Genomic DNA, 72,089 nt, shown 5'->3' with positions numbered 1-72,089 from the left:
CATACTAAGTATCAAATAAAAAGAATAACCCAGCTAAAAAAACCAAATATGAGAAATTTCACTGGTGATGCATTGACCTGCCATGTACTAAGTATCAAACAAAAAAAAAATAAACCAGCTAGAAACTAAATATGAGAAATTTCACTGGAAGAAAGAGCACATCATATAGCCTTCATACCATAGGAGACTACTAAACAAATTAGTGGTTGTAGAAATGAGTGAACAAATGTAAATTACTTTCTTCAGGACATTGTCAATTACCCCATCTGTCTCCAAGTGGCATCTCTACAAGGTCCCACGGAAGATGAACACAAGTAAGAATGGAGAATCCATACTTCATCAATGATATATGAAACTGTCATGCTCAGCACCTTAAATAGGCTCATAAGACCATTTGATGTTGCCTACAGCTAGAGAACGATTAGATTTTCTGTAGAACTTCTTCACTCTGCATTTGGACAAACTTCAAGAAAGCTAAATTCATAAGGAATAAGTGACCTCCAGCGCTACTTTCTTTATGCATACACCTGCTCTCACATCCGGCAAAAAGCTGTATGGAATTTCTTTATGCATTTGGACACAATCTTTCTCCGGGTCAGTATGGAATCCTCGGTTATCAAAGTTCTTTGCATGATCGGCACAATTAACCATTATAGCCTTCATCTAGAATACATATCGTGCCACAATAATTCACTGGCCAACTATTAACCACAAAAGCCATTTTACACGGCTGGTAATCTACATGAATCTCGTTTGGAAATAGCTACAATCTTCAAAATGTTAAGATATTTGTTGATTGGGGAGTGGCAAGGAGAGAATTGAGATATCCGATGGATTTAATAAACACTCTTGTTATTATTCCAGTCCAATGTTCTATCGTCAAATTTAGTTCAGAAATATGAGGAGTAACATGTTGGTCCAGCCAGCGGGTTTGGACAATTGGATCTTTTGAACTCAAATCATTAATTAAAAGAGAAAGATATTAATTAAAAGAGAAAGATATGAGATATGACAGAAATATGAGATCAGCTAACACAGCAAGGGAGCAATGAACGTATGCAGCGAGCGATGGCACAGAGAGAAAATAAGGTTTGTATGTTTTTCTGTTTTACCATCGGTGGTCTAATATTGTTAATTTTGATCCAAATTTTATACGAAGAATCCTTGTAGTAATCTCTGTAATTCTTACGTGTTGATCTACGGTTTACCTCTGAGGTACTTTCCTACTATATCTATTTTGTGAGATCAAGAATTCTTTTTGATGAGATATCCTATGTGATGAAGATATGCTATTCTTGAGTCAAGATGTATGTTCTTGATGTTATTGTGATCCACTGGTTATTCTAGAGAAGATTTACTATAAACATGTTATCATTATTATTGATAGTGGAAGTTTGAGGTGGACTACGGTCCCGTGATTTTTTCTACATTGGATTTTCCACGTTAAAAGATTTGGTCTCACTGTATGATTAATTTATTGCTCTATTGTTTATGTTGTTTTGGTTGATATTTTCATTTTGATATTAAGTTGGTATTTTGATGAGGAACCCATTTTGATACACAAAGAGGGAAAAGAATTATTCCGCTTTAACAAGTTTTTCCCAACAAGTGGTATCAGAGCAATAGGTTATTTGGAACTAGTTTTTTTTGTGTGATTGAAATAGAGCAATCAGATGACATGATTAAATTGAACTCATCAAATTATTCTACTTGGAGGTATATGATGGAAGATTTATTTTATTACAAAGATTTGTATAAGCCCATCAAGGTTAAAGATAAACCTTATACTATGGATGATGAAGAATGAGAAGTTCAACATAGAAAGCTATTGCCTATATTAGAAGATGGATGAATATAAATTTGTATGAACAAATTTTTAATGAAATCAAAGCTGATATTGTTCAGCAAAGGTTAGAAAACCTTTCTGCGAAAAAGACAATGGGAAATATAATTTCTCTCCTTAGAAAACTTGTAAATTTGAAGTATAAAAATGGTGGTAATATTGTTGAGCATATAAGCCTATTTCAGAGTCTTGCAAACAAGTTGGTTGCTATGAAAATGAATATAGCTAATGAGATGCAAGGATTATTACTTCTCAGCTCTTTACCAGAAAGTTGAGAAACGTATGTGGTGATAATTTGTAACTCTATGCGGGACTCTAATTATAGATATGATTAAAGACAGTTTGCTAAATGAAGATGTTAGAATGAAAGAATAGGATGAATATTCTTCTAATGCATTTGTTATTGAAAAACAAGAAAGACATTGAAGAAGTCATAGCAGAAATCCACATGGTTATAGAAGAAGATCCAAGTCTAGAAATGATATCAAATGTTTTCACTGTAACAGGGCAGATCACATGAAGAAAGAGTGTAGGTTTTGAAAGCGAGAATAGAATGAAATAAAGAAAAATGAGAAAGAGACCAATATAGTTGCTGTTGAAGGTAATATCACTATTGTTTGTGATGACGGTTGTGTCAGTCTTGTAGCTCAAGATAATAACTGGGTAATTTATTCTGGTGCTTCATTTTATGTCACTTCTCATGGTGATTTCTTCAGATCTTACACTGCTGGTGATTTTGGTAATGTCAAAATGAGAAATAGTTATACATCTAAGATTGTGGGTATTGGAGATATTTGCTTGGAGACCAGTATTGGGAGCAAATTGATACTCAAATATGTAAGGCATGTTTCAGATATTCGTCTTAACTTGATATCTACAAGCAAACTTGATGATGAGGGCTTTGCATATTATTTTGGTGAAAGAAAATGGAAACTCACTAAAGGTTCTCTAATTGTGGTAAGAGGAAAGAAGCTTAACCCTTTTTATGTAATGGAAGCTAAGCTACACAAAGGAGAGATTAATGCAATTCAGAAAGGTGAAAATATAGATCTTTGACACAAGAGGCTTAGTCATATTAACGAGAAGGGACTTCAAACTCTTGTTAGAAAGCAGTTTTTACTAGAGTTGCAAGGTAAATCTCTTAAATCTTATAATCATTGCTTAGCTGAAAAAACATATAGAGTTGCATTTCATACTTATCCATCATATAGAAAATCAAATGTTATTGATTTAGTTCATACTGATGTCTGTATTATGTAAACTAGAACTCTTTGAGGTGCTCTTTATTTTGTTACTTTTATTGATGACCATTTTAGAAAAGTGTGGGCTTTTGCTTTGAAATCTAAAGACCAAGTGCTCGATGTTTTCAAGGAGTTTTATATCATGGTTGAAAGAGAAACAGGCAGAAACTAAAGTGTGTTCGATTAGATAATAATGGAAAGTACAAGAGTTTTTTTTAGAATTATTGTAGGTTCTATGATATCAGGCTTAATAAAATAGTTCCTAAAACTCCTCAGCAAAATGGTATGGTAGAAAGGATGAATAGAACCATTAAAGAAATGATTAGGTGTATGCTTTCTCATGCCAAGTTACTGAAGTCATTTTGAGGGAAGGCTATAAGAACTACAGTTGACCGGATAAATCTTTCTCCATCAGTTCCTCTAAAAGGTGATGTTCCAAAGAAAGTATGGAGAGGAAAAAATATATCTTATAATCATTTGAGAGTCTTTAGGTGTAAAGCATTTATTCATATTTCTAAAGATGAAAGGTCTAAGCTTAATAATAAGGCAAAAGCATGTATCTTCTTGGGATATGATCATGAAGAGTTTGGGTACAGATTATGGGATCAAGTGAATAAGAAGATTATTAAAAGCAGAGATATTGTATTTCTTGAAGATCAATTGTTTGATGATGGTGATAATGTTGAGAAGCCAAAAATCTCTGTTTATATTCCTTAGAGTTTGGGTCCAGTTCCTTCACCTGTAGTTCATGATGATCATAGGGGAGATGAACAAAAAGATCATGGTGAGAATGTAATGATGATACTCCTATAGTCGATGATGCTGAACCAACAGAATAAGCACCTCCACTACCAATTGAGATTCCACTAAGAAGATTCACTAGATAGCGACAACCATCTACCAGATATCCTCCACATGAGTATGTTATGCTTGCTGACGGGGGAGGGCCAGAAACTTACCAAGAAGCTATTCTGCATGAGCATAAGAATGAGTGTGTTAAAGCCATGCAAGAAGAGATGAGATCTTTACATGAGAACCATACCTATGACTTAGTAAAGTTGCCTAAAGAGAAGAAAGCCCTCATGAATAAATGGGTTTACAAATTGAAGATTGAAAATAATAGCCCATAACAAAGATACAAGACACGACTAGTTATGAAATAATTCAGTGAGAAGAAAGGTATTGACTTTGAAGAAATATTTTCTCTAGTTGTGAAAATGTCCTTTATCCGAGTTATTCTTGGTTTAGCTACCCATTTGAATTTAGAAGTTGAGCAACTTGATGTGAAAATAGCATTTCTTCATGGTGACTTTGAAGAAAAAAATTACATGGAGCAATTAGAAGGTTTCAAAGTCAAGGGAAAAGAAAATCTGGTGTGTAAGCTTAGGAAAAGCTTATATGATAGAACCACATCTGATTATTGTATATTTATGAAGAAATTTTCAGATGATGATTTTATTATTCTCCTACTATATATTGATGATATGCTAATTGTGGGTCATGATGCTGGTAAAATTTAAAAACTTAAAAGAGAGCTAAGTAAGTCTTTTGCTATGAAAGACTTGGGATCGATGAAATAAATACTTGACATAAAGATTCTTCGTGATAGAAAGAAAAGAAAGATTTGGCTATCTCAAAAGACTTACATTGAAAAGTTTCTTGAAAGATTCAACAAAAATGAAGTCAAAGTAGTTTGTTCTCCACTTGTAGGTCATTTCAAGCTTAGTTCGAAACAATGTCCTACAAGTGAGAAAGAAAAAAAAAATGTCAAGAATACAGTACTCATCTGTAGTAGGCAGTTTGATGTATGTTATGGTTTGTACTAGGCCAGATATAGCTCATGCAATTGGAGTTGTTAGTCGATTTCTCTCTAATCCTGAAAGGAATATTGAACAGCAGTGAAACAGATATTAATTAAGATATATAAGAGGTACTTCTAGGTGGTGTTTAAGTTTTGGCAGTGATGAACCTGTGTTACAAGGTTACACAGATGCGGACATGGCAGGTGATACTGATTCCAAGAAGTCCACTTTGGGATTCTTGTTGACATTTACAGGAGGAGCAGTCTTTTAGTAGTCTAAGTTACAGAAGTGTGTTACTCTATCAATAACAAAAGCATAATACATAGCAATTACTGAAGTCTGCAAGGAAGCTTTATGGATGAAAAAGTTTCTATAGGAATTGGGCTTGAAACAGGAAGTATATACTATTTACTGTGACAGTCAAAGCGTCATTCACCTCTCCAAAAATTCAACATACCATTATAGATCCAAGCATATTGATGTGAGATATCATTGGATTCGTGATTTTCTTAAGATGAAAGAATTACAGTTGGAAAAGAGCAAAGAGAGAGAGAGAGAGAGAGGAGAGAGAAAGTAAGATTTTCGAGTTTTCTGTTTGACGATCAGTGGCCAAATGTTGTCAGTTTTGACCCAAATTTTATATGGAGAATCCTTGCAGCAAGCTCTACAATCCTAATGGTATTGATCTATGATTTACTTTCTCTGAGGTACTTTCTTGCTATGTCCACTTTGTGAGACCTAGAATTCTTTTTGATGAGATCCATCATATGTGATGAAGATATGCTATTCTTGAGTCAAGATCTATGTTCTTGATATTATTGTTATTCTTTGGTTATTCTAGAGAAGATTTACTATAAACCTATTATCGTTACTATTGATAGTGGAAGTTTGAGGTGGACTACGGTCCCATGGTTTTTCCTGCATTGGGTTTTCTACGTTAAAAGATTTAGTCTCACTATATGATTGATTTATTACCCTATTATTTATATTATTTTGGTTGATATTTTCATTTTGATATCAAGTTGATATTTTGATGAGAAACCTACTTTGATACACAAAGAGGGAAAGAATTATTTCCCTTTAACAGGTTTTTCCCAATACAATATTCCTCTCTAGTACTCATTCTCACATAGACTAGATTTAGATTCTATAGAAATACTTAAGGCCTAATAACCGAGCCATTGCTAAGGGAGTTTTACATTATGATCTAAATCAAATCCATCGTAGGAGAGGTAGCCATTACTGTTGGGAAAATCTTTGGGGGGCGACATCACATGCATAACGGAAGAACAAGAAAACAAAAAATCCCCGATTCCCAAAGAGATGTTTGTCATCGTGCGAAGATTGGTGTGCAAAATCCGCGAAACTGAAAAACTACATATAAAATAGATTATGTTACCTAGGGAGATCGTATATCCCTATTTCCTTATAGATCCTTAGGAGAGGGTGAAGGAGGTCAAGCGTCCTCCTCTCTAGCGGTGATCCACACATCAGGGCTGCGACGACGCTCCTCAAAACTCCAGGCCTGCTCTGAGGTGGAGAGGGGAAGGACAATAGGAGAGGCAAGCAAAGGCTCTAGCCTCTAAGGCTCTGAATCCCTCTTATTTATAGAGGTCCCTTGTCAAACACTAATGGATCCTCGCCTAGTGGGTATTGGGTCTGCATCAATAACTCTAGCCTTTTAAATTAGTGGATCTCTATCCAATAATCTCTCATGGGCTCTTATTAGATCTCATCCATGGGATCCAATAATTCAGGGGCTTATTGGATATCCAATAAGACAAGGGCTCCGTCGGATATCTCATATTCGAACCTCTACTCATCGCAATGCCTACCATATGTATGTGACCCTCTAGGCCCAATATCGAGCTGGCCGTGAGTCATACCTGTCAGAACTCCTTCTAACTCAGTGAATTATTATCTTTGTAATAATTCACTTGACTCATCGACTACGGACATACTAGGTCACTACGCCGTAGTCCCTAGACGATACAAGAGAATCCAATCCATTGGACCTATCTGTCCTCAGTTACCGTGTACCTATAGTCCCTCATTCATCTAATATCCCAAAGACTGTATATCGAGCATGGTGCTGTCAGACCCATACGGTTTCTACTCGAGTCTCGCTCTAATCGGATTCTCACGGAGAACTCTTTCTCTCTCAACCCGAATGACCCTGGCCAGGGATTTGTCTAAGCAAGAACACATGAGATATTCCTCTCATGACGCCGAGAGTGGATGATCCTCTATCGACACTCAATAGCCCTCGTAAGGTCGACTACCACTCCCAATGATCAGTTGTACTAGATCTGGGATAGCCAAACCTATAAGTCTGGTATCAAAGAGTGGAGCACTCATACAGGACATCCTTGGTGTCTCAAGTCTAAGGACCAGATATACCACTAGGACTACAGAATCGCTGTCTGACAATAATGCATCATCAACCATCTAGCATTCCGTAAGCGGATCAATCAGTGAACTCATTCTCCAATGAGCACCTGTACTGTATCCCTAGTGTCCCTACATGAGCAGTTATGAGACCCACTGCATCCATCATATGGACAGGTATACAGCATACCAGTCTGTCCGGTTATCACGATGTCCCTCTCGAGTAACCTATGACCGGGATTATTTAGGATATGTGTTTAAAGGTAAATCAATCTCATTTTCGTGATCTCATCACGATCCGATTCCCATTGCACAAATCCAAGGATATCACAATATATATATGCATATATGTAATAGTTATAAAGTGATATATGCCAAAATATAATAAGCAAAAAAGATTCTGTATCAAGTCACACGTGCCATCACTCACGTGATTGGCTTGTTGGGCATCTATGACTAGCAATTACTGACCTCCATAAAAGAGGAGAAACAATCTGGTATAGAAGAATCAGGTAAGGCTTGCAAAGCCTGTCAACCCAAGTAAAGGTTGCAGTATTATTACGATAAAAAGAAGGAATGTAGTAGCAGAACTAGATCAAATGATCTAAAGAGATCCCAAGTCGAAGAACAAGCATTGAGAGCCCGATCACAAGGAATAAGAAAGAGCATTTGGAAATGATGAATAAGACAGAAGGCATTACCTTCTTCGGATCGAGGTGTAATAGGGCAGAAATGGTTCGGAGATCGAGCAAGAAGCATAGCAACGTCCTTCCCATCGTGTCGCCTCTCTTCTCCGTCTATTCTTCTTCGTAAAGTGATCTCGGAGTTTAAATTATTTGCGTCGGCTATTTATAGGGGGTCGAATCGAACGAGCGATTCTACCCAAATTTGAAGACCATCGCTTACATTGTCTCAGCGGAACAACTTAGTAGATTACGATTTCATCCGTAGCACTTAGCCCAACTTCTGTTGACGGGCAATCCAATATAGCTCGGCCCAATCCTAGCGGTTGATATATTTAACCTTGTAAACATTGAAAATTTACATATTTGCCCTTGTAAATCAGAATCAACAGTGGAGACTTTAATTTTATAAGAATATAATAAAATTTTCTCTCCATCATAATAAATTTAGAAGGTTTTATTATCAATTAAAGCCCCAGCATTTTTATTTTAGCAACGAACTGAAGATAATTAATTATCAGAGCATATACGCAAGTTTAAATTTTGTAACGATATGTTTACTCAAAGTAGATTTAAAGGGACAACTTATTTAAACGATACATCTCACGATACCCAATAAAATTTCTTAGATGATTTAATGCCAAGTGCTCTATTTAGCACTTGATTTATCCTAATTTTTTTTATTTTTTATTACAAAAAATAAATCATAAAAGTAATATTCAAATTTAAAAACTTATAATATAAAATCTTTATCAATTAAACTAATTGATAATATTAAAAAAATAGAATGAGATTTTCAACCCTCAACGTTTCATAGGTGATTCATGTTAAATCTCGTATTTTGATGATGAAACCACTTGATATGTATTTATGTTTTAATCTGCATTTTGAGTGATGTAGGATGCTTCGATCAGGATGAGACAATTAAAGTAGGAAAATCATGTTGGGCCGGAGGAACATGTCAGAAGATTGGACGTCGAGCTGGTGGATCGGTCAACGTATCGACAGAAGGCTTTGGACCGTGGATTCGGGCATCGGGCCAAGAAGAGCGGGTATTGCACCAAGAATATTGGAGTTGTAGAGTCAACTGACCGATTAGGTAATAGGCCGCAAGAGAGGACGATGCACCAAAGAATCGGACGAAGCGTCGAGGGACCAATGATATGCTGGACAACCTGATTAATTGCTTAGGAGTAATTATCTAGATTAAAGTTTTGCTTGACTTATGTAGGATTAACTACGATAGCTTGAAGACATAAAGCAAGTCTACCGGAGTCAAGTTTAATGGGTGTTCGAGAGTCCGCCGAGAGTCCGAAGATTCGTCGGAAGTGTTGCCGGAACCAACCGAGAAGAAATCGGGGACTTATCGAAGTTTTCGGAAGTCCGCCGGAAAGATCGTCAAAGGTTCATGGAGATCACCGAGAAGGTTCGGCTACTTGACAAAGACTCGCTGAACTCGCCACAAGACTGGGAGCCTATGGGAGTCCGTCGGAAGAAATCCGAGGGTGTATCGGAAGTCTACCGAAAGTTCACCGAAAAGCTCACCGGAAGGAAACTCGATGTTGCCGGTTAAAAACTTGCTTAGGACTATGTCTTAATTTCATAGTTTGTATATAATTAGGGTTACGATTAAGGATTAATCCTATAACCCAGTTAGAGGCCAATTGGGCCCAAGTTCGAACTTGTTTGGGCCAAGTTTGGAGCCCAACTAGTGAGCTGAAATAGTCTAGGCGGTGGCACCGCCTGGGTAGTGGCACTACCTAGAACCCGAGAGTTCTGGCAGTGGCACCACCAGCAAACTATTGGATTGGGCGGTGGCACCGCCTAGCACCTGAGAGGTCCAGCGGTGGCACCGCCAGTATACTATCAGTGTCAGACACTGACAGGTGGTGGCACCGCCACTGACAGGCGGTGGCACCGCCAGCATCGAGAACCCAAAAGTAATTCAAATTTGGAGCCCAAATTTGAATCCTCTTGGGGCCTATAAATACCCCTCAATTCTTAGTAGAGAGAATAACATTTGAGAAGTTAGAGATTGAGATTAAGCCTTAGCAAAGTCTTTAGCAAGTCTTATTTTCAATAGCTTAAGTGTTCACCTCCCTCTTTCTCTTTGAAAATATGTAAGAGTGTGAGCTACTTGTAAAAGGTTGTAAGAGAGGTATTTGTCCTTCCCCTTCAAAGTGATTTATTACTTGTAAAAGGTTGGGAGCCTCATCAAAGAAGGCTTCGCAAGTGGATGTAGGTCATTTTGATCGAACCACTTTAAATTGGTGTGTTCCTTGAATGTGTGAGTGTTTACCTTTCTTAAACCGTTATTTACATAGTAGCAAGCTTTCGATATTTATTTTCTCACTTTACTCGAGCTACTTTCACCAAGTCATTCATTATCGAATCAAAATCTCTACGCATTTACGAAATCGTTTTCAAACTTACGAGTTTTAATCCGCTGCACTAATTCACCCCCCCCCCCCCCCCTCTTAGTACCGCTCCGATCCTAACAATTGGTATTAGAGCTTCGTTATTTCTCAATTGATTTAACACCCATGAGAAATGGTTCTTTATGGCCTTCAAGAGGGTTACTCTATCTTTCATTCTCCCTTTTTCAATGGGACGGACTACATTTATTGGAAAACTCGAATGAGAGTTTTCTTACTTTCTTTGGATTTGAATTTATGGCATATAGTCAAAAATGGATTTGAAATGTCTTCTCTTCTAATGAATCATTGGAATGATTTGGAGAAGAAGATGTTTTCTCTAAATGTAAAGGCTATGAATGTCTTATATTGTGCACTTGACAAAAATAAATTTAATCACATTTTGATTTGTGATTCGGCTTTTGATATTTGGAGAACTCTTGAGGTCACTCATGAAGGCACTAGCCGAGTGAAAGAGTCCAAAATCAATATTTTTGTGCATTCTTACGAACTTTCTAGATGAAACCAAGTAAGTCCATTGGAGACATGTATACCCGTTTCATGGATGTCATCAATGGACTTAAAGCTCTTAGTAAAGGTTTTTCTAACTTTGAACTAATAACTAAAATTTTAAGATCCCTTCCAAAGAGTTGGATCCAAAAGTTACGGTTGTTCAAGAGGCCAAGGACCTTAAAACATTTCCTCTCAAAGAACTTATTGGATCTCTAATGACCTACGAAATGAACAATGTGGCAAAAAAGGAACTCGAGAATAACCTTCCAAAGAACAGGAAGGATTTGAGACATAGAATATTTGAAGACCACTCAAGAATAAGCTCAAGTGATGGTGAACTTAAACTACAAATAAAACAAAATTTAAAGAACAAAAAGAATGAAACTACTTGCTTTGAACGCAAGAAGAATAACAAAAATTGGGATAAATCAAGCTCCTCCGAAGACGAGGAGAAAATCAAGAAAGGCGAGGTGGCAAACTATGCCTCAATGGTATTCAATGATGAGGTAATCAAAACCCCCTTAATTTATTTTGAAATTACTTGATGTTTTCCATGATGTATTTTATTTTTTTTTTAATAATCATTTTTTCTTAAAAATTATATATTTTATGTTAATGGAATAAAATGTTAGATTTAAATCTAATGATCATATGTATGTTTTTCTTAAGAAGAAAAAATGTGTATTTTGATGATTTCCATATTGATTTTCAATGACAATGCATGGCTTTTGTATGGAAGGCTTAATGATTTTTTTTATAAATCTTGTCTTTGGTTTTTAAACATGATGTATGGTTTTGACATAAGAACAAAACTTGAGCATGCTAATATAAAGTCAATCACATAAATTAAAACTAAAGAAGTTTTAGTTATCTATAAGAATCATTCAAAATTATGTTCAATGAAACCAATGCATAATGATGTAATGAAAATATTAAATGTTTTGATACCATGATTGACGATTTTATGCATGAGATTTTAAAACTAAAGAAGTTTTTGTGATTTTTTTTTGATCCTAAACATTTATGCATGTTTTTATTTGCTATAAAAGAAAAGAACATGCATATATGAAATAAATCATATGAATTAAAACAACTAAAAAGTAGAAAGGGTTCTTCTTAAAAAAATTAGTTTTATGACTTTATCGATTTTTCAAAAAGGGAAATTAATAAATCTATTTGTACCAGAATCTCTTGAAAATGATCTTGATTTGATGATTTAAATAAGGTTTATCTTGATTTTTTGAAAATTTTAAATTGAGATTTCTTATGCTTAAGTCAAGATTCTATATGCATCAATTAATATCTTGTTCTCTTACAAGATTAAATGAATTCTATCTTTTTCATGATTTCCTAAGAATTCTTTACATTATTTATTTAAGAGGAGATTTGTTAAAATGAATCACGGTTTCTCTTGATTTTTCTGAATTATAACTTGAGTATTCATTTTATAAATCAAGATTTTTAATCATGATTCTCTCGTTTTATCAAAGAGAATATTTTTCAAAATGAGTAATTAAGCTGTTTTCTCTTAATTTTTCGATACCCACAATTTGAGAAAATGTACCTTGATGCTTGGAACATTTTATGTATAAATTAATTTTCTTTATGAATCAATACTCCTTTGTAATTATGATATGTTAGATTGAATCACTGTTATAAAAGAAAAAGGAAATTGTTAGCTTGCTAATTGCAAAAATATATGCTAGCTTGAATAATAAAACATAAGATTATCCATAGTACAAATTTATTGTTCTCATGATATGTAAATTGAAATAATGATTTGAATCTTGATAAAATTTATTTTTCGATCCTAAATGATTGATGATATGTGTGTGTGTATACACACATATATTTTGGCACAAAAAGTGTGTGTGTGTATATACACACATATATTTTGGCACAAAAAGGACAAAGACATGCTTGTATGAAACAACTAAATAGAGAAAAGTATTTTCTTGAAAATTCTTTTTCGCTATCTTATTGACTTTGATGAATCCATTTGTATTATTTTTATGAATCTCATGGATTATGAAAATGATTTGAATTTAAGGGTTTTATTGAAATCATGATCTTGATTTCTCGTAATTATAATTTGAATTTTCTATTGAATGAATCAAGATTATTTTCTATTTAAAAGGAGATTTGTCGAAATGTTTCATGGTCTTTTAGTATTCATAATCTTGATAATTATGTTTTGAAACTTTATGTAAATCAAGATTGTTCATCATGATTCTCTCTTTGAATATTTAAAGAGGAGAATTTTCTAGATGAATCATGATTTTGATAATTGAATATTTGATTTACATAAATTAAGATCTTGCTCTCCTACTATTCTTTTTGCTATTCACCGAAAAGAAGACTAATTCTAATAAACTATGATATGATTTTTATAAAATTTCATGTATTCATGAAATATTTATCGCATCACCCAATTAATTCTTCTTGATATTTCTAATGTGATGAAATAAAATTATGCATGAAATACAAATGGGGAGAAGTTTTGATCATGTATGGTAGGATGCAATTTGACAAATTAATACCATCATGATTTGAAACATTTATGATTTGAAATTATGCATGCAATTGCTTTTTATTGTGATGATATATGCATATAATATGTATCATGAATGCTCTAAATGATGAATGCTTGGTATCATGATCAAAATATTGATAAATGCTATGATTTGTTACCAAAATGATGTATCATGTATGATATGCCTATAGTGATTAATCTATTTGTATAATGCATGAAGTAAGGATACAAATGTAAAGTTTTAAAATTGTGCATATTTTAATTTGAAAATATAATGATGCACAAATAAAATTGATACTTACCTTTGTCATGATTTAGAAATTGATGTAAAGGGTCTTCCTTTCTTTTTGCCAAATGATAAAGGGAGAGAAAGAGTTGCCAATGTGCTATCTTAAATTGATGTAAAGGGTCATCTCAAAGAGAAATTAGCTAGCTTGCACAAGTCAAAAAAATGTAAAAACTTGCTTACTTTCTTGCACATCTAAATAGAAGATGCAAATGTAACACTTGCCAAATTGTTTGCTTGCCTCATGTAAAACATTGTCTCTTCCTAGTTTGGCATTTTGCAAAGAAAGCAAAAATGACACTTCTCAAAAGAGAAGAAAGAGCTTGCTATCTTGAACATCATAAGCTTGCCTATCTTAAGAAACAAAGATTACAAAAGTGCTATCTTGCCTATCTCAAGAAGCAAAACTTGTAACTTGCACATTGTAATAGGAAGCAAGAATCATGAGCTTACACAAGAAAGCTATCTTGCATTTGCTTTCGAAATTTTTGCTAGCTTGTATGTAGCAAAACTTGCATATCGTAAAAATTGCTAGCTTGTAGCCTAAAGAGAAGCAAATATGCTAAACTTGTACATCTTTAATTGCTAGATTGCATGATGACAAAATTTGATACTATGTTTATTATGCAATGATTTAAACTTTTTATCTCTAAACACATTAGAGTTGGAACTTCTCATTTTTGTTGATGACAAAGGGGGAGAAGTATGATGACATGACATGTTATGCATAAGTTTATGATGACATGTTGTTTGGATTTTTGAATCCAAGAGTTTCTATCAATAAGCCATTTTGATAGGGGGAGTTTGTTTAAACTCCGGGAGTTAAAGGTTAACTCCGTCATCAAGTGGTTGTCATCATCAAAAAGGGGGAGATTATTGAATCTCGTATTTTGATGATGAAACCACTTGATATGTGTTTATGTTTTAATCTGCGTTTTGAGTGATACAGGATACTTCGATCAGGATAAGACAATTAAAGTAGGAAAATCATGTTGGGCCGGAGGAACATGTCAGAAGGTTGGACGTCGGGCCGATGGATCGGTCGACGTATCGACAGAAGGCTTCGGGCCGTGGATTCGAGCATTGGGCCAAGAAGAGCGGGTATTGCGCCAAGAATATCAGAGTTGCATAGTTAATTGACTGATTGGGCAATAGGTAAGAGAGGATGATGAGCCGAAGAATCAGACAAAACGTCGAGGGACCAATGACATGCCGGACAACCTGATTAATTGCTTAGGAGTAATTGTCTAGATCGAAGTTTTGCTTTACTTGTGTAGGATTAACTACGATAGGTTGAAGACATAAAGCAAGTCTACCAGAGTCAAGTTTAATGGGTGTTCGAGAGTCCGCCGAGAGTCCGAAGATTCGTCAGAAGTGCTGCCGGAACCAACCAAGAAGAAATCGGGGACTTGCCGAAGTTTTCGGAAGTCTGCCGGAGAGATCATTCGCGGAGATCACCAAGAAGGTTCGACTACTTAACAAAGACTCGCTGAACTCACCACAAGACCGGGAGCCTACTCGGAGTCTGTTGGAAGAAATCTGAGGGTGTATCGGAAGTCCGCCAGAAGTTCGCCGAAAAGCTCGCTAGAAGGAAACTCGACGTTACCGATTAAAAACTTGCTTAGGACTATGTCTTAATTTTATAGTTTGTGTATAATTAGGGTTAGGATTAAGGGTTAATCCTATAACCTGGTTAGGGGTCAATTGGGCCCAAGTTCGGACTAGTTTGGGCCAAGTTTGGAGCCCAACCAGTGAGCTGAAATAGTCTAGGCGGTGGCACCGCCTGGGTAGTGGCACTACCCAGAACCCAAGAGTTCCGACAGTGGCACCACCAGCAAACTGCTAGATTGGCGGTGGCATTGCTAGTACACTATCATTGTCAAACACTGACAAGCGGTGGCACCGCCAGCACCGAGAACTCAAAAGTAATTCAAATTTGGAGCCCAAATTTGAATCCTCTTGGGGCCTACAAATGCCCCTCAATTCTCAGCAGAGAGAACAACCTTTGAGAAGTTAGAGATTGAGATAAAGCCTTAGCAAAATCTTTAGCAAGTCTTGTTTTCAATATCTTAAGTGTTCACCTCCCTCTTTCTCTTTGAAAATCTGTAAGAGTGTAAACCACTTATAAAAGGTTGTAAGAGGGGTATTTGTCCTTCCCCTTCAAAGTGATTTGCTAGTGGAAGTTGGGAGCCTCATCGAAGAAGACTTCACAAGTGGATGTAGGTCATTTTGACCGAACCACTTTAAATTAGTGTGTTCCTTGAATGTGTGAGTGTTTACATTTCTTAAACCATTATTTACATAGTAGAAACTTTTGATTTTTATCTTCTCACTTTACTCGAACTACTTTCACCAAGTCATTCATTGTCGAATCAAAATCTCTACGTATTTACGAAATCGTTTTCAAACTTATGAGTTTTAATTTGCTGCACTAATTCACCCCCCCTCTTAGTGTCACTTCGATCTAAACAATTCATACAAATGTCTTAAGTCTAAAAACATATGAAATGAGGTTTCGATTTATATCAAAGTAAGTTGATATGATACATCGTCACCATCAATGATCAATAATTTTTTGAAACTGTTGTGTTGGTGTATCTTTTGAATAAAATTTGTTGTCTTGTGTAAATATATCTGTAGCAGCCAAACCTGTCAAAAGCGCGGACTTGGCAGGTGATACTGATTCCAGGAAGTTCACTTCAGGATTCTTGATTAAATTTGCAAGAGGAGCAGTCTCTTGGTAGTCGAAGTTACAGAAGTGTGCTGCTCTATCAACCGTAGAAGCAGAATACATAACAATTAATGAAGCCTACAAGGAAGCTTTATGGATGAAAAAGTTTCTCTAGGAATTAGGCTTGAAACAGGAAGTATATACTATTTACACAGATGTAGACATGGCAGGTTATACTGATTCGAAGAAATCCACTTCGAGATTCTTGATGACATTTGCAGGAGGAGCAGTCTCTTACAGTCTAAGTTATAGAAGTGTATTGCTCTATCAACCATAGAAGTAGAATATATAGCAATTACTGAATCCTGCAAGAAAGTTTTATGGATGAAAAAGTTTCTATAAGAATTGAGCTTCAAACAGGAAGTATATACTATTTACTATGATAGTCAAAGCGTCATTCACCTCCCCAAGAATTCAACATACCATTCTAGATCCAAGCATATTGATGTGAGATATCATTAGATTTGTGATGTGCATAAGATGAAAGAATTACAGTCAGAAAAAGTGCATACCAATGAGAATGATTTAGATATATTGACAATGTCTTTGCCTAAGAAGAAGCTTGAATCATATAGGCGAAGAGTGGGCTTGGTACAGCCCACCATATGAGCTAGAAGGAGAAAATTGTTGGGTCCAGCCCATATGTGAGCTTGGACAATTGGGCCTTTTGAGCCCAAATCATTAATTAAAAGAGAAAGATGTGAGATAGGGCAGGAATTTGAGATTAGCGAATGCAGCAAGCGAGCAGTGAACGCGTGCAGTGAGTGACAACGCAAAGAGAGAAAAGAGCAGAGAGAGAGAGAGAGAAGGAGAGAGAAAGTAAGGTTTTTGAGTTTTTTATTTAACAATCGGTGGCCAAACGTTATCAGTTTTGACACAAATTTTATACAGAGAATCCTTGCAGCAAGCTCTACAATCCTAACGGTGTTGATCTGTGGTTTATCCTCTCTGAGGTACTTTCCTACTATATCTACTTTATAAGACCTAGAATTCTTTTTTATGAGATCCATCCTATGTGATGAAGATATGCTATTCTTGAGCCAAGATCTATGTTCTTGATGTTATTTTTATCCTCTAGTTATTCTAGAGAAGATTTACTGTAAACCTGTTATCATTACTATTGATAATGAAAGTGGTTTTTTCTAGGTGGACTACGGTCCCGTGGTTTTTTCTGCATTAGGTTTTCCACGTTAAAAGATTTGGTCTCACTGTGTGATTGATTTATTGCTCTATTATTTATGTTATTCTGGTTGATATATTCATTTTGATATCAAGTTGGTATTTTGATGTGGAACCCATTTTGATACACAAAGAGGAAAAAGAATTATTTCACTTTAACAGGTTTTTCTCAACACAACATTCCTCTCTAGTACTCATTCTCACATAGATTAGATTTAGATTCTATAGAAATACTTAAGGCCTAATGACCGAGCCATTGCTAAAGGATTTTTACATTATGATCTAAATCAAATCCATTATAGGAGAGGCAGTCATTATTGACCTTCATAAAAGAGGAGAAACAATCTGGTATAGGAGGAACGAGTAAAGCTTGCAAAGCCTATCAACCCAAGTAAAGGTTGTAGTATTATTACGATAAAAAGAAGGAATTTAGTAGCAGAACTAGATCAAATGATCCAAAGAGATCCCAAGTCAAATAATAAGCATTGAGAGCCCGATTACAAGGAACAAGAAAGAGCATTTGGAAATGATGAATAAGATGGAAGGCATTACCTTCTTGAGATCGAGGTGTAACAGAGCAGAAATGGTTTGGAGATCGAGTAAGAAGCATAGCAACATCCTCCACATCGCGTCGCCTCTCTTCTCCGTCTATTCTTCTTAACAAAGTGACCTCGGAGTTCAAATTCTTTACGTCGACTATTTATAGGGGGTCGAATCGAACGGGCGATTCCGCCCAAATTTGACGACCATCGCTTACGTTGTCTCTACGACACAGCTTAATATATTACGATTTCATCCGTAGCACTTAGCCCAACTTTTGTTGACGGGCAATCCAATATAGCTCAACCCAATCCCGGCTGTTGACATATTTAACCTTGTAAACATTAGGAATTTACGTATTTGCCCCTGTAAATCAGAATCAACAGTAGAGACTTTAATTTTATAAGAATATAATAAAATTTTCTATCCATCATAATAAATTTAAAAAGTTTTATTATCAATTAAAGCCCCAGCATTTTTATTTTACCAACGAACCGAAGATAATTAATTATCAGAGCATATACGCAAGTTTAAATTTTGTAACGATATGTTTACTCAAATTAGATTTAAAGGGATAACTCATTTAAACGATACATCTCGCGATAGCCAATAAAATTTCTTAGATGATTTAATGCCAAGTGCTCTATTTAGCACTTGATTTATCCCAATATTTTTTTATTATTTATTATAAAGAATAATTCATAAAAGTAACATTCAAATTTAAAAACTTACGATATAAAATCTTTATCAATTTAACTAATTGATAATATTAAAAAAATAGAATGAGATTTTCAACCCTTAACCTCTCATAGGTGATTCATACAAATGTCTTAAATCTAAAATAATATGGAATGAGGTTTCGAATTATATCAAAGTAAGTTGATATGATACATCGTCACCATCGATGAGCAATGATTTTTTGAAACTGTTGTGTTGGTGTATCTTCTGAATAAAATTTGTTGTCCTTTGTAAATATATCTGTAGAAGCTAAACTTGTCAAAAGTGCAGACATGGCAGGTGATACTGATTCTAGGAAGTCCACTTCGGGATTCTTGATGACATTTGCAGGAGGAATAGTCTCTTGGCAATCGAAGTTACAGAAGTGTGTTGCTCAATCAACCATAGAAGTAGAATACATAGCAAATACTGAAGCCTATAAGGAAGCTTTATGGATGAAAAAGTTTCTACATGAATTGGGCTTGAAACAGGAAGTATATACTGTTTATACAAATATAGACATGACAAGTGATACTGATTCCAGGAAGTCCGCTTCGGGATTCTTGATGATATTTGCAGGAGGAGCAGTCTCTTAGGAGTCTAAGTTACAGAAGTGTGTTGCTCTATCAACCACAGAAGCAGAATACATAGTAATTACTAAAGCCTACAAGGAAGCTTTATGGATGAAAAAGTTTCTACAGAAATTGGGCTTAAAATAGGAAGTATATATTGTTTACTGTGATAATCAAAGTGCCATTCACTTCTTCAAAAATTCAACATACTATTTTAGATCCAAGCATATTGATGTGAGATATCACCGGATTCGTGATGTGCTTAAGAGGAAAGAATTACAGTTGGAAAAAGTGCATACTAATGAGAATAGTTTAGATATGTTGACAATGTCTTTGCCTAAGGAGAAGCTTGAAGCATGTAGGCGAAGAGCGGGCTTGGTATAGCCCACCATATGAGTAGGGGGGAGAATTGTTTGATCCAGCCCATATGTGGGCCTGGACAATCGGGTCTTTTGAGTCCAAATCATTAATTAAAAGAGAAAGATGTGAGATAGGGCAAGAATTTGAGATCAGCAGCAAGCGAGAAGTGAATGCGTGCAGTGAGCAATGTCATAAAGAGAGAAAAGACCAGAGAGAGAAAAGGAGAGAGAAAGGAAGGTTTTTGAGTTTTCGGTAGCCAAACGTTATCAGTTTTGACCCAAATTTTATACGAAGAATCATTGTAGAAAGCTCTACAATCTTAATGGTGTTGATCTGTGGTTTACCCTCTCTAAGGTACTTTTCTGCTATATCCACTTTGTAAAACCTAAAATTTTTTTTTATGAGATCCATCCTATATGATGAAGATATGCTATTCTTGAGCTAAGATCTAAGTTCTTGATGTTATTGTGATCATCTGGTTATTCTAGAGAAGATTTACTATAAACCTGTTATCATTACTATTGATATTGGAAGTTTGAGGTGGACTATAGTCCCTTGGTTTTTCCTACATTAGGTTTTTCATGTTAAAAGATTTGGTCTCACTGTGTAATTGATTTATTGCTCTATTGTTTATGTTGTTCTGGTTGATATTTCCATTTTGATATCAAGTTGGTATTTTGATGAGGAACCCATTTTGATACACAAAGAGGGAAAAAAATTATTCTGCTTTAACATGTTTTTCCCAACATAACATTCCTCTTTGGTACTCATTCTCACATAGACTGGATTTAGATTCTATAGAAATACTAAAAGCCTAATGACCGAGCCATTACAAAAGGAGTTTTACATTATGATCTAAATCAAATCCATCGTAGGAGAGGTAGCCATTACTAACCTCTATAAAAGAGGAGAAATGATCTGGTATAGGAGGAACGAGTAAAACTTGCAAAGCCTGTCAACCCAAGTAAAGGTTGTAGTATTATTATGATAAAAAGAAGGAATGTAGTAGTAGAACTAGATCAAATGATCCAAAGAGATCCCAAGTCGAAGAAGAAGCATTGAGAACCCGATCACAAGGAACAAGAAAGAGCACTTGGAAATGATGAATAAGACAGAAGGCATTACCTTTTTCAGATCATGGTGTAACGAGGTAGAAATGGTTTGGAGATCGAGCAAGAAGCACAACAGCGTCCGCCCCATCGCGTCGCCTCTCTTCTCTATCTATTCTTCTTCGCAAAGTGATCTCGGAGTTCAAATTCTTTGTGCTGGCTATTTATAGGGGGTCGAATTGAACGGGCAATTCCACCCAAATTTGACGACCATCGCTTACGTTGTCTCTGCGGCACAACTTAGTAGAATACGATTTTATCCGCAGCACTTAGCCCAACTTCTGTTGATGGGCAATCCAATATAGCTCGGCCCAATCCCGATTGTTGATATATTTAACCTTGTAAACATTAGGAATTTGTATATTTGCCCTTGTAAATCCGAATCAACATTGGAGACTTTAATTTTATAAGAATATAATAAAATTTTCTCTCCATCATAATAAATTTAGAAGGTTTTATTATCAATTAAAGCCCCAGCATTTTTATTTTACCAACGAACCGAAGATAATTAATTATCAGAGCATATACGCAAGTTTAAATTTTGCAACAATATGTTTACTCAAATTAGATTTAAAGGGATAACTTATTTAAATGATACATCTCGCGATAGCCAATAAAATTTCTTAGATGATTTAATGCCAAGTTGTCTATTTAGCACTTGATTTATCCCAATATTTTTTTATTTTTTATAACAAAGAATAAATCATAAAAGTAATATTCAAATTTAAAAACTTATGATGTAAAATCTTTATCAATTAAACTAATTGATAATATTAAAAAAAATAGAATGAGATTTTCAACCCCCAACCTTTCATAGGTGATTCATACAAATGTCTTAAATCTAAAAACATATGGAATAAGGTTTCAAATTATATCAAGTAAGTTGATATGATACATTGTCACCATCAATGATCAATGATTTTTTGAAACTGTTGTATTGGTGTATCTTCTGATTAAAATTTGTTGTCCTGTGTAAATATATCTATAGCAGCCAAACTTGTCAAAAGCGTAGACATGACAGGTGATACTGATTCTAGAAAGTCCACTTTGGGATTCTTGATGATATTTGCAGGAGGAGCAATCTCTTGGCAGTCTAAGTAATAAAAATGTGTTGCTCTATCAACCACAGAAGCAGAATACATAGTAATTACTGAAGCTTGTAAAGAAGTTTTATGGATGAAAAAGTTTTTACAGGAATTGGGCTTGAAATAAGAAGTATATACTATTTACACAAATGCAGACATGGCAGGTGACACTAATTCCAAGAAGTCCACTATAGCAATTACTAAAGCCTGCAAGGAAGCTTTATAGATGAAAAAGTTTTTACAAGAATTGAGCTTGAAACAAGAAGTATATACTATTTACTGTGACAATCAAAGCGTCATTCACAATTCAACATACCATTCTAGATCCAAGCATATTGATGTGAGATATCACCGGATTCCTGATGTGATGAAAGAATTAAAGTTGGAAAAAGTGCATACCAATGAGAATGGTTAAGATATGTTGACAATGTCTTTACCGAAGGAGAAGCTTGAAGCATATAGGCGAAGAACGGGCTTAGTATAACCCACCATATGAGTTGGAGGGGGAGAATTATTGGGTCTAGCCCATATGTGGGCTTGGACAATTGGATCTTTTGAGCCCAAATCATTGATTAAAAGAGAAAAATATGAGATAGGGTAGGAATTTGAGATCAACAAACACAACAAGCGAGCAGTGAACACGTGCAGTGAGCGACTATACATAGAGAGAAAAGAGCAGAGAGAGAGAGAGAGAGAAAATGAGAGAGAAAGTAAGGTCTTTGAGTTTTTTGTTTGACGATCGGTGGCCAAATGTTGTCAGTTTTGACCCAAATTTTATATAGAAAATTCTTACAGCAAGCTCTACAATCCTAACGGTGTTGATACGTGGTTTACCCTCTCTGAGGTACTTTCCTGCTATATCCATTTTGTGAGACCTAGAATTTTTTTTAATAATATTTATGCTATAGGATGAAAATATGCTATTCTTGAGTCAAGATATATGTTCTTGATATTATTGTGATTATCTGGTTATTCTAGAGAAGATTTACTGTAAACCTGTTATCATTACTATTGATAGAGGAAGTTTGAGGTGGACTACGATCCCGTGATTTTTTCTGCATTGGGTTTTCCACGTTAAAAGATTTGGTCTCACTGTGTGATTGATTTATTGCTCTATTGTTTATGTTGTTATAGTTGATATTTTCATTTTAATATCAAGTTGGTATTTTGATGAAGAACCCATTTTGATACACAAAGAGGAAAAAGAATTATTCCGCTTTAACAAGTTTTTCTCAACACAACATTCTTCTTTAGTACTTATTCTCACATAGACTAGATTTAGATTCTATAGAAATACTTATGGCCTAATGACCGAGCCATAGCTAAGGGAGTTTTACGTTATGATCTAAATCAAATCCATGCGTAGGAGAGGTAGCCATTCTTGACCTCCATAAAAGAGGAGAAACAAGTAAAGCTTGCAAAGCCTGTCAACCAAGTAAAGGTTGTAGTATTATTATGATAAAAAGAAGGAATGTAGTGGCAGAACTAGATCAAATGATCCAAAGAGATCCCAAGTCAAAGAACAAGCATGGAGAGCCCGATCACAAGGAACAAGAAAGAGCATTTGGAAACGATGAATAAAACGGAAGGCATTACCTTCTTCAGATCGAGGTGTAATAGGATAGAAATAGTTTGGAGATTGAGCAGGTGTAATAGGACAGAAATGGTTCGGAGATCGAGCAAGAAGCACAGCAACATCCTCCCCATCACGTCGCCTCTCTTCTCCGTCTATTCTTCTTTGCAAAGTGACCTCGGAATTCAAATTCTTTGCGCTGGCTATTTATAGGGGGTCGAATCGAACAGACGATTCCGCCTAAATTTGATGACCATCGTTTACGTTTTCTCTACGACATAGCTTAATAGATTACGATTTCACCCGCAGCACTTAGCCCAACTTCTATTGACGGGCAATCCAATATAACTCGGCCCAATCCCGATTGTTGACATATTTAACCTTGTTAACATTAGAAATTTATATATTTGCCCCTGTAAATCAGAATCAACAGTAGAGACTTTAAGTTTATAAGAATATAATAAAATTTTCTCTCCATCATAATCAATTTAGAAGGTTTTATTGTCAATTAAAGCCCAGTATTTTTATTTTACCAACGATTATTTTACCAACAAACTGAAGATAATTAATTATCAAAGCATATATGCATGTTTAAATTTTGCAACGATATGTTAATTCAAATTAGATTTAAAGGGATAACTTATTTAAACAATCCATATGGCGATAGCCAATAAAATTTCTTAGATGATTTATTGCCAAGTGCTCTATTTAGCACTTGATTTATCCTAATATTTTTTTATTTTTTATTACAAAGAATAAATCATAAAAATAATATTCAAATTTAAAAACTTACGATATAAAATCTTTATCAATTAAACTAATTGATAATATTAAAAAAATAGAATGAGATTTTCAACCCTCAACCTTTCATAGGTGATTCATACAAATGTCTTAAATCTAAAAACATATGGAATGAGATTTCGAATTATATCAAAGTAAAAAAAACATATTGAATGAGGTTTCGAATTATATCAAAGTAAGTTGATATGATACATCGTCACCATCAATGATCAATGATTTTTTGAAATTGTTGTGTTGGTGTATCTTCTGAATATAATTTGTTGTCCTGTGTAAATATATCTGTAGCAGCCAAACCTGTTAAAAGGGACACCAATTGAAAATACTTTTCAGCAGCAACTTGGAACTTCTAATGATGGCAAATTAAAGTTCAGAAGGGGGATCATTTGCATAATTAGACATGTTTGAACAAATGACCAGAAGCTTGTATGAACATCAGAGTGTAGCTGTGGAAACTCAGTATCAGAGGTAGATGTGTCAATGACCAAGAAAACAATCCCCAAACTTCCCAACAGGCAACTGATAGTGGAAACCAAGAACTCAAGGAGAAATTATTCCAACCCAATGCTTCATATCCTTCTGTTATTTGAACATGAAAGAAATTACAGCAACTTGTTCATGATGGACAAACCCTGCAGGCCATGGCTCCAGAAGAACAGAAGTGTTCCCTCCTGCGCCATAAGCTCCTCATAGAACTAGATGGTTTTTTGCTGGAATTAAAACTTCAGTATTACGCGGATGCTTTTTACCTTCCCAAGTCGATGAATCTCACTCTAAACCAGCTATCAATCTACACTCGTATTCCCTTCAGACTACAGCAAGCTACACAATGGAATTGACATAGGACTAACACCCATAAGATGAACATCCTAAAGATCACTTGTTAAACTGATTCAGTCAACATGTACTCAAAACATAAAGGGAGGAAACTTCCTGCAGATAAAAAGTAAAGGGAGGAAATAAAATGCAAAACAGCCAAGATCCCTGAATTAGATTATACTCCCCGATAGCATATTGTCATTCAACAATGCTAAACATAATTCACTTGTGAGCAAAACTCAAACGGGTGATTGTGCATTTGCGGCTTTTTCCTAAGTACATCAACCAAGCATATAGAGTCGCATTAAGTCTGTCACCAATAACAGAGATCCTATCTGATCGTAAGTCCTCACACTAGCACTGGACCTCCAAAACCATGTAATTTGACGAAAAACACATCAAGCAATGGTTGCGATCAGGGTTGACATCTCATTGTCGTATGGGATGTTAATCTTAGTGAAGAACATCTCACTATTTGTATAGCACAGGCTAAAGGACAAATATAGAGAAAAATGTAAAGATTTAGCCAAAAGATTGGAGGAAAACTGAACTGGAGATAGAAAGCCCTGTATACCTAATCAATCTTTTTGCTCTTCGTGCAAGATCCCTTTTATATGTAATATTCGCTAAGCCAGAACTAAGAATCATAAACTGATGAGGACTTACGCTCGGTTTTCCAACACTGTTCCCTTAAGCTTACTTATTTCACTGCCCTATTTTCTGAAATATCAGAGCTCAGTAAATTTTTTGGGTTGCACCAATAGAATTCAGATATCATTCAAAAGATCCTTCGTTTCCTTTGTATTTGGACACCAAAATTCAGCCATAAGAACTAAAAAACAACACATGTAGCTCTATTCCTTGACCTAGATCCAACGTACATTACCCCTTGCACCCATCTTAAAACCAAGAGATTCTACATCAATTTGTCATAGACAAGTCAATTTACAACTCTGTTCCCCACTGGAAAAAAATAGGTACTAAATTAGCCATTGCATATACCTTTTATTAAGACATGGACTACCTGACAAATAATTATCAACTGTGACATGCTATATGTACATCACAATGCATGATGCCTAAACACACATTGATAGGATATGGCACCAAACAAATCTCATGCAACACAAGATTTGTATTTTGCACCCACTCAACCTTTTATCGACTTAGATTTAGCACGACCTCCAGCTTCAGCTTATAAACTACATGTAAAAAGCTATTCATTTTGGCTATGCTTGACTCTAGAACTCACTTCTTTGTCATCCTCGTATCAACTAGTAAATAAGCTAGAGACATCGAAACAAATAAATTTGACGAGCAAACTATCAGAATGATCCATAGTTCTGAATCTTAACCATTTTGATCTCCATTGTCTGCAATTCATGTTGTAAACCTTCAATGCCGGAAGACAACCATGTTCCAAATTATATAAAAGATTTCAAGTGCATTGTGAACCAAATAGAGGAACTCAATTGCAAAATTGAGCATCAGAGGAGCCAAAATAGCAGAGCAGACAAGTTTGGGTGAGTTTGTCTGGATCATACAACTAACATAAGGTACATAGGAAATATTCTGATCAGAATTTGGTACCACACTTAAATTAAGAAGAGCTAGAGTGTACCATTGCACCAAATTTGAGCTTTTGGGAAACTGTCGTTGCTGATGATTTCAGAAGCCATATAGTGAATGGTTTAAGTAAAGGCATTTAAATGCCAAGGTTCTCCAAGCTCCCATCCTCGCAGCTTAACTGGACCTTGATGGATTCACGGCCACCAGCTTCAGGGTCATTGAGAACATCAGACATAAACTTGATGAGCGAGCACAGACCCCCCAAGAAATTATGATCGATGACTCCTTGCCCCTCCTTCACATGAGCGAAATCCACAAGCTTCATACGGACCCCCGAGGATTTCCCAGCCTGCTGCCCCGCGGCTGCAACCACCGCATCCTTCTCATACACCAGCAAGACAGATGCGGAGTAGAAGTGGAACAGAGTCTGCTCCTCGAACCACGCCTTGAGCTCCATCAGCTGCGCGAGGACGCCGTCCGGCCCGCCGTAGACGGCGGACGCGAGGGCGCAATCGGGCTTTTGATCGGGCGAGGGCGGATTGGCCGAAACGAACTGCCTCAGGACCCGGCGCACGTCCTCGACCATGTACCGCCTCACCGCGGCCCTGGAGGGGCGCCAGAACGCGTCGGCGCCCGCAGGATCCTGGATCTGGACGCCCGACACGCGAAAGCCGAGGGCGACGCTGGTGCTCTCGCGGTCCTTGACGATGCACTTCTGGAAGTAGTCTTCGGAGCAGTCGGGGGGCCACGTGCGGCCGCCGATCTTGAGGTCGATGAGAGAGGGCGAGCGGAGGCCGGCGAGGAGGTCGTCGAGGGCGAGATGGGGGCGCGGGCCGGAGGCATCAGAGGCAGGGAGGACGAGGGTGCCGTGGAAGCCCGGGAAGAAGGAGTGGATATGGGGAGGGACGGCAGGGTGAGAGAACAAGGAGGTGTAGAAGGCGACCTCGGCGTCGCCCCGGCCGTCGCCCTGGAGTGGCTTGTAAAAGATGCCGCAGCCATCGACCAGCGGACCCAGCTGCCCGTCCTGGGCCCGGTGGCCCGCCACCTGGTGCTCCGGCGGCTTCAGCATCGTGCTGGGTCGGGGACGGCGCGGCGGTCACAATGTGTTAATATGGATGCTTCATTTTGGACGAGTGTATCATCTGTAAAGAGGATGCTTTCGAATCCAAGTTGTTTCATATACTTCTTCCTTTATCCTAAGCAAATACAAAATGCACAAAGAAAATGCATTCGGTTATATCAGGTAATTTTAATTATTGTTTATTCTAAACAAATGCATCACATGCAAAAAGACACGTCATCAGATGATTTCATGTTATGTTGCATCGAATAATTTCAGATGTTGTTGTCGTATTGTATTGGATGTCTATATGCTTCTGTCTTATACAGATATATCATACACAAAATAGATACACTCAACGGGCACTTTGGATTTTTTTTTTTGATCTTATGTCAGTATATCATGTGCAAATAAGATATTTTAGGATGCATTGGGTATTTTATTATATCGAATGCATCCATACACAAAGGTGATTTCTTGGGTTGTATTATGCATGCTCTGTGATCATGGGAGATGTATTACACATAAATTAGATGTTATTCGGTATTCGAATCTTAGTGTGTGTAAAATTTTTTTTTTCTCGAAGAAATGAGGTATATGTTAGGAAATATGAGGTAACATAACATGTGTATTAAAAAAAAAAAAACAAAATTCTCTATAGAAAAAGAAGGTTTCACCATCGTACAAAAGTTGATGTGTAAAAACCCACGAAATAAAAAAACTATGCGTAAGAGAATTACCTAGGGAGATCGTATATCCCTAAAAACCTATAAATCTATGAGAGAGGATGAAAGAAATCAACTATCCTCCTCTCTAGTGGTGGTGCTACGAAGATGCTCCTCAAATCGCTGTTCAAAATTCTTCATCGTGAGCACCATATAATCAAGAAGGGGCTCCTCAAATGATGTCCACATGCCCTAAAGAGGGGCTGCAATATGAGGAGGAGAGAGAGTGAGGAGAATATAAGGAGGTAGCAAAAAAGAACCTCTAGCCTATGAGTCTTTGGTTCTCTCATATTTATAGAGGTCCCTTATCAATTTAACCCTAATGAATCTTGTCATATTGGATATTGGATCTCCATCCAACTACCCAAGCCTCTTAGATTAGTGTGTCTTTATCCAGTAATCTCTTATTAGCTCTTGTTGGATTTCATCTATATGATCGAATAACTCAGGGGCTTATTGGATATTCAATAAGATAGAGGCTCCAATGAATATCTCATATTCGAATCTCTACTCGTCGCAATACATGTCATATATGTGTGACCCTCTAGGCCCAATATCAAGTTGGTCATGAGTCATACTTGTTAGAACTCTTTCTGGCTCAGTGAATTATTATCTCCATAATAATTCACTTGACTCATCGATTGCGAAGATACTAAGTTACTACGTCGCAATCCCTAGACGATGTAGGAAAATACAATCTTTTGGACCTATCTATCCTCAATTACTATATACCTATAGTCCCTCATCCATCTAACATCTTATATCGAGTATTGTACTGTCAGGCCTATATAGTTTCTATACGAGTCTCACTCTAATCGGATTCTCCCAAAGAACTATTTTTCTCTCAATCCGAATGACCTTGGCTAGGAATTTGTTAGAGCAAGAACACATGAGATATTCCTCCCATGACTTAATAGCCCTCGTAAACTTGATTATCACTTTCGATGACCGACTGTGCTAGATTTGGAACCTTCAGACCTATAAGTCTGGTATTAAAGAGTGGAGTACTCATATAAGACATCATTGGTGTAGTCTAAGGACTAGATACACCACTATGACAACGGAATCACTATCTGATAATAAGACGTCATCAACCATCCAATATTCCATGAGCGGATCAATTAGTGAACTTATTCTCTAATGAGTACTGTATTGTATCTCTAATGTACCCACACGAATAATTATGAAATCAACTACATCCATTATATGGACAGGTATATAACACATAGTCTGTCCAATTATCTCGATGTCCTTCTCGAGTAACTTATGACCGAGATTATTTAGGATATGTGTTTAAAGGTGAATCAGTCTCATTATTGTAATCTCATCATGATCCGATTCTCATTACACAGATCCATGAACATCACAATATATTCATACAAGTAATATAAAGTGATAAAATATCGAATAATAATAATAAACAAAAAGACTATGTATCAAGTCACATGTGTCATCACTCTTTGATTGGCTTGCAGAGCATCTATGACTAATGGTATATTGGTTGAACTTGTGTAAGCCTGACTTAAGTCGATAGGACCCAATTGACCCAAGCCAAGTTAATTAACCCATTTGACATACCTAAACTAGTCAAGTCCAATTCACTCAAGCTGAGCTAGTCAAACAATTAGACTTGAACACGATTGATCATAATAATACTCTTATATATGTTATATTTTAATATTAAACACATAAAAATGATCGATACATATTGTTATGTTATCGTTAGCATAGTTTAGAAAGTGTTTCTTATTATTCTCCTTTGATCATTATTATGTTCTCCTTTGATCATCCACTCCTTTCAATAGCCTTTGGTCAATCACATGAAATGGGGAGATAAATTTACCTATAAAATAAAAATAATTCGTTTGATTAAAAAGATTTTTTGAACAAGAACTAATGCTCAAAAATACTTTTGTCACCTCCTAAGACAAAGGAGTAGAGCTAACAACATCTAATCCATCAAGTTAAACAATGGAACCATCATTAAAAATATCGATAACATTAGAAATGCCTTCATCAAGTAGTTATAGACGAACTTTCCTTCCCTTTCTACCACCCAGCCTTCCTAGGCTCACTCGTCACCTATTCCGTCCTATTTCCACAATGGGCTCATGATTGAATTTTTCATCTCTGAAATTATAAAATCTTTGATAGATACACTGTAAAATTTTAGATAGATACACTGTCAAATCTTTGTGGGTCTCGAGAAGAGCCAAAGCCTTGATAGATACACTGTAAAATTTTAGATAGATCCCTTTGGGAGAACTCCAATTAACATTGGTGCATAATAATATGGAATCTTCTTGATTATTCCCAGAGTAAAAAATTTCTTATGAAAACTCCTTTGCAAAAGACTTTGTATCTTTCGGACATTGAATTTTTTCCACAATTACATATCTTCTTGCCCAGTTTGAACTCAAGCTAGGATTCCACTAAACGTATATTCTCTAAGTGTATCTTAGCATAGAACTATTGGCACCTTGCTGAAATAAAACTCCATTACTACTTTTATTTCTTTGACATGGTTCTTAGTTGGAGAATGTATCAAATCTTGCCTCATAGCTCTTATAATAAATAGTCTTTAGTTGCTATGAAAGCACAAGAACAATTGTCACTTTTGCAACCCCCAATGCTAAACGGGAGCCAAATGATATAGAACCCTCTCCCTTATCAATGATAGAATTTTCAGCTCCCACCCTAAAGAGACCAAAAGATCCGTACTCGGATTGTTCAAAGTGATCACCTCCTGAAGATCACTTTTACAATGCTTTCTATGAGATCCCTCCTCTCCTTTTACAAGTATAGATTTTCGTCTAACGAATAAAGAAAACAAACCAATGTTCGAGGGTTACGCGAGCATCCCTCTACTATGCCCCTCCAGGTAGAAACCTAAGCCATTCTTGATAGCTTGAAGGCAGCTCAGCGAAACAATACCTCCAAATTCAAAATATTCATTGAATTGAAAACACTATCCAATATTTTCTTAAGTCATCATCCAACATCTCGAGAAATATACTCTATCTGCTAAGATATCCTCTACTATACAGAACAAATCTCAGTGACAGTGGACATACTATGAAAGATAACATCACCGATGGTGTCGACAAAGAGCTTCTCCTCGTTCATTTTGCCATGAAGCTTCCTTTTTATTTTTTGAGAGAGATTACTTATCAAGAGGCTCCCGTTCATATTTTAAGCCACCTTCATTTTGTCATACTCTTAGTTGTTTTTTTTAATGTAACACTCGTAAGTTTACTTTCACATTAAAAACGAAAGAATGATTAAATTGGTTTATAAAGATTTGATGGGCTTACTATCATTAAATTAAGCTTAAATATCTTGAATTAATAGTTTAGACTCAATAATCTTATTGAATTGGATGATGATAAATAATATCATAGTCGACCTCCTATAAAAATAATGAGTTTAAGTAAAAATACACTATCGATAAATGGATAATTTATTTTTAAATAATTAAATAGTGACAAATGATATCATAGTTGATGTAGAATAGTAATAATAGAAATACACTAGCCATGAATGAATACTTTGATTCTAAATAATATTAATCGTGGATGGAGAGTTTGAATTCTAAGTAGATAAGATTATAATACTCCTAACCTTAACCCCAATAAGAGAAGGATTGAATTGATTTATAAGTGTTTGATATACGTACTATTATTAATTTAGAATCAAGCATCTTAAGTTAGTCAATATAAACTTAATAGATTAATTATCTTATTATGCCGAATTGTGAAGTTTCATAGATGGGTGGTCTTTGGTGTGGATTCAACTATATGGTAGTCATTTCCTTTCTAATACCCACAGATGCTCTTTTATTCTAAGATAATGTGCTCTTTCTTGTTCCTCGAAGAATGGAGCAGAGTGAGTTGGTCATAGGAGACACAGCAACTTTGATGGACTAGCAACAGTCCTGAGACATCACCAAGCTGATAAAAGATGGTCTGATGAAAGCAAGCTTCTGTTCAACACCAAAAGGTGTGCAGATAGGAATGAATCAATCCTCTCTCTCTCTCTCTCTCTTTCTCGGCGGAAAAGAAACGCAGCGGTGATCGCTTTAAAGGGGAAATGATTGTCGGCTCTTCGTCTCTTTTAGTAAAAGCAGCCTGGCACTCCATGGATCAGTGGCTCTGCATACTTTTCTTCCCTTCGATCAAGGGTTCAAAGAAGAAAGGCAATTGAAAGCAGGCGTTGACTGTCGTGATGATGGCACCCTTTGAACACCTGCGGAAATAAAATGTAGATTTTGATAAATCCTTGTGATCCGTTTGCAGCCATTTTAGCAGAATCTTTCCTTTCTATTCTTTCTGTCAAAGATTTGTAGCTTATTCTTTTTGTCAACACTAATTGAGTTTCATCATTAAACACGTACTATTTTTTGGTAAATTTTAGAAAAAAAAAGTATTTATTTTCAAAAATTTTCAATCGATTTTTTTCTTATCAGTGCCTCCACTTTTCATATATTTCAAAATTCTTTTGATCGGCCATCCAAAGCAACCCAGTCTTTCTGTTCTATTGGATAGAATCGATTCAATTATAATATTTTTGATACATCAATAAAAATATTATAATTAATAAACAAAAACTTAAAATATAATATAAAAAAATAAAATAGACATTTTTATTTATTTAAAAATAAAAATAAAAATTAAATTTTATGTAAATTGCTGTATTTCTGAATGTAGTTATAATATTTTTGCCATCTATACCAAAATATTGTGATGGGAACAACAACAACAACTCAAAATATTTGGCGCGATCAGTGTCCGAATCTTAAAGCTTGAAGGCGTGGGGGCAGTTTTGTAATTTATGGGGGTGTCCTCATTTTACTCGATCGGCTATCGCCTATTTGGCGCGGTTTCGCTTTTTTTAGCTACCAACAAAACCAACGATAACAACATTAATAATAATTCGTCTTCCCACCGCGCCTCCGCCATCGCGGAAGCGGAGCTCAACCTGTCGGCCATGAACCGAGAATCGGTGCTCCGCCCTGCCGGAATCGCTCACCTGTAGCTCCTCCGGTCACCGCCGCCTCCTCTTGTCGCCCTTCCGATGCCACTCCCGTCACCTCATTGGACGTGATCCCCAGCATTTGCCGGACAATTCTCGGGGAGAGGCCCGGTCTAGGGTTTCTCCCTCCCAGCCTCATTCCCTTTTCTGCGTTCGAGGTGATGATGCCGCCCCCGTTCGTTGGTTCGTTCGTTGGTTCTTCTTTCTACTTTCCTCAAGTTAGTTATCACCTAATTTTGATTCTTTTCCCTGCCTGGAATTCTGCCTTCTTTCTTAAATCTAATTATTCTGTCTCCGTGATTATTATTGGTTTTCGGGGATGAGAATTCTATGCAATCCTTCGGGTTCAGAGATTATTTGTGTGGAAAGGTCATGTGTTAGGTCTTCGAGATCATTTCAGCATCCTTTACTTTCATTTTCCATCGATTTGTTTGTTTTCGCTTGAAAAAGAAGAAGAAGAAAAAAAGGGAATAATTTGATGTTGCTGTCTTTTGATATGACAACGTTTTGGTGACTAGAACAAACTGACATTGGCTCTTTGATCTGTTTACTTGTCCATGCCACTGGAGGATCAGAAATTGTTGCAGATTGCAATGCAGGATTACGTTTAAGGGTAGTTGGTTTTCTCGTCCCTGAGGATCTGGTAGCATGCAGAGCAAGATGCACGGGAAATCTTTACCACGTCATGTCTCTGAATCGAAACGAATGATCGTTGAGACAAGTGGTCCGTCTAAGCGGCTGTATCAAGTGTGGAAAGGAAGCAACGTAAGGAATCTCCAACGTCATGCTTTCTGCTATGATTTTTCTTGTTTTCGAAACTTGACTTGTTCTGATACAGTCGAGGGGATATAATGCTAAAATAACTTTAGATGTTAGATCATTCAATCTCCATTTTCTTTTCATTGCTAAACCTGCTAATTGCACTTTAGGAAGAGAAATTAATTATCTCTTTTTTGATACTCTACAGAAATTCTTTCTGGGAGGGAGACTTATATTTGGTCCAGATGTGAGATCTCTGATGCTCACAATACCTCTTATCGTAGTTCCAGTTATCCTCTTTTCAGTATTTGTTTCACAGAAGCTGATTAATGAGTTCCAACATCAACTTGGGAAATTCATTGTAGCTTTTGCTGTTCTCTTTGCCTCATATGTGAGTGTACTTTCTTATCACGTTTAATATCAGTGTCATAGCTTCAGACAAATGTAATTTGTGTTAAACTTAGGATCATTATAATAGAAATGATCGATATCCTTGAGCCCAATATATCGGTTACCAAACCCTTCATTGCTGAAGAATAAGAATACCATCAGAATCTTCAAGAATAAAAATCAACATAAATTGTGGAGTACTTAATTTAGCTTGGACATGTTATAGTTCATATGATGGATTATGCTACTCGAATAGCCATTGAGTTGGCCAGTAAAAATTTATAGGCACTTGAAACCTAGTTGGCTAACTGTGGATCTTCTTTTGACTGTTAATATTACCATGAAGGTCATCCATTTTGTCTTAGTGCAAAAATTTAGGAGGCTGTTTTTCTCGGACTGATGTCAAGTCAATGTACGATTTGCATTGTCTTGGGAGAAGGCTTGGCTGATAGAAGAATATATTCTTGAAGGAACATAATTGAGCTTCTATTACTTGCTTTTCTATGTTTGATATTCTCTAAAAGTTACATTATAGTGTTGTCATGGAGCCCCAAAATCAGAAACTGCAAATTTCAAGGATCTGTGTGATGGAACCTTAAAAACAGCTTTACATATCCTATACATGAAACCGAATTATATAGTAAATTCAATCTTAAAGGATCTCCTAAAAGAGCCCTAAGACTTTTTTAGCCCGAGAAATTAGAATACCAAGCATGTTAACCCCCCAAAATGCTAAAAATTCATACTTAACAAGCCAAAACTAAACAGCATTTCAAACTCTGCCCAGAATATGCTACCAGTTGGATTGCAGGAGTGCTGATGATGTCAATACATGTGGAACTTTATGTTTGTCATAACTTTGTTATTATGATTAATGGATAATATTGGCAGTGTTGGTCTGTGGTATGTACAGGACATTGTTATTCTCTTTCTTACTTCTGGCAGAGATCCAGGAATTGTTCCTCGTAATGCACGTCCTCCTGAACCAACAGATAATGGTAATTCCTCGCTCAGGTTATCTTCAGAGTTGTCAGGGATTTATGGTGGCTCAAGTTTACCACCAACCAAAGATGTATTTGTAAATGGCACAATTGTGAAGGTCAAGTATTGCAATACATGCATGCTATATCGCCCCCCTCGTTGCTCCCACTGCTCTATCTGCAACAACTGTGTGGAGCGCTTTGATCATCATTGTCCCTGGGTTGGACAGTGTATTGGAAGAGTATGAATTTTCTTTTTCTTTTTCATATACTACCCTTTTCCGTAGCTTTCTTTTTTTTTCCTGTTAAATTATCCATGGATTAAGTGCAAGTTCTTTTTAAATTAGATTTGATGCCAAGCATCCTGAGCTCATGAGAGTTTTAAGGTGTTAGTATTTTTGTGCCTGATTAATGACATTAAATCCCTGAAGTCCACATGAGTTAAATTATACTTGGCAGAAAAGAGGTACTGAATAACGTTGGTGTCTAAACACTTATGCAATACTCAATAAAGCAACTTAGTATGTCTCTTAATTTATAAATTACTGTTCTGATGTCAAATTTTGGTACTACTTTTTTTGAACAATTAGTACTTCAAAAATCCTCAAGTCTTATAGTTTGAGCATGAATATTTCAGGAAATTCGATATAACTCATGGATGCAACATAGGAGGGGAAGAGACACTATTATCATAGCTCCATGTGATTTATAATTAGGGATTTGAATTCATATTTTTTAAGCCATATTAGATGGAAAGTGATGTGCTGTAGTGATTGAGACATGACAAGGGGACTTGGATCAGTTTAGGCATGCTGGTTTTAAAGATTTTTTTGGACTAAACATAGAGTTCTGATTGCAGACTTGACTGATTTTAAAGTAAGTTTAAATCTGATCCTGTCAGCCCTCTTTTGGGTTTTGGGGATTTTAACTTTATAGTGTTTCCAGCTAGAATGGCCTTGTTGCTGCTATTTTTCCATGGGGATGACAGACAAACTAGGAGAGGTTGGAGCTGAACATAAAATGAGGATGGAGGTAAATACATTTGTGTTTTTTGTCCGACTATGTTTTCTTTTGGATGTTGCTGATAACCCGTCTCTGCACTGTCATTGACAGTTGTTGTCAGACTAATCCATATGACACTCACTCGTCGCACTTTTTCACAAAGAAAACAACCTACTTGAATGATTGCAAGAGCAAAATGTCTTGGCTATCCACAAACACAGTTTTTGGTGGACAAAGACAAACATAATTTGCACTGAAAATATTCGAACTTTATCAACAACCAGAAAGCTCAGTGCCGCAAAGTTCGTAGGATTAGGGAAAGAGAAAACTGTCCCAGGAACTCTTGACAAATGCAAAGTGATTGGTTTAATCATTGGTGGTTATTTTGAAGTTACTCCATGGGAGAGGATCCCTCCTATGTGATCCAATGGTCCTCAGGGGTTGAAATAATTATCAAAAAGTTACCATAGTGTTTTCTACTGTCAACCCAATGCTAGCCTGTGGTAAGCGAAAATCTTCATCATGCCACTATAAAATTGGTTCTTGCACTGTTGTGATGGGAACTATAAAAGACTCGTTTTAACATAATTTTTTTATGTGGTAAATAGGGGTTGTTGCTACTTAGAAACTTTACGTTTGAGAGCCTAACCGTTGGTTTTCAAATAATTGTTACTTACATTGGTGTGTTTGTGGAGGTTTAGTGTGCTGTATAAATTGCACGTTCCAGGCCTACTGTCAGTTGACACAATTGTGCCTGCGAAAATGAAAATCTTATTTATAGATCTTGGAAACAAACACTAGCTGTTTATTTTCACATTCATTATAGGGTCTCATGGGCTATCGTGGACTCGGCAGTGAAGTTTAGGTCTAGCTGGAGCAGAGTCTTAGCCCAATACAACTCGACTTCACAAATGTCTGAGCGAGGTTTGGACCCAACAAAAGAATCCTAGGTCGTGTCAGCCTTGACTTACTCTTGTGCAAAGTTTCAATTACTATTATTCATTGGTGGTGGCATTTATGGGATTCCCTAGCCCTTCTAATTTCTAGATAGCCTCTCCACTCTGTGCCCCTAAATTTGTGAGTCATGACAGTCACAATCGTCCTGATATTGTCGTCAGCTTCCTGCGCGTTGGAGATGTTAATATGATGGAGGGATGAGAATCTTAGTGTCGGTGTTGGTTGAGGTTGTTTTCTTCTTCCAGAAACATTACCAGTCCAAGTTACAAATTTATTTGCTGGAGTCTGTACTGCTTCCATTTTTCTTTAAGAAGGATCTTTTTTTATTGTCAACAAACTCCTTTCTCTTGTGCAAAGCCTGATGATAGAATTTTTTCTTTTCCCCTCCTTCCCTATCCACTAGAAACACCTATTGATCTAGCATAAAAGAAAGAAAAAGCAACACTGGACAAAATTGTTAAACTTAGTCCTATCGACTATCTAGTGGAGAATAGTGTCCAGCCGGTGGGATATGCATGAGGGGAACAGAATGTTAGCCATCTTATCTCTAGAGCTTATTCTTGACCATTCATCATTTTAGATGGATGGTTTAAACTAAGCAATTATTAAAATTATGCACTTTTATTGGCTTCAGCAAGGCCATGTAGGCTTCTGTCCGATTCTGCTATTATGCTGAACACATTTATTTCAAGCTCCAGCCTGGTCAGTTGTTGGCACAGATTTTGCTAGCATAAAATTTCATTGTTCCCAACTTTTACTTCCAAAGAGAAGAATATATGCAGTCAAATACTGTCTTGATGTCATACTAGAGGTAGCTATTTCTTTACTTTATCAAAAAGTAGCAGGTTTGTTCTTCAAGGTTTGAAACTTTTCATCAAAGGATTAATTTCTTAAGATGAAATGATAACAAACTTCTGATTGTATTTTTGTTCTGATTCACCTTGCATTATTCAAGTACCGTTTGTACCTTTGCAAGACATTATTCTTACCACCATGCTTCTCCGATGACATATAATCTAGTTAATTAAAAAAGAAAAGCATTAAATCATCAATTAAATACAGACACCACATGTTTCATCTTTATGCCTCACTTGGATTCATTTTTTTATTCAAGCAGAGGAATTATCATTTCTTTTTTATGTTCGTGTCCTCCACGACCATCCTGTGTCTATATGTCTTTTCCTTCTGCTGGGTTAACATCAAAAGGATTATGGACGCATATGAATGCAATCTTTGGGGAGCTGTTGTGAAATCACCTGTTTCTGGCTTTCTCATCATTTATACATTCATAGGAGCTTGGTTCGTTGGAGGCTTGACAACCTTTCACATTTACTTAATTTGCAGCAACCAGGTTTGCTTTTTCTTTCTCAAGTCATGGATTGCTGGTCTGTTTTGTATACTGCACTTACATAAACATTAATGCTTGAACTCATTGTGCTTGCAGACGACATATGAGAATTTTCGATATCGCTATGATGGCAAAATGAATCCCTATAACCATGGGTGTTTTCATAATGTGAAGGAGGTCCTCTTCTCAGGAATTCCCAAGTCGATGAATAATTTTCGAGCAAAGGTGATAGAGGATTCAGCCAGGTTCACCTCATTACATTCTACAGGGCAAGTTATGGCTCCAGATCTGTCAAAGCCAAGCTTCGACCTCGAGATTGGTGTGAAGAGGCATACTGTGTCTACGGAGGAGCTTGAAGACATACAGAACCAATTCGAGATCAGGCCGTTGGAAAGATGCAACACCCAACCATCACATTCGATCTGGACTGACGACAAAGGTAATTGGGATGATGAACTGGTTGCTGGATTTGGAACCAAACACAATTGGGAAAGAACACATGATATAGAAGCATCGTCTGCTGAATTTGGAACAGAAAGTGGATTTGGCGACACGTTTCATTCAGAAGCAGCAACGTAGTTGCTAATCAAGCTAGCCGGAATCCAATCTAGGAGTTGATGGACTTGGAATGAAGCCTTTGTCTGAGTCGAGCTGCGAAAAGCAGGTGCCTGTAATTTCACTCTTGCTCCGAGGGCTTCCGACAGGAGTAATATGATGCTGTATCAACTGTATACTGTAGTTGACCTCAATTTAAAGATGTTTGTAAGGGTCTGCATGAGTCGCTAATTTGTTGGTAATTTTATCTTTCTATTTTTGTTGTGCACCTGTAGAACTGACATGATTCTTAAACTGCTCAAGGCCAGGGTGAAGTAAAACTTGATAATTGTGGATCTTTCTTTATAGACTATGTGCCAATCATCCCGACCAAAATCATTGAGCTGGAGAAAGACGGATGAAAGATCTGCATGAACCAAAAGGTATAATCATTCTCTACTACACGTGTAAGCTTCAAATCTTGTGTTTCCACCTTATTCTCGCTTGTTGATGTTCACCAAAAAGCCTAATTTTTGCATATTACTGCTAACCTACAGGAAAAGACGAAATGTTAGATTAGAGCCAAAGAACCAAGGGGGGGAACAGATGATGCATGCATTGGACCATTCTGGGGTTCCTCTCCAACAAAAGTTTCTCTAAGCCTCTGGTTGAAGAGAAACCTTTGAGGGAGAGAGATCCAAGAAAACCATGCTCCTTTTTTCTTTGTCTTTCCTATGATGTCTTCCATTGGAGGTCTGTCTATGTGGGTATTTATAGGCCACATAGCACCGGCCTAAGGGATTAGAAATAGCCTGTGGAAAGTGATGTGTTGTTCACATCTCTTCTTTTTTTTTTTTTTTTTTTGTCTATCACAACCTTATCCTCGTTTTGCCTCCACATAAGAAAACTCCAAGCTGTGGCTATTCACCTCATCGAAAGGGCGAGGACTGTGGCCTGTGGAGAGCCACATCCGCCCTACGCGCCTCTCTGCGCACGCTAAGTGACAACAGCTATAGTTTGTACTTTGTAGTGTTCAACCCATGACTCGGTGCTGGAATCATCGAGTGAACGACCTGCAGTGAATGTGAAGTCTCGGCAAAGACAACAAACATACATACATGCATTTGACCAATACTGCAAGCTATAATTATTTTTCTTCTTTTTTTTACAGAAATAGAACAAAAATAGATTGATTATTTAATCAATCTATTACAAGCTACTCCTCATCAAATTATAAAATACATTCCAACTCCGATGGCTAATTATTTTTTCAACCATTAGTAATATGACCAATATTTTAGCAAAATATGCAGTTTAACGTGCACTCTTATTACCCTTTCTAGAGTTTTCTTTTCGTAAATTGTATCACTAGGTTAGAGATCTGTTTGTACAGTTTGAAAAGAAACTAAGGTGGTTGATCCTTCTTATTGTTTCCGAAGAAAAAAAAAATTAAAATAATAAAATAGAGATTAATAATCAATAATATACTATAAAATCTTTACAAGATTAATGTGATTCGATAAATCTTTATTTACATCCATAGATAAAATTAAATTCTTTATCATGTGAAATCAATTACGAGACATTTGAATTATTATCACTCAAGGACAAATTTCTTACCTACTCTCTCACATAATCTTCAAAAAAATTTATACATATTTCTCTCTCTCTTTCTCTCTTTCTATAAATTCTAGATAGCATATTCTACAACACTAATAGATAAACCCAAGAGCATCAAGAGTATTTCTCACATCTTGTTCTCTTTCATTAAAATCCAAAAAATACATCAGATAAAAAATAAATTCTCAAATATCATTTTTTTTAGAATTTTTCTTGTACTAGAATTTTCTATTCCCCGGGTGATGATGAGTTTTAAAAAAGTATAAAATATTTATCAACACTTATTTAATATTTTCACAATGTATTCTCCGTCAGTCTCCACCTCAAGTCTTCTTAATACTAGCCGATCACGCTTGTCTCAACCCAATTTTAATAGTCATCGACTCTGTTTCCTAGTAGTTCCCTGAGGAGGAATGTAGGAACATATTTTTCATTCTTGTCTCTGATCACCTTCTTTCTAAACCATCCAACAGGACTTTGTCTAGAATAAAATTTGACCCCATACCTCCTTCAACTACAATAGATGGTACGTATAGGTCGGTAAATAATGGAGGAAGGAGCACATTTAACTCTGAAAACTACATCATTTCTGGACATCCAGATCCTCCGTGCAATGATGGTTCTAAGAGACTAGTAATCTAGAGAATATGGTTAATCTATTTCAGATTGGTTCGTGAGATCTGTGTACAAATTAAATTTTTTTATTTGAGACTATTTTCTTCAAGGTAATTTGTTTAAGCCTATGTCCAAGTTGAATGAATCGACATTTGATTCATTCAACTTTGACATGTACTTTGAATGAGCCGACACGAAGTACAAGTTTCGACAAGACTTTCCTCCCTGCCTCGACGAATCATACACGTCGTTGACGATCCGACGAACTCTTGCTGGCCACGACCAGCAGCAGCAGATACACCACTCCCTGCCGGAAGAAGTGCCCGCTGTTACCAACGTTCAGAGTTGTATCATCTGTTTCTTCTTCGCTGTCGAAAGACGAAGTTGTATGGCGATTCAAAATGTCCGAGTCTAAATTAACAATGGCTGTGCTATTTCAGTATTGCATTTAAACAGAAAAATTCTATATATTCGAACACAGTCTTGATTGCTTTTGCTCTATCTATCCTTCCTTTTCGTTGTTCATGGTGAAACAGCACATCTTTCTTTTTTGCTTTGATGATCTCTTTTGCACTGTAGGAATAATGAGCTGACGTTAAGCTACTAAGTCTGTGGTTGGCATGGCATTTTTGGTCTGTCAAGTGCTTGTGCCCATCCATCCACGATTCCTGCGTCCTGGAAACTTATGCTTTTCCTTAGCCAGTCACTGGATTCAACTTGATTTGGGCAATCCATGTCAAATCTGATTCCTCTTTCTGCTGTAGAAAGCTTATCTTATAGTCGTGAGAAAATTCTCCTCCGGCACCTGTTGGCTTCCGTTCCTCACTCTCCTTCCCCATTCACCAGCTTGATGAAAAGATATAAACCATCTTGACCATGCATCCGTAGATTTATGAGCGCTGCTATTTATTTATTAATAAATTAAATTTGATTAGTTTAAAATATTTTATGTATATAATAATATTTATATAAAATAATAATAATTTCATTCTTTATTGAAGATTGGAAGTGATAGGAATAGTTAGTCTCATATTGGTTGAAAAGTAAACAAACCAAAAACTTATTAGCCCTCCGAGTCATCCTTCTCAAATACGTATTTTGGAGCTCACGAGTTCCGAAAGGGTAAAATCGTGTAGGTACGTGTATCGTCTAAAGTGGACAATTCCTCGTGAGCCTATTATACTAATGAGGACAAAACCTGACTTATCATATTGATGCTAGAAGGAGGGTCATAAGCTCTTGGCTCTCCTATAGGGGGAGTATTGATGAGGATATTTAGTTTCACATTGATTGAAAAATAAGAGAACTAAGAGTTTATAAGCCCTTGGGGTTATCCTTATCCTTAGAAGTACTTTTTAGAACTCACGAGTTTCAAAAAGATAAAATCGTATAAGTATATTCATCGACCAAAATGAATAATTACTCATGAGCCTATCACACCAATAACAATAAGAATATTTATTTTATTTTTCAAATCAAATCAAAATTATTTTTTTTTCAAAGGAAACATCTATTTTTTTAAATTTTATTTTGTACACTTTAATCCATGTATATTTCCATTCAGAAGTGTGGTAGTTAATTTTTTTTATTATATTTTAGTTTTGTTCCAAAACAAAAATCATCAATTTGTATCTGGATAGTTTCTTTCAGAAGCATGTGAAGCTTCAGGCAAGATGTTCATCTTTTATCTTATAGGAGGAACTTGAAATTCTTGAACCTTAGTCCTACATTGAGGGATTTCTCTCTTGAACTTTTTTACCTTACAAGTTTCATTAAAAGATTAAAAAGTAAGGTTGGCCCAACCCCATTAATATACACTTGAATTTGATAAGTTAGATTTAGGAATGATATATATTTGATTTATTTTATAGCAAATCACCCATGTCTACAGTAATTGTCGTTGGATAATTATAAAATTATCCATTTACCCTCTACTATAGTAATCACCACTGCATAAGTATCGCCAAGTGCCGCCCGCCCGAGTGTGTACCATGCGTTAACGTGGCATTCACCGACGTGTCGACCGAGTGTGCGCCACGTGAGAGCTTGCACCGCTCGCTACTATATTTGTATATTGCCATACGACACTTGCTTATTTGTTGTGTCTAATTAATTACAAATAAGCCACTTCCTACTTAACACAGAGGGGTGAAAACAAAATACACCAAAAATTCTGAAAAAAAATAAAAATAAAAATAAAAGTCTTCAGAATCTTTACGATTAAAAGAATCATCTCAGTTATATGTTTGGTGACTCCTTGATGACAGTTGCGCATGCGGTTGAGGAATAATAGGCTTATGATAGTATGCAATATCTAATTTTGATTTAATCAAAGATTATTTTATTATTATATCTCCGACACTTATTACAATAAATGCTCGCTGTAGAAAGGCAGAGTTATACCATGAGCAAACTCCTAGTGGAAACAAACGGACATATAGCTGATGCCGGCCATGGGCAGAAAGCATGTATAGCCGGTCTCAGTGCGGAGACGAAGGATTCTTGTGGCCATTGCTGGCGAGATTGATGTGCACGCCCGGGCTGCCGTGGGCGCAGGAGGTGTTGAAGAGCAACGAGTTGTTGACACTCTGCACGTTGCTGTTCACCAGCGACAACATCGGCTGCTGGTTGGTTGCGGCCTTCGTCACCTTTTCCTCGGCGTACGTCTTGCCCTCCGTGTTCTTCACGTCCTCAACCTGGGATTCGCTTTTCGCGTAGTGAACCTGCTGCCTTCTGCTCTGGTAACTGTAGGAGGAACCGAGATCCATGAACGCTCCGACGTTGTGTCCTGCAATGGTGATGGCCTTCATCTTGCGGATATCCTTCTTCTCGAGGGGAGAAGGAGAAGGGAATGCTTTCATGTCGGTGGGCTGTGCGCTGTGCTTGGAGGAGTCACTGTGGTTGCTGCTGCGGCTGTTCTTTTGCGCCTCCACGACGTCGTTGCTGGAACCGTTGGCGCCACTTTTCTTGGCGTTCTCTTGCTCGACTGTGCGCTTCGGTTCAGGCTCCGGATGTGGCACCGGAGTAGAAGAAGGCGGCCGTGTCGAGGTCATCCTGGAGGGCGAGGATGGTGGAGGGGAGGGAGTCTGGATCACCTTGGGAGACTGGGGAGGCGTCGGCGACCGGGTCGCCGCCGTCGCCACAGGCCTTGGCGACTGTGGGCGCTGTGGTGTTGGCGGGGCCACTGGTTGTGGTGATGTAGGCTGTGCCGGTTGTGCGGTCTGAGGCAATGCCCGGGGCTGAGTTGGCGGTGGTGGTGGATCTGATGCTAAAAGTGGTGACCTACCAAGGGCTAGCGATGCTTGGCGAATTGGCGGACCTCGAGGAGGCAGCGCCGGCTGGGGCGGCGGAGCTTGAATCTGCGGCTCCATTCGGGCCTGCGAGGCCAGTCGGAGCAACCACGGTCGGCCCGCCGGAGGCTGATTCTCCATCTCCCTCGCCCTGTGTCACTCGGGGGGATGGTGACAGAAGGGCTCCCTGCAGTCCTCTTTGTAGGTGGGGAGGACTGAGGAGACGTGTGACACAGCTAATATTAAACTACGGCAAAAGGCAACGAATCAGATACTTCCAACAGCGGAAGGAAAAGGGAGATGTGATGTAGATGTTCTCCAAAATGCATAAGATTGGTATCAAGTCATCGTGGAAAGCTGAAGAAAGGTGGCGTTCTGTACATGGTTCCTTTACGTAGCAGCAGCTCTGCAAATCTTCCGATGAACCGCTCAAACGTGCACACTCCAGTGTCGGTAAAGGATGAGGCCATGGTGCCTCCTTTGGAGCTCGGAAAGATTGGGTTGTGTAGGCCGAACAAGACACCGCGTGCCCTCCAGCCGATTTCTCGGGGGAATCTGGCATTGATGCTGTTCTCGAACTCGCTCTGCCGTTGACCTGCAGGAGGTGGAGGAGTCGCATCGCCTGATGTATGACGTGTCCTTTCTTTTTTCTCTGTGCTGGGGGCGCAGCAGAAAACGACTGGGTGATGCATCAGCACGGACATTGATGGAACAGACGGAGATAAAAAGAGGAACTCGTTCCCTCGATGAGCACAAGTCGATCCTCATCACAGAAGTGATCGAGAACAGTTCTTATAAGATGCTAAATTCTGTCCTATAATCTTCCAGATTAACATATATTTTTGGTCAAATTTAACTCCATTTTGTGAATGGGAATTATTTGGCTCAATTTGAAGCCACCATTCCTCGGTGAAAATAAATAAGCTTTAATGGAAAAAAAAGTAAAATAAAAAGAAAAGAATGGAATAGAAACGACGCGATAGATTCTTCATGTCGTTTGCCTCTTTGTTGTTGTTGCTTGTAGTTTGAGGTTGTATTGCATCAAAAGAAATATATAAAGTATTGGGAACAACTATTGTAGTAAAGTAATTCATTTCATTCTTTATGCATTAAAACGATTTTTCATCAAAATATTAACTTGTTACTGAAAGTAAATATAAAGTAAATATTTTACATGAAAAACTTAATACGGTAAAAATCACTGGACTGTAGTCTACTACAAACCTCTACTATCATCAATAATGATAATATGTTTATAATAAGTCTTCTCCAAATTAACTATAGAATCATAATAACATCAAGAATATAAATCTTAATTCAATAATAACATATTATCATCATAATATATTTCATCAAAGAAAATATTTAGACATCACCAAGTAGGTATATCAAAAAAGTATCTTATAGTATACAAATCATAGATCGACACCGTTAGGATTATAAAATTTGTTGCAAGGATTCTTCTCATAAAATTTGGGCTAAAACCGACGAAGTTTAATCACTTGATCGTCTAGCAAATACCTCAAACCTAGCTTTCTCTCTCTTCTTTCTTTCTTTGTTTTTTTTTTTTTTTTGTGCCGCCACACTTTTCAGTTCATTCCCTTCTATTTATGCACATCTCCGCTTCCCTTTTCTTTTATTTTTTTTAAATAAATGATTAGATTTGGGCTCAATGGTCCTATTATCTTGAACCTAATAACTCTCTCCCTCCAACTCATTTGGTGGGCTGTACTAAACCCGCTCTTCATCTACATGCTTCAAGTTTCTCCTTAGATAAAGACTTTGTCAATATATCTGATATATTCATATTGACATGTACATTTTCTAAGTGTAATTCTTTCATTTCAAGCACATCACAAATCTAATGATATCTTAAGTCAATATGCTTCGATCTAGAATGGTATATTGAATTCTTGGAGAGATAAATGATATTTTGACTATCATAATAAATAATATATCCTTCTTGTTTCAAGGCATTGCCTATAGAAACTTTTTCATCTATAAAGCTTCATTGCAGGCTTCGGTAATTGCTATGTATTTTGATTCAATGGTTGATAGAGTAATACAATTCTATAACTTAGACCGCCAAGAGACTGCTCCCCCTGTAATGTCATCAAGAATCCCGAAGTAGACTTCTTGGAATCAGTATCACCTGACATATCTGCATCTATGTACCCTTCTAGCACAGAGTCACCATTGCCAAAACATAAACATAACTTGAAAGTGCCTCTTAGACATTTTAATATTCATTTCACTATTGTTCAATGTTCCTTATCAAGATTAAAGAGAAATCGACTAACAACTCCAACTACATGAGTTATATCTAGCATAATGCAAACCATAACATACATCAAACTACCTACCATATATGAGTAAGACACTTTGGACATTTCTTCTTTTTCTTTTTCACTTGTAGGATATTATTTCGAACTAAGCTTGAAATGACTTGTAAGTAGAGAACAAACTGCTTTATCTTTACTCATGTTAAATCTTTTAAGAACCTTTTCAATGTAGATCTCTTGAGATAGTCAAATCTTCTCATTATTCCTATTATAAAGAATCTTCATATCAAGTATTTGTTTTGCTGATATAAGTCTTTCATGACAAAAGACTTATTTAGCTCTTTTTTAAGCTTCTTAATTTTACTAGCATCATGGCCAACAATCAGCATATCATCAACATATAGTAGAAGAATAATAAAATTATTATTTAAAATTTTTTTTGTAAACACATAATGATCAGATGTGGTTCTATTATACTATTGGTTAATAAAAAAGGAATCAATCTTCTTGTATCGCTGTCAAAGTACTTGTTTGAGTCTATATAAGCTTTTCTTAAGCTTGTACACTAGATTTTATTTTCTATGGTTGCTCCATGTAACTTTCTTCTTTTAAGTCACTATAAAAAAATATAGTTTTCGCATAAAGTTGCTCAACTTCTAAGTTTAAGTGGGCAGCTAAATCAAGAACAACTCGGATAGAGGACATTTTTACCATAGGATAAAAATATCTTCAAAGTCAATACCTTTTTTCTAACTGAATCCTTTCACAACTAGTCATGCCTTGTATATTTATTGTGAGCTATTATTTTCAGTCTTTAATTTATAAACTCATTTATTCTTAAGAGCTTTATTCCCTTTAAGCAACTTTACTAAGTCATGGGTATGGTTCCCAAGCATGAATCTCATCTATTTTTGCATGGCTTTAACCTACTCATTCTTGTACTCATATAAAAAAGTTTCTTAGTAAGTTTTTGGCTCTCTCCCATCAGTAAATATAATATACTCATATGGATGATTTCTTGTAGATGATTGTTGCTCTCTTGTGGATTTTCTTAATGGAATCTCAACTGGTGGTGGAGGTGCTTGCTCAAATTGTTCAGTTGGTTCAACATCATCGACTATAGGAGCATCATTACTGATATTCTCACCATAATCTTTTTGTTCATCTTCCTCATGATCATCATGAACTATAGGTAGAGGAATTAGACCCAAACTCTAAGGGATATAAACAGAGGTTTTTGGCTTCTCAATATTGTCTCTATTATTAAACAATTGGTCTTTAAGAAATATAACATCTTTGCTTCTAATAATTTTCTTGTTCATTAGATTCTATAATCTGTACATAAATTTTTCATGACCATACCCTAAGAAAATGTATGTGTTTGTCTTATTATCAAGCTTGTAGCTCTCATCTTTAGGAATATGAATAAATGTCTCGCACCCAAAGACTCTCAAGTGATTATAAGATACATATTTCCTTTTCGTACTTTCTCTAAAACATCGTCTTTCAGAGAAACTGATAGAGAAAGGTTTATCAAGTCAATTGTAGTTCTCAAAGCCTTCATTCAAAATGATTTAAATAACTTAGCATAATAAAGCATATACCTAATTTTTTCTTCAATGGTTCCATTCATTCTTTCTGTCATACCATTTTGTTGAGGAGTTTTAAGAACTATTTTCTCAAGCCTAATACCATGAAACTTGTAATAATTCTCAAAAGGACCCTTGTACTCACCACCATTATCTGCTCAAACACACTTTAGCTTTCTACTAGTTTCTCTTTCAACACTGATATGAAACTCTTTGAAAACATCGAGTACCTAATATTTAAATTTTAAAGTAAAAATCTAAACTTTTCTAGAATAGTCATCAATCAAAGTAATAAAATAAATAGCATCTCCAAGAGTTCTAATTTATATAGTACATATATCAGTGTAAACCAAATTAATAACATTTGATCTTCTATATGGTGAATATGTATGAAAGATAATTCTATGTATTTTTTTAACTAAGCAATGATCACAAGATTTAAGATATGTATCTTACGACTTTGGTAAGAATTGATTTCTACCAAGAGTTCGAAGTCCATTCTTGCTGATATGACTAAGTCTCTTATGTCAAACATCTATGCTTTCACCCTTTTTAATTGCATTAATCTTTCCTTTGTGTAGCTTAACTTCCCTAGCATAGAAAGAGTTTAGCTTCTTTTCTCTTGCCACAACTAGAGTACATTTAGTGAGCTTCCATTTGCTTTCACCAAAATAATTTGTAAATCCCTCATTATCAAGTATGCTTATAGATATCAAGTTAAGATGAATATATGGAACATGTCTAATATTTTTAAGTATTAATTTGCTCTCGGTACTAGTCTCCAAGCAAATATCGCAAATACTCATAATATTAGATGTACCACTGTTTTCCATTTTAACATTACCAAAATAACCAACATTGTAAGATTTGAAAAAAATCACTATAAAAAGTAATATGGAATAAAGTACCAAAGTCAATTACCCAATTACTATCTTGAGTTGCAAGACTGACACGTCCGTCATCATAAACAATAATGATATCACCTTCAGCAATAACTGTATTAGTTTTTTTCTCATTTTTCTTCTTTTCATTATGCTCTCGCTTCCAAAACCTACACTCTTTTCTCATGTGACATAGTATATTATAGTGGAAACACTGATATCTCTTTTAGACTTATATCTTCCTCTATAACCATGTGGATTTCTACTATGACTTCTTTCACGTCTTTCATATTTTTCAATAACAAGTACGCTAGAAGAAGATTATCTTTGTTATTTCTCTTTGGTATCTTCGTTTAGCAAATTGTCTTTAACCATGTTTATGGTTGGAGTCCTCTCTAGCGTGAAGTTAGAAATTATCAGCATATATGTTTTCCAACTTTTCGATAAAGAGCTGAGAAGTAACAATCATTGCATCTCATCATCTATATTTATTTTCATAGCAACCAGTTTATTTGTAAGACTTTGAAATAGACTTATATGCTCAACAATGTTGCCATCATCTTTATACTTTAAATTGATAAGTCTTCTAAGAAGAGAAATTACATCATTATCTTTTTCGTAAATAGATTTTCTAACCTTTACTAAGTAACATCAACTTTGATTTCATTAGAAATATGCTCATGCAAATTTATATTCATCCATCTTCTAATATAGGCAATAGCTTTTTTATATTGAACCTCTCATTCCTTATCTTCCATAGTAAAAGGTTTTTCTTTAACTTTGATGAGCTTATACAAATCTTTGCAATAGAACAAATCTTCCATCATACACTTCCAAGTGAAATAACTTGATTAGTTCAATTTAATCATACTATTTGACTCTGATACCACTTGTTAGGAAAAAATAATTATAGTGGGATAATTCTTTTCTCTCTTTGTGTATCAAAATGAGTTCATCACCAAAATACCAACTTGTTACTAAAAATAAATATTAACTAGAGCAGCATAAACAGTAGAACAATGAATCAATCACAAAGTGAGATACTGAATTTTTACGTGAAAATTCCAATACGGAAAAAACTACGGGACCGTAGTCCACTTCAAACCTCCACTATCACTAATAATGATAATAGGTTTACAACAAGTTTTCTCCAGAATAACTAAAGGATGATAATAACATCAAGAATATAGATTTTAGTTCCACAATAATATATTATCATCACCATAAATAAATTTTATCAAAAAAAGATTTAGATTTCACTAAGTGAGTATATCAGAAAAGTATCTCAAAGAGGATAAATCACAGATTAACACTGTTAAGATTATAGAGCTTGTTGCAAGGATTATTTTCATAAAATTTGGATCAAAACTAATAAAGTTTAGTTGCTTGATCGTCTAATAAAAAGCTCAAACCTAACTTTCTCTCTCCTCTATCTCTCTCTTTCTTTTTTTCATCTCATTTTCTTTAGTTCGTTCGCTTGCATGTCTTAATTTCTTTTTTTAATTTTAATAATTAATTAGATTTTAGCTCAATGGTCCTATTGTCTGATCCAGGCTCACCTATGAGCTGGACCCAACACCAACGTTAGTTGAAGGACATCAACCATGTAAGGGAAGTTGAGTCAACAAAATTGTTACCCTATTCTGTTCATGATTTTACACTCACACTCATAATCATACGAGACATATAATTGTTTGTAATATTAATCATGATGATGATAACACTATATAAAAATGTTTGCAAGTATGTTGTTAAGGGCTCATGACTCTTTCAAGCTTATAAACTTTGTATTTAGCTGAATCTTTCAAATATAAACTAACTTAATATTATAGAAACTTTGTTTGGTTTGCCTTCCATATAATTTTTATAGAATATAGGGTTGGATCTTTGCTTTCCTAACACCATAACCTAAGAATAACCTAAGATGAGGTGTTAATCGATTTTTTCCTAACATTATAATATAAGACGAGACATTGGTCGATCCGAGAAACGATGATAGTGATGCTAAGAGTTAACAATCAACTTAGGGATCACCAAATAACTCTTTCACTCTATAGGGATATTGAGGGGCATAGCACAATAAATCTTGGGATAGGATTGGTTTGCCCCGGTGACTAATCATGCCATAATGTACTTCTATCTATTCTATTACATCGATAACTAAAATCGAACATACATATGATGATCTTCATGTGTAAAAGAAATATTATAAAAAAATGATAGATGATAATACTTAGATCTAAATAGATATATTGAATGGATATTTCAAGTCTAATTTAATATAAAAGTGAAACATGTTTGGTTTTGAATCTCGAGACAACTAAAAGATTATCTTCATATATTCATAAGTAGTTATTTAAAAAAAGTTAGATATAATTTCGAGCATTTTATGTATAATTTCGTCAAAAAAAATCAAAACAAAAATATGACTTATTCCGGATGGCCATATCCGATTTACCAATTCGTGGATTACGAACGGTGACAAATCCGCAGCACGTGCGACGAATTATGATCCGCCCAGAAACCCGTCGAGCCAACTGAGGTGACCAAATTTGATATGCTCACCCATTCTGTCGCCTACACCACCAGTCCGGGGGGGCCCAGTCGCTGAACTAAATTCCACTCTCGCGGGTAAAGTAAAATTTATGGTGTCGTTATATCAATTCAATTCTTCTATCCCCCGGCAACGCGAGGGACGGCGAACGCTTTCGAGCTCGCCGTCGACGCCCAAGGCGACCTTAAGCAGATCCCTCCTCCGTCTTCGCCAAATCATCATGCTAAATGCTCCGAGATATACACAATCCCTCAGGTACCGAATATTTCTCTGACCTTGATCCTCGATTTGTTCCTCCAATCCATGCCTGATTTTAGCTGCTTCCTTGGATTCTAGGGTTTCATCCAATTTGATCCTCTCCCTTGATTCAATATCATGTTGGACCCGTTTCTTGGATTTCCTCGCGTCATGGGTCGGTTGACGTCGGCCTCTCCGACGAAGAGAGCGAGCGCCGCCTTCATAACAGGTCTTTTGCTCGTCAATCCATCATGACGAATCGATTCGTGTGCTGTGTGATCTTGGAAGCCATAAAGAGTTCACTTTGTTGTGGGCAGGTTATTGTGTAGGAGCAGGCAAAGGGGGTTCCTTGAATTGGATTTGGTAGTGGGGACATGGGTAGGGGAGCACATTCGTGCCTTGGATCAGCTCCATATCAGAGCCCTCATGGATGTTCTTGACCTGGTGAGTTTAGTTGATTTGTGTTCTATCTTAATTTGCTTGCCTCATATTACTCTGTTGCAATGTTCCTGAATTTAGCATATCTAAAGCTGCTGAGCCATATAGGTACCAAAAGTGTTCCATTGTTCTTCTCTGCTCTGATGAAATCATCTTATGATGTCTATTAAGGTCATCTTTTAGGTCTCATCATGCCGTGTGGGGTTTGAATCATCTTTTAGGTCTCATCTTTTAGGTCTATTAAGGAACGGAAATTGTCAATAAGAAGAATGTGTACTAGTATTACAGTAAGCCAAAATGATCCTCCAATTTACAATGTTATCCTCATTCAGATTTCTTTTTTTTTTGCTGATCCTCATTCAGATTTCAAACAACAGGTATTTCATGCTAGAATTGCATTTATTCAATCTCTGGAATTGGTGTTATAACTTACTGTTGAGCAGCTTTTGAGACTTATGCTTATGTTGCAATTGGTATTAGGGGCAGTGGCAGCATGGTGCTTCATATTTGGGTTTGTAGTTGGGGAAAAGAAGTAGTGTTGTCTATTCTTTTTGAATTCTCAAAATACTTGTCTGAATAGTCTTTAGCCATAACTGAGATCTTAGTTTATAAAAGATATTAATTGTTGAGGCAGGTATAAATTGCTTCAAGTTGGAACAATAACATGCTTGGGTGATGAACTTAAAGAGGCACCCTCTCTAGGTTCTTTTCCATTGTGAGAGCATTAAAGTAGATCCACCTTATTGATGCAACCAAAAGACAAACCAAGAAAACACCTTTTACCATGGTCAAAATTTCAACATTTTACAATTAAGTGTGCCGGTGACCTATTATTTCATTCATTTGTAACCGTGAATTAGGACTTTCTTTTCAAGCATCATATCAGAGGGTAATTTAGGCTTGTCATGCATGCATCTTGTACAACTATGTCAGAAACTTTTTGATGCCCACGTTTCTGAACCTATTTGCTCACTCAGTTCAATTAGGTTATGTAGGGTAACTACATTCATCACTTGAAGAGCAGCAGAGAGTTTTCTTCCAGTCAATTTGTTCATGTTCCTTTGTGCATCCACATATAATCATCATTAAGACTAAAGTGCTGCCATATAAGATATTCAAAATTGTTATGAAGGACTCTTCATCCTTTTTCCACTTACTATATCTTGCCTTGGTTCTAGAGCTCCACATGCCAATACAACTTTCTTTCATTTTCTGTCTGTTTAGCAGAATTATCAAATTGTTGCCATTCATTGTCATGGATCACACCTTCAATCCAACATCTGTATGTTGTTTGATAGATATGTACAATATATCTTTCATCAAATTTAGCTACCTTTACCTCCACATATACAATCTTATTAACTATTCATGTAATCATAAAAAAATTATCTTCAGTTTGCTTATTCAACCATGTATGCCGAATCATTTCTTCCAGAGTAGTATCCTTGGTAACTCTTCTAATGAACCTTTATAACCTGACATGTCATATGCTTCATTTAATTCAATATTAGATCAGACATGTATATAGAAGAACATCTTCATGAGATTGGGATGCAAGAAATCGACTCTATACATATTGATAAAAGATATATCAAGGAAAATACTTCAAAAGCAAAATAAACTGATGTCATACTCATCAGAACTTGAACATTTTCAGCAGTTATTTGATTGATAATTCAGACAAGGTACACCTATTGAAGTTTATTATACTGCTTATAAGCTTAGTATTTTCCACAATAGCACTCAATTGGTTTATTAAAGCTCTTAACTCTTATGAATTCTGAAATAACTTCCTAGGTATTTGCTTACAAGTGAAACCAACACTGAATTTTGAGAAGTTCCAACTTTTGATATATCACCTTAATTGCTTCCCTCTTCATATTGCCATCACAAAATTATTATCCTAGTTCTTCAGATCTTTATTCATAGATTTGGTACTTTTGTTCAGATTTTGGGTGCAAATAGTTGCCTACCTCATTATTATTGAGGCTTTTAGTGTGTTGTGTGTGATATCAGGGACACCATGTATTTGCTATATGTCAAGTTTAATTCAATAATCTAGCGTGGTGGCCCTTCTCTAATCTTAGTTTCTCTTTGCTCAATTTCTGAAGTATTAATGTTATGATTGGCAACTATTGTACAAGTTGAATTTGTTATCAAGAAGGTAACTTGGAATGAGGAGGATTAAGAAGAAACTTACAATAGTAGCGTGGTCCTTATTCCAAATGTCTCTAATATTAATTTGCCTTTCTTGATTTCTGAATGTATTAACACATATAACTAGCAACTGGCACAGGTTCATTATGTTATTAAGAATGTAATTTGGAATAAGGAGGATTGGGAAGAAATTCACAATAATAACATGGTCTTGCTCCAATTGAATAAATTAATGGTAATAACATGGTTTTTATTCCACATAGCTACACTAGTCCCTGCATGAGTGTAGCAATTATTTACATATTTTGTTGGCTTTATCTGCCACTTTTAGTGCTAATGAGTTTGCTAGATGTTTCTTCTGTAGTATTGACACTGCCTTTGCTTGTAAAAAATTCTGCAGGAAAGCCCAGATCTGTGGAAGTGGCTTACTGCTAAGAGCAAGCACCAGAAGCAGTCAAGAACAATCCTGTATAGCATTTCAAACATAAAAAATCTGTGTTTCCTTTTAGTATTATGTTTATTTTCATGTTTTATATTTTTCTAACTGTGTTCTGTGGGTATTGTGTGTTATCCACTCCAAGATTATGTCAAATCTACACGGCTGCACCGGAGACCTGAGCAAATCCTAGTCCTGCAGCTTAATCTCTTGAGCTCGATTAATGTACCATTTGTTCTTTCAATATATTCTTTTCTACAGCTTCTCTGTGGTCGATAATTTATCAAAATGCTCGCTCGAATTTCTTCACCGTCAGATTGTTTCTTTCTTTTCTTTTATATTTTCATCGGAAGTGTGATTTTTATGTGGTGACAGATTGGTTTGTAAATTATGGGAAGATACATATAAGCTTACATATCATTCTTAGAGGGTGAACTACAAAGGTTCACAAGTACATTGTTTTAGTCTGAGCCCAAGCATGGACAACTTGTTTCTTACTTTCTGCTGCTACTTGTGGGTCGATACACAAAACTGTACTAACCACAATATCCAACCTGCCACCTGCTCACAACATAGGAATGTCTTGGTCCATTTTGAGGCAGAGGATTGAAGGCTTATAATCATGAAGGAAACATGCATCTGAAAAATTTCTGGGAGAAATTTTTGAACCTGTGAACTAAATGAAATATGTTCTGTGCATTCGCAGTCATGTTTTCATATGTCTACAAAGGTTAGTTCTCATAGATAGGCCTCTTAACATTTTATTCGAAGAATATTTCATTGATGATAGAGTAAAACTCTATGTTCTTGAGGTTTTAAAGATTACCAACGTTTCTAAAGTATCTATCAGATTGTCCTTATAGACTATCAATAATGTTAGATTTTTCATCGACATCATCGATGGTAATAAGAATTCAATTATATTATATTAAAATAAAATTATAATTTTATATTTAAAATGTTAATTTGATGATGATATATTAAATTTATTTATCAGGATTTAAAATCTTATTTGATACATTTGATGTGTTTGGTTTATTTTTATTTAAATTTAAAATGACAATCTTATCAGATTGTCCTTAGAGACTATCATTAAAGGTAGATTTTTCATCGACATCTAATTGGTTTGGATCCATTCTTTAGTCAATCGACGGTAGTAAGAATTCAATTATAATATATTAATTTGATGATGATATATTAAATTTATTTATCAGGATTTAAAATCTTATTTGATATATTTTGATGTGTTTGGTTTATTTTTATTTAAATTTAATAATAATAATAATAATAATAATAATAATAATATTATTATTAATATAAATTTGTTTGAGATCATATAATTGAGGTGAAAAAACATATACCGTATGGAGTTGGATAATGGATCTGTCTTCCACCCATCAATCATTTCCTTCTCTCTGGCAGTGCACAAAAGCGTGACTTCAGGTCAAGCCTTTGAGCCGCAAAGATTGACGTGAGCTCGCATGCCACGCACCAGTGGTGAAAACGATACGCGATGGTGAAAAGACACGGACAGGAATCGCGCGCCCACCCATCCTCGAAGAGATCGCCACGTGCTCACATCTGTTCTTGGGCCCCCACACCGTCACTCTACCCAATTCCTCGGCCACTCGACGTCTCGACAGAGCGAGTATTTTGATTATCGATAGTAATGTTTCGTGATCAAATCTTATTTTCGTAAGAAAAATACATATGGAAATATTTTTCTGTATACAAGACATATTTAAGAAAACATCCAATGATTAACATATTTGTATATATAATAAAGTGATCAAGGATTTGAATCTCGTCATAAACAACTCTAATGCATATAGTAACATACAAAAATAATTTAAAAATAAACCAACAGATAGACAATAGAATCCTAGACATACAATTTAAAAAAATAAAAAAAGAATGTTTATGGGGGAAAAAATGCCAATATTATATAGATAAAACAATTAAAAAGAATTTGGATGACAATTTCCTCTCCACGCTAGCTAGTTACTAGCAATTATAGAAAACATTGACCGTTCAGTTGGCAACTTTGTTATGTTATGTCAATATCAATTTAAGTATCATGAAAATATCTCTAATAGTGTTCGACATTGACCATCCGAGTTCCGGAGACTTTGTTCGTCAAAGCTTTCATTAGAGTTACTAGTTATGACCATCCGATGGTTTCGGAGACTTTGTTTGTCATAGCTTTCATTAGAGTTAATAATTATGTCAGGTATTTTTTTAGTAATTTAAGTATGTACTGAATAAAAAGATATCTATCATTATGTTATAGCAGGTTATGAGTTTAAATTTAATTTTTTATGTTATTAGGAAAAATCATCCTCGATCTCTAAGTCTACCCGACGTGATACAAACTCAAGAGTATAGGAGTATTTGAAGTGGCTCCGAAGTAGATTTGAGGTGGAAGTGTCAAGCTCTCGGGGCGTCACCTATATTAAAATCGGTGTCAAAGAAAATTTTTCGACCCGGTCCCTCTAATCCTCAAGTTAGTCCGAGGTCATTTTTGGATATGGGTTTTTTCTCGAAAAGTGAGTCATCTGTCGTAGCGTTGGGAAATACCTTTTATACCTGACCTTAGAGGGGACAACTTGTAACCGCTCCAACGTCCCCCTCTTGGTATTTTGTCCACATGGGTGGTAGGGGGAAGATAGTCTCGAACGGCCTGCCTTAGGCACATGTCTCTGATATATTTCGTCATGTGCCTTCAACGTAACAAATTTCTCTTAAGTATAGGTTAGCCTATGATCCCGTTGTACGCCAAGAGGATGTTGACCACCATGAATTTGGTCACCACTGTTTTTGAGCAGGGCTCATTGCCGAATATAACGTGTCAGCTCATGGTCCCGAGAGAGAAGATGAAGTTGCTAGTGAACCTCGTCAGCGAAAAAGTCATAAGGGCAAGATTGTTAGTCGAAAGCCTAATTTTTTGAATAGTGCCAAAGTAGAGGATATCGATTGAGTTACATATATCGATCACCAAAGGCATCATCATGATTTGAGTCGAGGTACTCTATCTCTTCTTCCTTGAATATTATTTTTGAGTCGTCTTCAGACCTCGAGCGCTTTTTAATAGCAGCTCGGGTATAGACTTTGCAACCCGAGGAGTTGTCTCATCCCAAGGTAGGTCCACTGATGATAATGTCGATCTATCTCTCCACCAACCCCTAAGGTCGAGGTGAGGGTTCTCGATGCCTCTAAACGAACCTCCCCAAGTGTCGTCGATGAATGAGTTCTTCAATTTGCTCCTTCAAATCGTGATAGTCCTTCGTATCATGACCATAATCATGGTGGAAGTGGTAGTACCTAGATTTGTTCCTCTACTCTAATGGTATCTTCATCGATTAAGGGTCTTTCAAGAGCCAATTTTTTGTTTATTTGCAAAAAGACGTCGGTTTTAGTCATATTTAAGGGAGTCGACTAGGACCTACGGCAAGATAACTCGGATCGGTCATTTATTCTTCATTGTGGTGACTTCAGGGTTGGGACTGATGGTAGTCGCTCTTGTCTTAGCCTTTTACATATCTCATCACACTTACTCAAAACCATTGCCTCAGTGGTAATATATTGGTTGGCTCTCTTGAGCACCTTGGGCATTGTTGCTAGTGGCCTCTCTACCAATGATCATAAAAAGTGATAGTGTTTTAGCTCCACCATGGAAGCCTATATTACAAGCAATATATGGTCTTCTTGCACACCTCGGATCTCACTAGTGAATTGAGTGACAAAGTCAGATATTGTTTCTTCCTCCCCTTGCCTAAGTCCGAGAAGCATCATCGTTGATGACCTTGGACACACATTCTCGAGGAAGTAGAGCTCAAACTCTATGAGTTAAGCAAAGGAGCCAACTGAGAGAGGCTTCAAGTTGTTGGGACAACGAAAGAACATTAAAAACATCATATGCGTAGCGGAAGAACATTAAAAACAAAATCCCCTATTTTCCAAAGATGTGTTTGTCATCGTGCGAAGATTGGTGCGCAAAATCCGTGAAACTTAAAACTATGTATATGAAATATTGTGTTACCTAGAGAGATCGTACATCCCTGAATCCCTACAGATCTATAGGAGAGGGTGAAGGAGGTCAAGCGTCTTCCTCTCTAGTAGTGATCCACACAACAAGATTGTGATGATGCTCCTCAAAACTCTAGGCCTAATATCTGAGGAGGAGAAGGAGAGGAGAATAGGAGAGGGAACCCAAAATGCTCTAGCCTATGAACCATTAGTTCCCTCCTATTTATAAAGGGCCCCTATCAACTTAACCCTAATGGATCATGCCCTATTGAGTATTAGATCACCATCCAACTACCCAAGCATATTAGATTAGTGAATCTCTATCCAATAATCTCTCATTGGCTCTTATTGCATCTCATCCTTAGGATCCTAATTTAGGGGCTTATTGGATATCCAATAAGATAGGGGCTCCGGCGGATATCTCATATATGAACCTCTACTCATCGCAATACCTATCGTATGTGTATGACCCTCTAGGACCAATATTGAAGAGTCATACTTGTCAGAATTCTTTCTAAATCAGTGAATTATTATTTCCATAATAATTCACTCAACTCATCGACTACGGACGTACTAGGCCACTACGCCACAGTCCTCAAATGATATAAGGGAATCCAATCTATTGAACATGTCTATCCTAAGTTACTATATACATATAGTCCTTCATTTATCTAATATCCCAAAGACCGTATACTGGGCATGGTATTGTCAGACTCATACGGTTTTTACTCGAGTCTCACTCTAATCGGATTCTCCCGGAGAACTATTTCTCTCTCAATCCTATCACGCCCCTCTCGAATTTAATTTTCATTCAGGAGGTGTGAACCTAACTCAAAATTGATAATATTATAATTTAACAAACAATCCAAGATCCAATTACATATTTGAGGTCACTAATAAAAACATTCAAGTCATTCACCTTTACAATCCACAATTCACAAAACCTGTGCAGTTTATGATCATACATCATGTCACTATATGATTCTTAAAATCGAAAGGCAACTTAACTAAACCATACCCACATCATAAATCCATAGTTGTGAGAATCTATACATTTATAAAACCAACATGTACCACATGTTTATATCATTCATTACATAAATTTAACTAAACATTCCCAAAATCATAACATGAGAGGTACTTTTCAAATATTTACAAGATACATCAATCTAGATTTGTCATTGATACACACAAAAGGAACTTATACAACATCAACATATCAAGTACAAAAGATTTGCCCCAAAATTTTCTAGCTTCCCACTGCCTCAACCCAAACTACATATTTTAGCGAGTGATAAGCTATCCTGAAAAATTTATATATCAACGGGGTGAGCATATAAAGCTCAGCAAGCGACTAACATATCCATAGCAAAGAGAACAGTTTTTCAAACAAATAAGGTATCAAAAATACAAAGCAGAGATACAAGATGAAACAGAAGCATGTGTTGTTTGAATGCAGAATTACGATGTCATTTCGTTCGAAGCATGTTTTGTTCATATAATCGAGGAAGGGTAATTGGAGCATATCATTGACATAAGGAGCATATCCATGGCATATGATAATTTTAAGGTATAACAAAGACTTATAACATTTCGGAAGCATATCAAAGAACAAAACATAAATATAAGCTCAAATGTCACATGACGATGCATTCATTTCATTCTTATCCAAAACATGCACAGAAACATAGCAAAAGCTTTGGATATTATATCAAACACATAGAAGATAAAGCGGGATCATAACATAATATGGTCCATCCATTTCTGAATGACCACCAAACATAAGTCTCCCACGTTTGGGAGCTCCATCCACCCACGTCTGAGTGAAGTCATAGGGGGTCGACAGAGCATCGCGGGCTCTAAGCATAACTCCCTTTACCATTTCTAGCAAAGGTTCACATTTATCCCACAAACACCAGAGTATAAAGGGACAGTATGAATAATGAAATTAGCATATATCGGAAGCACATACGGAACAACGAAATGTATATATGCCTTTCGAGTCAATATGATACAAACATAATCTTTCACAAATGTATTCAGATTTGAAAGGAAACAAAAGCAAGATCATACAAAGATTTCAAGAAATCACATATAGCTCAATTGAAATAAGAAAGTTGATGAATTCAATATCCAAAGAAATGAAACTGGAAGAGGCACATATCGAAAGCAAATGCGGAACAATGGGATGCATGTGCCGAATCATTACGATGCAAACATGAACTTTAGATGATAGCTGCAGATGTACAAATAAATAAAGGACAAAAGTATACAAGAATTTAAGGTAAAAATGTAAAGCTTAACTGAAGTAAGAGTTTTTGCCGAAATCTATTTCCAAAGAGAAGAAACAAGAAAAGCCAAAATCGACCAAAGCTCGATTCTGGCAGAATTTGATAGGAACATTGTATGAACTATTTGGATAACCAATTATACTCCAATTTATACAAAATAGATGTTATTAGAAAGCTTTGTCAATCTAGTTTTAGGCAAATCAAGTTTTATAAGAATTGGAAGTTACAACAGGGAGTTACAGATAATTTCGTAGCGAAAGGTCTGAAAATATTAGCTTTATTTTACTGAATCCATAGGATCAATGAAAGCAGATGTTTCAGTTAGCAATTATACTCCAAAAATTTCAAATCAGGTATATACGAAAGAATTTTGAGTCTAACTTCGAATAAATCATATGTTATATGAATCTGAGTTCACAGCAAAAAGTTATAAGCAGTTAAGCAATAAGAGGTCAGGAATTTCAATCCCTATTTTGTAGAATTTGTAGGGTTAATTTAAACAGAAGTCTTAATAGACATTTAAACTACAAATCATTCGATCTTAGTATCAAAATAAAGATTTTTTTTGTCTAATTTCAAATGTTTTGTCTAAATCAGAGTTTATTACAAAATGTTATGACCGAAACATTGCATAGAGGTTAGATTACCGAAAAATTACAGATTCATGACTTTGTATCAAAACGAAAGAAGGCTTGGTTCTCAGTTGAAATCTCTCAAATTTTACAGAATAAAAATGGAAAAAGAGATTAAGGTTACTGTGGGATGGGGTTAGAACACTTGCCATAAAATTATTTGAATCCCAAATGTGGGAAAATTGATGAAAAACCTCAAGCTCTTCTTCTTCTTCTTCCCTTCTCTTCTCAAACTCACGTTCGCTGTAACTCTTCAGGTTTGTTTTCTTTAACAATTTCATCTAGTTCTTTTTTTTTTTTGGGTTTTGACTAATGCAAAAGTTGCAATGTGTCATGCATGCATGAAAGGGGCTAGGTGTCATCTTTCGAGTAAACATAAGTAGTACCCTTAGATTAGCTAGTGACACATGTCCACTATTTTTTCTTTTTAACTTAAATCTGAATCTTTCATAAATTATATCAAACTTCTAATATTTACTCTTAGGTCCCTAGCTATAAACTTTTAATATAATATCATTTAATATAAAATAATTATTAAATAATCCTTATTTTTACAAACAAACCTTTTACTAAATTTTCAAAAATGGAGGATGTTACAAATCCGAATGACCCTAGCTTTAGATTTGTCTAAGTAAGAACATATAAGATATTCCTCTCATAAGACCGAGAGCAGATGATCCTCTATCGATACTCAATAGTCCTCGTAAGGTTGGCTACTACTCCTGATGACTGGTTGTGCTAGATCTGGAACCTCCAGACCTATAAGTTTAGTATCAAAGAGTGAAGTACTCATATAGGATATCCTTGGTGTCTCAAGTCTAAGGACCAGATACACCACTATGACTATAAAATTATTGTTTGACAATAAGGCATCATCAGCCATCCAACATTCAGTAAACGGATCAATCAGTAAACTCATTCTCCAATGAGCACTTGTACTGTATCTCTAGTGTCCCCACATGAGCAATAATGAGACCAACTGCATCCATCATATAGACGGGTATATATCACACTGGTCTATTTGGTTATCTCGATGTCCCTCTCGAGTAATCTATTACCAGGATTATTTAGGATTTGTGTTTAAAGGTGAATCGATCTCATTATTGTGATCTCATCACGATCCGATTCTCATTGCACAAATCCATGAACATCACATTATATTCAAGCAACATGCAATATAAATTGATAAAATACTAAATAATAATAACAAGCAAAAATACTATGTGTCAAGTCACACGTATCTATTAGGAACGAGTCGGCACTAAGAGGAGGGGTGAATTAGTGCAGCGGTAAAAATTACGTCGGTTAGAAAAACCTTCATATGATAAAATCTTATTTCTATAAAAACTGTTTTGAAAATATCTTTAAATTAAAAGCACACAAAAGTATAGTTGATGTAAAGCAAGGAAGGCAATTTGCAGTTAAGATAAATGGCAAAACAGAAATGCAAACTGATTTATAGTGGTTCGGTCGTCGTGACCTACATCCACTCCTCTAATTCCTCTTCCGTCGAGGTTACCAGCATCCGCTACCAATCTTCTTTTAATAGGCGAAGATCAACCTCCTTCTTATACCCCTCTTCTCCTTTTACCGGGTTTAGGAGACAACCCTTACAAGCACACATACTCCTCTCTTAATAAAATTCTAAAGTTAGATCTGGAGGAGGGATTTCTCAAGTGATTTCTATAGCATTTTCTCACTTTACAACTCTCTGTGCTTGTGTGTGTTAACCAGGGATGAGAGTGGTATTTATAGGCTTCAAGTTGATTCAAACTTAGAGCCTAAAAAGGTCTCATCCCCGGTTTCCTAGGTACTGGTGGTACCACCGTTGTTCCTGGGCGGTACTACCGCTGCAAGATCTGGTACTGGGCGGTACCACCACTGGCAGCATTGCTGCTGACAGTACCATCGCCCAGATTTCCTAGGGTGATGTTCCCCAGGCGGTGCCATCGTTGGCCAGGGTTTCAGCACCTTGGTTGGGTCTTGAATCCGACCCAAACCAACTCACCTTCGGGCCCAATTGGCCCTTAACAGAGTTGATGGGATTACCTCCTAATCACAACTCTAATTATGTGCTAACTATGATTCCTAAGACATAATCTAAGCAAGATAAGTCCTGTTTCTTCTGGCAATCTTCCGGCGAACTTCTGACGATCTCTTGGCAATGTTCCGGCGGTCTCCCGGCAAGCTCCTAGACTTCACGATGATCTTTTTGGCAAGTACCGACGAGCTTCTTTGGCAAGCTCCTAGACTTTTTGGTTGGTTCCGGCAGAACTTCCGACGAATGTTCGAACTTCCGACGAATGTCAAGACTTCCGACGAACTCTTGAACTCCCAATGAAATCGTATTTTTGACTCCGAGACTTCATTTTGCTTTATGCCTTGCTATCGTAGTTAATTCTGCACACATAAAAATATACTTCAATCTAGATAATTATTACTAAGCATGAATCATGTCGTCCGACATGTCATTGGTTTATCGACGCTTCGTCCGATTTTTCGGCACATCGTCTTCTCTTGCAGCTTATTGCCCAATCGGTCAGTTGACCTCCGCAACTCCGATATCCTTGGCGTAATGTCTGCTCTTCTTAGCCTGATGCCAGAATCCATGGCTCGAAGCCTTCTATCGATACATCGACCGATCCTTCGGCCCGACGTCCAATCTTCTGACATATTTCTTCGGCCCAATATGATTCTTCCTGCTTTAGTTGTCTCTCCCCGATCGAAGCACCCTACGTCACTCAAAACATAGATTAAATCATAAACACTATCAATTGGTTTCATTATCAAAACTCGAGATTCAACAATCTCTCCATTTCTGATAATGACAACCAATTGATGATGGAGTTAACCTTAACTCCCGGAGTTTAACCAAACTCCCCCTATCAATATATCATATTGATAGAACTCTTGGATTCAAAAATTCAAGTAACATATTATCATAAACTTATGCATAACATCATCATACTTCTCCCCCTTTGTTATCAATAAAAAGAAGAAGTCCACTTATCAAATGTTTAGACATACAAGTTCAAATCATTGCATGAAAAACATAATATCAAGTTTTATCATCATGCAATTTGTAAGCTAGAAAATTTAGCAAGTGTTACATCATGTAACCTATCAAGTTTTAGATATGCAAGGTAATAAGATAGCAAGTTTACAACATACAAGCTAGCAAAAATTTCGAAAGCAAATGCAAGATAGCGATGTTCAAGATAGCAAGCTCTTTCTTCTCTTTTGAGAAGTGTCATTTTTGCTTCCTTTGCAAAGTGCAAGCTAGCAAAATTTTACAACATTTTAAAACATGCAAGCTAGCAATTTTGAAATGTTCAAGAAAATAACTCTTGCTTCTTTAAATATAAGTTTTGCTAGATGTGCAAGCTTCTTGAGATAAGCAAGATAGCACTTCTTGGTGATGTTCAAGATAGCAAGTTCTATATCATGCAAGCTAGTAAATCTTTCAACATTATAGAACATGTATAATCACCGAATCATCATAAATTTTAATGATGTGCAAAATTATAAATTTTCTAAGTTTGCATTTGTGTGTCTTGAGATTTGCAAGATAGCACTTCTTGCTTCTCTTTTGATATGAGCAAGTTTGCTTCTTTTGCAATGTGTAAGTTTTCAAATTTTGCATCTTGAGGTAGCAATTTTTCTCCCCCTTTGTCATTGTCAAAAAGAAGGGAAGAATACAGTTTTGTATCTCTTTTTCCCTTTACAATAATTTTCAAATCATGACAAAGGATGATTCAAAAAAAATCAAGTTATGAATGTCAAAATAATTTTTCATCCTGAATATTTTATCATTGCATGCATCATTATCATAAGTTGAAGTATTGCATGTATAATACCAAATCATCATTCATAATTGTATCAATATTCCAATCATTATTTCAATCATCAAAAAAAGAAAGATCAAGCCTAAAGTTTGAGAAATCAAGAGAAACCATGATTTATTTTAACAAATCTCCTCTTAAATAATTAACAAAAAGAATTCTTAGGAGATCAAATAATAAAATATATTCAAATGAAATTTTAAGTCATGAAATTTTGAAAACGATATTCTCTTTAGTAAATTGTAAAAGGAAACGTAGGAGAAAAAGATTTCAATTCATGCATCAGAACTCTTATGATTCATATTGAAAATTTTCTCAAAATGTTAGAGAATAAAGAGTAAGAAATCTTGATTCATAAAAGATTTCAAGTTATAAATCTTGAGAAATCAAGATCATGATTTCAATAAAACCCATTAAATTCAAACCATCAAAATCAATTTCATAATTCACAAAATTCATAACATAAATAGATTCATGATTTTAAATCCAATAATATATTTTCCTTTCTATGTGTTACATTTTAAGTGACTAATTTCATATAAGCATGTTAAATTTTTTTTCGTATGAAAACCATACATCATAGTTTAAAATCGAAAGAGCAAATATCATCATGGAAATCATCAAAATCAATAAACCATAAATTACCCAAAACTCATCATTACTTCAAATCATCATGCATAATTTTGAAAAAATAAATTTATTAGGCATGATATCATTAAACATGATTTCATAAGGCATTTTTAATCAAAATCATTTTGTTTATCATAAACATATAATTTTCATGATTATTTTTAAAATTACTAGAATGATAAGTATGATTCCTAATTTATTCTTGCATTTTTCATTACATCATTAAACATGCAAATTTCAAGAAAAATAATTAAACTAAATTAAAAATAACTCATTAAAAGCATCATGTAATTTCAAAATAAATTAAAAGAGTTTCGTTTGAGTTGTTTACCTCATTGTATAAAGCCGTTAAGGCGTAGTTTGCTACCTTACCTTTGTTGATTTTCTCCTCGTCTTCCGAGGAGCTCAATTCATGCCTAAGTTCTTTCCTCTTCTTATATTCATAGCAAGTAGTTGCGTTCTTTTTGTTCTTTAATTTTTTGTTTCATTAATTTTATAAATTTTATAAGTAGTTCAAGTTCACTATCACTTGAGCTTATGCTCGAGTGGTCTTCATGTGTTCTAAGTGTAAAATTCTTATTGTTCTTTGGAAGGTTGTTCTTGGGTTTTTCATGTGCATTGAACGTCATTTCATAGGTCATTAGAGACCTGATGAGTTCTTCGATCAAAAAAGTATTCAAATTTTTTTATTCTTGTATAGCAATTATTTTCAAATCCCAAGTTTTAGAGAGTGAGCGTAAAACTTTATTCATAAGTTCGAGATTCGAAAAACTTTTACCAAGAGCTTTTAAATTATTGACGACATCTGTAAAATGGGTGTACATGTCAACAATGGTTTTATTCGGCTTCATTCGAAAAAATTCAAAATCATGCATTAAAAAGTTGATTTTTGAATTTTTAACTTTGCTAGTGCCTTCATGTGTGATTTCGAGAGTGCGTCATATGTCAAAAGTCGTTTCACACATAGAAACCCGATTAAACTCAGTTTTATCTATGACGCAAAACAAGGCATTCATAGCCTTTGCATTTAGAGAAAAAAGTCTTCTTCTCTAAATCAGTCCAATGGTTCATTAGAAGAGAAGACATTTGAAAATCAAATTCGACTATGTGCCATAAATCGAGATTCAATAAAAGCAAGAAAACTCTCATTCATGTTTTCCAATAAGTATAGTCCGTCCCATTGAAAAATGGAGGACGAATGAGAGAGTAACCCTCTTGAAAGCTAAAAAGAGCTATTTCTCTTTGGGTGTTAAACCAAATAAAAAAATAAGGCTCTAATACCAACTATTAAGAATGAGTCAGTACTAAGAGGAGGGGGTGAATTAGTGCAGCAGTAAAAATTACGTCGGTTAGAAAAACCTTTGTATGATAAATTCTGATTTCTACGTAAACCATTTCGGAAAGATCTTTAAATTAAAAGTATACGGAAGTGTAGTTGATGTAAAGCAAGGAAGACAGTTTGCAGTTAAGATAAATGACAAAAAAGAAATGCAAACCGATTTATAGTTATTCGGTCGTCGTGACCTACATCCACTCTTCTGATTCCTCTTCCGTTGAGGACACCGACATCCACTATTGATCTTCTTTTAATAGGCGAAGATCATCCTCCTTCTTACACCCCTCTTCTCCTTTTACCGGGTTTAGGAGATAACCCTTACAAGCATATACACTCCTCTCTAAACATAATTCTAAAGTTAGATCTAGAGGAGGGATTTCTCAAGTGATTTCTACAGCGTTTTCTCACTTTAAAACTCTCTGTGCTTATATGTGTTAACCAGGGATGAGAGGGGTATTTATAGGCTTCAAGTTGATTCAAACTTGGAGCCTAAAAAGGTCTCATCCCAGGTTTCCTAGGTACTTGTGGTACCACCGTCGTTCCTGGGCGGTACTATCGCCGCAAGATCTAGTACTGGGCTATACCATTGCCGAACAGGGGTCGTACCACCGCTGGCAGCATTGCTGTCGACGGTACCACTGCTGGCAGCATTATTGCCGACGGTACCACCGCCCAGATTTCCTAGGGTGATGTTCCCCAGGCAGTGCCACCGCCGACCCTGGCGGTGCCACCGTTGGCCAAGGTTTCAGCACCTTAGTTGGGCCTTAAATCCGACCCAAACCAACCCACCTTCGGGCCCAATTGGCCCCTAATAGAGTTGATGAGATTACTCCCAATCACAACTCTAATTATGTACTAACTATGATTCCTAAGACATAATCTAAGCAAGATAAGTCCGGTTTCTTCTAGCGAGCTTTCGACGATCTTCCGACAATCTCTCGGCAATGTTCCGGCGGTCTCCCGGCAAGCTCCTAGACTTCACGATGATCTTATTGACGAGTTCCAATGAGCTTCTTTGGCAAGCTCCTGGACTTCTCGATTGGTTCTGGTATAACTTTCGACGAACGTCCAGACTTTCGATGAACTCTCGAACTCTCAACGAAATCGCGTTCTTGACTCCGGGACTTCATTTTGTTTTATGCCTTGATATCGTAGTTAATCCTACATATATAAAAATACACTTCGATCTAGACAATTACTACTAAGCATGAATCATGTCGTCCGGTATGTCATTAGTCCATCGACACTTCGTCTGATTCTTCAACGCATCGTTCTCTCTTGCGGCCTATTGCCTAATCGGCTAGTTGACCTCCGCAACTCCGATATCCTTGGCACAATATCTGCTCTTCTTGGTCCGATACTCGAATCCATAGCCCGAAGCCTTCTGTCGATACGTCGACCGATCCTTCGGCTCGATGTCCAATCTTCTGACATGTTTCTCCGACCCAACATGATTCTTCTTGCTTTAGTTGTCTATCCTTGATCGAAGCACCCTACATCACTTAAAACGCAGATTAAATCATAAACACTATCAATTGGTTTCATCATCACAATTCGAGATTCAATAGTATCATCACTCAAGTGATTGACTTTTAAGGCATCTATGACTAGCAATCTCCCACTTGACCTAAAGTCAATCATCTATGTGTCTGATCCCTATTAGACCCCTGTGACGCTTAAAAATAATCTAAGATAACGACTTTGTTAGTGGATATGCGATGTTATCTTTAGATAGAACTATTTCCGCTGCTACATCTCCTCGGGTCATGATCTCTCTAATCAGGTAGAACCTCCTCAAAACGTACTTAGACTTCTAATAAGACAGGGGTTCCTTCGCTTGAGCAATCGCCCATTATTATCACAATATAAGGGAATCGGCTCCTCGTTGCCCATCACGACTCCTAGATCTGTGATGAACTTCTTCATCAAGACTCTCTCCCTTGCTGCCTCTGCTGCAACAATGTACTACGCCTCTTTAACCGAGTCAGCAGTAGTATTTTGCTTGGAACTCTTCGAGCACACTGCTCCTCCATTCAGGGTGTACACATACCCCGAATTTGACTTGCTATCATCGACATCGGACTAGAAACTCGAGTCCCTGTAGCCTTCAACCTTGAGGCTACTACCTCCATATACCAGTAAAAGATCCTTAGTCCTTCTCAAGCACTTAAAGATACACTTTACTGCTTTCTAGTGCTCCAAACCTGGATGCGCCTGATACATTCTTGTGACACTCAGAGAATATGGTATCAGGCCTGGTACATAGCATTGTATACATGATAGACTTTATCGTTGAGGCATAGGGTATCCTATCCGTGTTCGTCCTTTCTTCAGGAGTTTGGGGAAATACTCCTAGAAAACGATATCTCATGTCTTATCAGTATGAGACCAGTCTTGGAATTTTTCATGCCAAACCTTTTGTCACGAACGGTCGTCGTACACCCATAACAACTCTATTCAATGAACCGCTCGTCATTTGTGTTTACATGTACAGTTGCATGGCAGCATGTTTTAACTTGGTTTTATGACATTTTGCTTGTAAAAATGTAAGTTCAAACAAGTTTCAGCGCTACAGTACGACTGCTCACTGAACCGAGCAAAACAGCACAAAACAACTTCGTTTTTGCGTGTCACGGGCTGTTTTCTGCAGCCCGCTACTGCACACAAAACGTCAACCATCTCAGCACCCTAGAACCACCCGGGTGACACCATGGGGGATGGGGCTTCGATATAGTGTCGAGCGTTGAACAATCTTTCGTAAGTTCGCACGTTATCTTGACGGGAACTTATTATCGCACCCGGCACCTGGTGAGCAGCTGTTTGCAGACTTGCAGCTATTCGTTCAACCTTCTAAAGTCTTTATTTTCCTCCTCTCCCACTTTTCTCTTATGCATGCAAGGTGCTCATTGAATTGCTTGTAAAGCTTCCCCTTTTCACAAGACATCAGGACTTGTCCGTCGCTCGTTCTTCGAACTAATCAACTTTATTTTTACAGATCCTTTGGGACTTGCGAGAGGTTGCAAGTGGGCTGATCTTTGCAGATGCATATTGCAAGGGTGAGGCATGACTTAGGTAATGCAAGTTAAGTTCGCGTCTTTGTCGTAAGTCCAGGTAGGTCTGTGACATTGTGGTATCCAAGCGGGCAATCAATTTGAGCGAGCAGTGAAGGAACTTCGTAATTTCACCATGGCAAAGCATCATGACGAATCAAGCAAGACGAGGCAAGCTAGACCCTTGCCCCAAGCAGCTGCAGGTGGGCTGCAAGTATATACTCACTCTTATGCTATTGGAGCCGCTCAGGAGGAGCGCGGCAGTGAACATGATGAGTGAGAAGTTGGCTACTCTTCGCGAGTGGAGGAGGCGCAATCTGAAGCACCAACCGGGAGGAAGAGTCATAAGGAGAGACTCACAATAGCGAAAATCCACTTGGATATTATTGAAGCGAGCTTGGAGGAACTCTACCATGGCCAACGAAGGCTTGTTGGGGTAGAGAGCTCGCAAGAAGAAGCGGAGTCCCAAATCGATAAGGTTGAGGCTCTAGTTGACCGATTGTCAGATGACACCAAAGACTCCATGCTACACCTGTAGAAAGTCATGGCGGAACTCACTTCTAGGGTGACTATGCTCACGAGGGCACTGAATGCGGGAGGAAGCAACACCCATGTTGCATAGGCACAAAACTTGAGAGCACC

General features: G+C 36.4%; 3 protein-coding genes and 2 long non-coding RNA genes across 6 annotated transcripts; 2 read left to right on the top strand and 3 right to left on the bottom strand.

Moving 5' to 3' along the window:
* Window positions 1-26,585: 26,585 nt before the first annotated feature.
* On the bottom strand, window positions 26,586-27,921 carry LOC135626591 (inositol polyphosphate multikinase IPK2-like). The gene has a single exon (XM_065132016.1). The coding sequence runs from the start codon at window positions 27,822-27,824 to the stop codon at window positions 26,892-26,894; it is 933 nt and encodes a 310-aa protein (XP_064988088.1). The 5' UTR covers window positions 27,825-27,921; the 3' UTR covers window positions 26,586-26,891.
* Window positions 27,922-33,478: 5,557 nt separating this feature from the next.
* On the top strand, window positions 33,479-39,826 carry LOC135627177 (probable protein S-acyltransferase 6). 2 transcript variants are annotated; one of them, XM_065133177.1, is made up of 7 exons: window positions 33,479-33,729; window positions 34,147-34,336; window positions 34,539-34,721; window positions 35,634-35,942; window positions 36,646-36,732; window positions 38,777-39,010; window positions 39,104-39,826. In XM_065133177.1, exons 2-7 carry the CDS (start codon window positions 34,220-34,222, stop codon window positions 39,584-39,586), a joined length of 1,413 nt encoding a protein of 470 aa, XP_064989249.1. In that variant the 5' UTR covers window positions 33,479-33,729; window positions 34,147-34,219; the 3' UTR covers window positions 39,587-39,826. The 2 variants fall into 2 exon arrangements, with proteins under 2 accessions (XP_064989249.1, XP_064989250.1); XM_065133178.1 differs by lacking the exon at window positions 36,646-36,732 and having other exon boundaries at window positions 33,480-33,729.
* Window positions 39,493-40,740, bottom strand: LOC135627178 (uncharacterized). The gene is made up of 2 exons (XR_010492543.1): window positions 40,035-40,740; window positions 39,493-39,968 (listed from the first exon to the last, which is right to left on the bottom strand). It is a non-coding gene; the product is annotated as an uncharacterized LOC135627178 (long non-coding RNA).
* Window positions 40,741-44,256: 3,516 nt separating this feature from the next.
* LOC135626392 (vegetative cell wall protein gp1-like) lies at window positions 44,257-45,147 on the bottom strand. Its single transcript, XM_065131635.1, has one exon. It carries the CDS (start codon window positions 45,145-45,147, stop codon window positions 44,257-44,259), a length of 891 nt encoding a protein of 296 aa, XP_064987707.1.
* Window positions 45,148-52,498: 7,351 nt separating this feature from the next.
* On the top strand, window positions 52,499-55,900 carry LOC135627371 (uncharacterized). Its single transcript, XR_010492595.1, has 4 exons — window positions 52,499-52,627; window positions 52,709-52,838; window positions 52,927-53,053; window positions 55,605-55,900. It is a non-coding gene; the product is annotated as an uncharacterized LOC135627371 (long non-coding RNA).
* The last annotated feature ends 16,189 nt before the right edge of the window (window positions 55,901-72,089 follow it).

The sequence above is a fragment of the Musa acuminata genome, chromosome BXJ2-11 (assembly GCF_036884655.1).
Source record: "Musa acuminata AAA Group cultivar baxijiao chromosome BXJ2-11, Cavendish_Baxijiao_AAA, whole genome shotgun sequence".
In the NCBI taxonomy this organism is placed as follows: domain Eukaryota; kingdom Viridiplantae; phylum Streptophyta; class Magnoliopsida; order Zingiberales; family Musaceae; genus Musa; species Musa acuminata.
Note: the sequence above shows the minus strand (reverse complement) of the source record. Positions and strands in the feature narration are given on the sequence as shown.

Bases quoted from the DNA above. Each gene is read 5' to 3' on its own strand.
- LOC135626591 (XM_065132016.1), bottom strand. From the start codon at position 27,824: ATGCTGAAGCCGCCGGAGCACCAGGTGGCGGGCCACCGGGCCCAGGAC.
- LOC135627177 (XM_065133177.1), top strand. From the start codon at position 34,220: ATGCAGAGCAAGATGCACGGGAAATCTTTACCACGTCATGTCTCTGAA. The intron at 34,722-35,633 runs GTGAGTGTACTT...TGGTATGTACAG, and splicing joins CTGTTCTCTTTGCCTCATAT to GACATTGTTATTCTCTTTCT. The intron at 35,943-36,645 runs GTATGAATTTTC...TAGTGTTTCCAG, and splicing joins TTGGACAGTGTATTGGAAGA to CTAGAATGGCCTTGTTGCTG.
- LOC135626392 (XM_065131635.1), bottom strand. From the start codon at position 45,147: ATGGAGCCGCAGATTCAAGCTCCGCCGCCCCAGCCGGCGCTGCCTCCT.